At 44.0% G+C, this 60,948-nt stretch overlaps 4 protein-coding genes across 8 annotated transcripts; 2 read left to right on the top strand and 2 right to left on the bottom strand.

The window, feature by feature from the left end:
- Positions 1-9,116: 9,116 nt before the first annotated feature.
- On the bottom strand, positions 9,117-10,861 carry LOC136528888 (uncharacterized). Its single transcript, XM_066521883.1, has 3 exons — positions 10,736-10,861; positions 9,615-9,713; positions 9,117-9,520 (listed from the first exon to the last, which is right to left on the bottom strand). The coding sequence occupies exons 2-3, from the start codon at positions 9,706-9,708 to the stop codon at positions 9,378-9,380; spliced, it is 237 nt and encodes a 78-aa protein (XP_066377980.1). The 5' UTR covers positions 9,709-9,713; positions 10,736-10,861; the 3' UTR covers positions 9,117-9,377.
- A 3,267-nt stretch (positions 10,862-14,128) lies between these two features.
- Positions 14,129-34,962, top strand: LOC136525208 (DNA-directed RNA polymerase III subunit 2-like). 3 transcript variants are annotated; one of them, XM_066518198.1, is made up of 37 exons: positions 14,132-14,344; positions 14,712-14,833; positions 14,920-15,012; positions 17,755-17,821; positions 17,904-17,994; positions 18,098-18,150; positions 18,319-18,383; positions 18,487-18,592; positions 19,657-19,767; positions 19,946-20,005; positions 20,124-20,153; positions 20,361-20,411; positions 20,493-20,591; positions 22,381-22,440; positions 22,509-22,598; positions 23,542-23,643; positions 23,727-23,837; positions 23,961-24,077; positions 24,800-24,916; positions 24,998-25,078; positions 27,236-27,340; positions 27,418-27,498; positions 27,572-27,718; positions 27,794-27,838; positions 28,107-28,184; positions 28,260-28,399; positions 28,571-28,670; positions 28,786-28,904; positions 29,029-29,164; positions 29,243-29,373; positions 30,450-30,575; positions 30,657-30,712; positions 31,082-31,152; positions 32,034-32,118; positions 32,210-32,313; positions 33,715-33,843; positions 34,587-34,962. In XM_066518198.1, exons 1-37 carry the CDS (start codon positions 14,261-14,263, stop codon positions 34,635-34,637), a joined length of 3,414 nt encoding a protein of 1,137 aa, XP_066374295.1. In that variant the 5' UTR covers positions 14,132-14,260; the 3' UTR covers positions 34,638-34,962. The 3 variants fall into 3 exon arrangements, with proteins under 3 accessions (XP_066374297.1, XP_066374295.1, XP_066374296.1); XM_066518199.1 differs by lacking the exons at positions 14,132-14,344; positions 14,712-14,833; positions 17,755-17,821 and having other exon boundaries at positions 14,956-15,012; positions 34,587-34,960; XM_066518200.1 differs by lacking the exons at positions 30,657-30,712; positions 31,082-31,152; positions 32,034-32,118; ... (1 more) ...; positions 33,715-33,843; positions 34,587-34,962 and having other exon boundaries at positions 14,129-14,344; positions 30,464-30,575.
- A 208-nt stretch (positions 34,963-35,170) lies between these two features.
- Positions 35,171-38,763, top strand: LOC136529143 (uncharacterized). 3 transcript variants are annotated; one of them, XR_010777213.1, is made up of 6 exons: positions 35,178-35,496; positions 35,596-35,735; positions 35,816-35,882; positions 36,819-36,927; positions 37,018-37,188; positions 38,461-38,763. XR_010777213.1 is itself a non-coding variant. In XM_066522209.1 (6 exons), the coding sequence occupies exons 2-5, from the start codon at positions 35,729-35,731 to the stop codon at positions 37,141-37,143; spliced, it is 300 nt and encodes a 99-aa protein (XP_066378306.1). In that variant the 5' UTR covers positions 35,191-35,496; positions 35,596-35,728; the 3' UTR covers positions 37,144-37,188; positions 38,461-38,763. The 3 variants fall into 3 exon arrangements, 2 of the variants coding, with proteins under 2 accessions (XP_066378305.1, XP_066378306.1); XM_066522209.1 differs by having other exon boundaries at positions 35,191-35,496; positions 35,825-35,882; XM_066522208.1 differs by lacking the exons at positions 35,596-35,735; positions 37,018-37,188 and having other exon boundaries at positions 35,171-35,496; positions 35,825-35,882.
- A 6,159-nt stretch (positions 38,764-44,922) lies between these two features.
- LOC136527776 (UDP-glycosyltransferase CGT-like) lies at positions 44,923-47,103 on the bottom strand. The gene has a single exon (XM_066520616.1). It carries the CDS (start codon positions 46,702-46,704, stop codon positions 45,205-45,207), a length of 1,500 nt encoding a protein of 499 aa, XP_066376713.1. The 5' UTR covers positions 46,705-47,103; the 3' UTR covers positions 44,923-45,204.
- Positions 47,104-60,948: the final 13,845 nt, after the last annotated feature.

Genomic DNA, 60,948 nt, shown 5'->3' with positions numbered 1-60,948 from the left:
CCGCGCCATTCGCTGCGCCACGCTCCCGACCGCGTCAGGCGACGCCCGCCGCATGGCCGCCTTGTGCTGGCAACTCACGCCGCACGGTAGCCACGGCCTGAACCCGCTCCCACGCGCCTGCCTACATCTGCTGCCCTCGCTGCGCACCTCCTTTCGCACTCCCGCTCCCTCAAGCGCAGCAACAGCAGCAGCGCGCGCCCGTGCTGCCGAGCTCGCCGACGCGCTCCGCCGGCGTCGAGCTCCCGCACCACCGCGCCATTCCCCGATTCCTCGCGCCCGCAACTCCACCTCGCTTTCCTTCAAGTCGCACTTGAGCTTGCGCCGCCTTCCAAGCACAGGTCGAGCCTCCCCGCGTCTCGCCACCGACGGCCATGGCGCCGCCGTGCTCGGCCGCCATGGAAGCCGTCTTCCTTCTCCTCTCCAGCCTCGCCTAGCTACCCTACCGCACTCGCCTTCTCCTCGCACATCCCATGCGCTCACCAGCTCGCCCTGCCGTGGCCGAAGATGGCCGCCGGCCGCTGGCCGAGCCGTGCCGCCGCGCCAGCGCGCACACCGGTGAGCACTCTGCCTCAGCCAGCCAGGCCGAAAGCGGCCGTGGGCCGAGGCCCTGCCAGGCCGTCATGCTCCCTTTTCGCTCGGACCGCGCGGGCCAGATGTGGCCATGGGCCAGCTGTTTCCCGCGGGCCGGCCCAGCATTGTTTAAACGATTTGTTTTCATTTATTCTTTATTATTTGAAATCTGAAATGGTTTGAAAAATGTTTGGGTGCTCAAATTTGATCCAAATTTGTTGAAACAAATTTTGCTAGGTTCCTTAGCATCAGATCTACTTGGGAAAATTATTGCATGTCATTTTTGGGATACTTTTCTGTAGGATTTTATTTAATCATGTATATTGCTGACAACTTGAAAAATGTGTAGAAAAATCTATAGGCTTCAGAAAAATATGAATTCAAGTTTGATAATCTTCTTATGTCATGTACTTCCTAGGAAAAATATGTTTCATGCATGTGCTGTGGGAAAAGTTTTAGGTGTAGTTCAAGTACCTTTAATGGTTGATTTTTGTTATTTTTGCTAGAGAACAAATTTTGTATAAAACATGCATGTGATAATTTTTGTGCAGTTATTGTATGCTATGAAGAACCTAGGAAAAATATTAATTTTGTTGTTTGACACTTTTCACAGTTCAAAGTATTTTTATGTACAAAATCATGCCATAGTTTGTGATTTTTGTGTAGACTAATTCACTCATTCAAACACCATGAAAATCTGATGGTAGGCTAATTAGAGTAGTACCATGCTACTGTAATTTTCTCAGATTTTTATAAGCACCAGAAATATAGATTTCTGTTGTAGCCCTAATTAAAAAGGAAATAAAATAATCCTCTTTAATACAAGGTTAGTTAATAATAATAGCTTTGGTGTATCTTTGAGGCATTTCATAAGATATGTTGGCTTAACATATTAGTAGTAGAAGAGAATGCAGTAGATAACATGTGCTTGTAGTATAGTTTCTTGGATGATGTTGACTACCTTGCATTTAAACATATCCATTGCATTCATCTCATTCGATGCACCGTTTGCATAATCACTTACGCGCATTGCATCATACAGGATCACAAACCGAGAACCCAGTCGTCATACCCGAGGAGCCCGAGGAGCAGTTCGAGGTGCAGCCGCAGGAAGTGCCAGAAGCCGACGAGGAGGACGTTGAGGAACTTCTGGAGTGCCCCGATCACAGTCCGAGCTCCTTCGAGAGAGGCAAGCCCCAGAGCATTTTCTCCCAGTTTGCAATTATTTAATTAAATGCTTTACTTAATTGATGTATTACGTTCAGGAGTTGTTTGCAACCGTTGCTGTATTATACCTTGTTTACCTTTGTTATACTATATCCTTGTTACCCTGGTATCCGTAGTCGAGTCATTGCTTAGCTGGCTTAGACTGGTAGAAGTCGGGTGATTTCCTGTCACCTGTGAGCTATAGGTGGTTACCTGGATCTGCTTGGATGACTATGAAGTCATGGTATAACTAAGTGTTAAATGAAATTGAGACCGGACGGAGACTTGCAGAGTTTCAGACTATAGTGTTTTCTATCTGTGTCGATTAAGGACCGACCGTTGTTGGGCCTCGAGTCATGTTGAACGCATGCCTTACATTTAGCTGGCCGGATAAAGTACCTTCCGACCACGAAGCTGGGAGATTTTTTGGGCCGAGTAGATTGCCCGCAACGCACTGTGCCGGAGCAGGTGTGGTAGGACACGGGGGCGGGATGATAAGACCAAAGTGCAGTCGGTCAGCCCCCGGGTACATATGGTTCCTGGCAAACTCGAGATTCCTGGAAAGTTGACTTGGTGATCAATATCTCACTTTAGCGGGTGAGTGAGGTTTGTGTAAGGAATAAATCACCAGCTGGTTAGGAATCGATTCGAATCGCCATCGCTCCTAGATAGTGAGCACTTGACTTGAGTTACTTCATCGTAGTAAATGTTATGGAACACTTGGATAGTTATAATGAATATGACAGTATGGAAGTTGTTTAATGATCATTGGTTATCATTATCTGCTTAATCACTTGTTTACTCTAGTATAGGTGCAAATCTAGTCGACAGGTTAATAATAATTAACGTGGCAATAAAGCTTTTTGAGAAGTTCTTGAAATGCTAAAAATGCTTCTTTTTGCAAATGAGTCAGCTACCCTACTATAAAGCCCTTCATAATCCTTGGTGTCGCTTATTTTCGGTTATGTCGGGTAAGTCTAGCTGAGTACCTTCTCGTACTCAGGGTTTTATTCCCACTTATTACAGATGGGCAGATGTATTACGGCTACAATATCAACTGCCTTTATCCTGCGATGGGTGATGCTTAGGACCATGGGCATGGTCATTCCTTACGTCTCGTCTGATGCTTTTGTTGGAGATGATCATTCGCTGGCACTATATTAAAACTCCACGTGAGTGTGTGTGGTTTGAACAAATGACTTCCGCTACTTTTATTCGAACTGGTTTTGTAATAACTATGATGAAACTCTGATGTATCTGAGACTGTGAACTTTTATGTAATATGTGATGGTGACCGCTAAACTTATTACGATCTTGGCTGGAATGGAAGTTAGTCTGAAATCCTTCGCGATTTCACGGACTACCGGGTTATACGGGCTTAAGTTTGCTAAATCGTCTGCCCTGGCGGATGATTTTCTTACTTAATTTCGTATAATTGGTCGGTTCTGTTACAGTCGTCCTAGTAGTCACGGTGGTTGTCGTCCCGACCACCATCATGGCCACCGTTTCTGCCTTGACGGTTGTCTGATGGGTCGTTGTTGCGCGAGCTACGTTGGTTGGGTGGCTGTGAGCGACTTGAGTACTGGCGGCTGTGGCTTGATTCGACTGAGACTGATGGAGCCCGGGCTTGATTTACAATCTCTGCTGTCTGGGCCATAGCAGCCGTTAGGTAAGCTTGTATATCATCATGAACTGCCTGGGTTTCTAGGGTATTGGGTAGTTGTTGCATTGTCGCCATAGCAACAGCTACGTTAACGCTTGGAGTCCTGAACATCTGCTTGTCCCCCACCCTATCAAAGGCATTGTTAAGGTCGCACGGCTGGACCCTTATGCGTCGTGCCTCCTCTTCTGCCTCGGCTTTGATTTGTCGGTGATTAAACTGGTCAATATTGCATGCTTCGCGTGCTAGCCTTTCTTGTTCTGTTTCGCCAACTGCCGGTGGTTCGTCATTACTGACAACATTGATCAAGTCTCCTTGCCTTGGTGGGAAGGATGGGAATCATGGGAACCCTGGGGCGTGGTCTGGGATATCTAGATCGTATTCAATGCCTTCATTGTCATGATGCTGGAGCTCGGTGTGGACGGAGCCATTAGATGCGATGCCGAATGAGGAGCTTGAGCCACCCTCTTGAACTGTGTGGACCGATCCTTCTTGATAATCCTCAATCCGGACCATGTTGACGAAGTTGCGTAGGCCGTAGGGCTAGGCCTGGTAGTTCTCCTTCGAGGCTTCGTACTTGAAGAGCCGGAGACCCGTCGCGAGGGCTGGCTGGCGACGAATAGAGCACCCTTTAGGAGTAGATGAGACCACGAGATCCGTACCGAGTCGTGCAGGACGACTGGCCCGAGCTGGTCGGGTAGATCTATTGTGGGTAGTGGTTACCTGCTCATTAGGTTGACTTTGAATCGAACTTACCATAGCTAGGGTTTCAGCAAGTTTGGTGCTGACCCGATCGATGGAGTCGAGCAGGTCGGTGCTGTCGATCTGCCTCCCTTTGTAGCGAGGAAGCGGACGACGGGTTGTCGACGTGGCTGAAGACGATGCTGGCATGGCCAGAGCCAGATCCATCATGGTAGGAGCCGTAGCCGATGTAGGTGAAGCAGTGGTCGACGCAGATTGAATCCGCGCCTCCTCCGTGGTCATGGCGATGAAGTCGTCGGAGCTAGTGGTCTAGATGATCTGGCCGATGGTGAACGTGAGGCCGTTCGGCATAGCCATGGAACCGGGGATGATGACCATCTTGTTTGCCTGGAGAGCAGTACGCACACCCCCTACCTGACGCGCTACTGTCGACGAAATATGGTCGGCAGTCTACCTAGGGGTATGCCCAAGGTAGTACATTATCGACAGACAGATGCGCAAGCTACAAACAAGATGGTGACGCAAGACAAAAACGAGGTTTTATCCAGGTTCAGCCGCCGTGAAGGCGTAACACCTACGTCCTGCGTCTGATTGTATTGTTGTATGTCAATAAGAGATGATTTTTAGAGGGGTCCCCTGCCCGCCTTATATAGTCTGGGTGGCAGGGCTACAGATCTAGAAACTAATCCTAACCGGTTACAATTGCCATAGGTGGCCGGATAAAGATTCCTATTCTAACCGACCAGGATCTTGCTTGATCTCCAAATCTGCCTTGATTCCTTGCGCGGGACTCTGAACAGATTGGTCGAACCGCACGTCATCTTCTAGCGGGCCAGACCCCCTAGTCCGGGCCGGCCCAAGCCTAGCCGTAAGGGTATAGGGATTAATACCCCCACAACCGGACTCTAACAGCTCGGCGTCAGGTCGATTCGAGGGACGCGTCCGGTCATCCTTTGACTGTAGTGTTGACCATTATGTGACCGTTGGGATCGAATGTACTAGATTCAAAGGAGGACACAGGACGACATTGGTTGACCGGACTTGGGCGACCGAACGCTGGGGCAGCGTCTGGTCACGCCTGTGCAGAGCCAACGGCTCTTTGGTCTTTGGGGGCTCTATAAATAGAGCATGGTCGGCTTGTGGCTCACTCTCTTGGCACTTTGACATTATTAGCATCTTTGTGAGTCTAAGCAAACACCTCCCACTCATCTCCATCATTGATTCATCATTACAGTGAGATTGAGAGTGATTTCTAGTGTATTTGCTTAAGTAATTGCATCTAGTGGCACCTGGGGATCATTGTGGCAGCGGAGTTCTTTGTAACTCTTGATAGTTGCCGCAACCTAGATGGCTTGAAGCGGCGGTAGAGCATCGACACGAGTTGGTGATTGTTCGTGACCGTCTCCCGGTGATTGTGAGGGGTCTTGTACCTTTCCCGGAGGAGCGCCGAAAAGTAACTCTAATGAATTGTTCGTGTCATTAAGTTACCTTACTTGTGGTTAGATTTTTGTGTTGTCTAATTGTATGGATGAGGTTCGTGCAACACCTCTTAGCCGCCAAACCACCAAGTGTTGGTCGACACAACGTTGACTAGTGTGCCGGCAAATACGTGAACCTCGGAAGAAAAATCTTGGTGTCCATCTTGTGTTTGGATTTCTCCAAGTGATTGGTTGTCATCATATTGTGATTGGTTCATTCCTCGACACGGCGGTATAAATCACCCTACTCACTCTTTACATTCTTGCAAACTAGTTGTCAAGCTCTTTAGCGTAGCTAGTCTTTGAGAGTTTGTTAGTTTGGTTAGTGTGACTCTTTAGTTAGTCTTTGAGAGCACACTAGCTTAGTGAGTAGTGACATAGCTTGTTGTGTGCTTAGTGATCATATCAACTAGAATTGTTGGGTAGGTGGCTTGCAATTCTTATAGAGCTAGAATAAAATTACATTACGCCATTTAGTATACTATTCTCTTTGTACTAGTATGTTTGTAGAAATTTTTATAGGCTATTCACCACCTCTAACCATTTAGGACCTCTCAGCGTCGTCGAGATCTCATCATCTTCCCCAACACCACGGTCGTCAGGGTGTTCGTCTACTAGAGTTGATTGTGACCTGGAACACTAAGGTGCACGCAGGCCTAGCACTAGACGACGTCGTCTCTCACAATGGAAGGTTGTGGTGGATAGACAATTCCCAGGACCTCGTCTACTGTAACCATTTCAGCGAGGAACAGGAGACATCCCACATCCGCCTCTTGGATCCTGAGGCCATCGGCGACGAACATGCTGCTGGCGACGACCACGACGACACTTACGTATGTACACCACTACGTGCGGCTCAGTCAGGGGTCGCTCCGCTACATCAACATCCGCCAGCCCAACCAGCTCAAACGAATCGCACACGCCGGCCACTGCGCCCGCAGCATTGGTGGTCGTCACCGAGATCTGGGCCACGAACAGCTACTATACGAGGAGGAATTACTACCGAAGAAGAACCCTGCCTTCGCGCTTATCAATCCCGAGAACCCCGACGTCCTGTACTTTTTCATCTCGACAACTGTATCTTCGGCGTCGACGGGCACGCCAAGACGATGGAGAGGTGCGAGCGCCACAGACTCGGCAGCAACCCCTCTTCTGCCTCCGTCTGTGCGTGGATGGTGCCGCCCAAAATCAGTATAAATTTACTCGGCTTCTCCGATCACGATCATCAGATTCAAATCCCCTATGCATTGCTACCTCTGTGGATTCGCAGCTTTCTCTTGCGTGATTTGGACATGACGGGTTTAGTTAAAAGGCATATGAATCCTAGATGCAGTGTGTTTCAGCTTTAGTTTCAAGCAGTGCATACGGTTCATCACTAGTCGCAAGTAGATCATCATTCATAGATGTTCAAGTTATAGAGCCTGCGATGCTACCTGGATGATCTAACAGTTGCCTATGCATAAGTTGCAACTGATTTTTTTTGTTTAGTTCTGGTGTTAAGAATTTCTTTAATTGTGATGTTTACCACTTATAGCCTAGGAAATAAATCTGGAACTGCTCATGAGCTCTTATATACTAAAACTATTACTCCATGGTTAGTTGGCTGTGTGATATCCACAATCCTGTAGTATTGGCATCATGGAAAGGGTTTTGTCAAGAGTTGTCAAACTACGGCATTTAACATATAGTGCATCATCATTCCTTTCTGTCCTTGTAGATTTGTGGAAGGGGTACTAAAAATGGAAATCACAAGCTTATAATAAACCAACAAGATAGTAAACTTCGCTACATGGATATCTTTCTGCATGGATTGATAGAAAGCATAATGCTCAGATACACGTACAATATTGCTAGTGGTCAAGGTATACACTTCTAGGATATATGCCCAATTTACTTTTCCAACATTGTGTTGACTGTTACAATAATTTCACTTTGTGGTCCTCATAATTCGGTAATATATACCATTTACGTGTAGTGTAGTGACCCCTCCACATCCCAACTGAGGTATTCAGTGCGAGAGATTATTGTTTGATCTTCATCGTAACAGTTTGCTGCAGACCAACAAGTTTGTGCATCGCATGCATGTTGATAGCTTCTTCCTATTCTCTTAACTTATTTTTTATTTTGTGTTTGAAGGTTTCAATGACGAGGAGTCTGATTCTGAAGATGATGGTGGTACATGATGTTTGACTCTGTAGATGAAGCTAGTAGCAGCTAGGAGCCTAAGAATGGGAAGGTCTAGCATGGAGTTTTTGTCAGGAGCATTATTCACGCATGAATTGAAATCTATAATTTGATGATGGAGTATTACCTATCGCATCTAAGGATGAATAAGTAGATAAATGGACATGTTCTCCTAAGATCTGCTTTCTGGTTTTGTGTCCCGGCTGTTTGTGTTATGAAAACTGCAATGAAGAAACGATTTCGTGCTCAGTTTTTGCATGGGTAGGATTGTTGTGTAACTTTCAATCGGATTCGTGGAGTTTATTATACGTACTTGTGTTTTGTTTTGGCGCCGTTCTATGTATCCAGTCCAGTGCACTGGCGCCGTCGCTGCTCCTGGACCTGGTGTTGGTGGTGAGTCCGTCACCATGGACCTTTATTCACCACGCACGCTGCACGCACCATGGAACGGAATCCCATGCCATGCCGGTGTCAAAACTCCAAAGCCAGCTAGGCTCCTTTTTCCATTTCAATGCTTGGGCTCCTCTGCCTGCCAAGCTGCAGCTCCCTCCTAGCAGGCTGTTTGCTTGCTCGTATACGATCATAGATTATAAGCTGGAATAGTATTTTTTTCTTTCACACCAAACCAGCCAGCAGTAAATAATCTACGATCGTTTAGGGTCCTGGGCTCCTGGCTCGTGCTGCTGTCACATGAGACGAGAGGTCTTCGACTCCACGGCTCCACCTCGCGAGTCATGACAACAAAGACAAAGGAAATGCAAATATCTCTCGTCTCTGCTTGCTTTCCTGCGCGTCTCCGCGCCTTGCCCACCTCACGGTCTCCATGCGCGTCTCCCCCGCCGACCCGGACCCGCACATGAGGATCCTGTTACCAGCCCAGAACCGGTGGATGATGCAGGTGCGCGGGATAGTTGATAGTGAGACCGATATTCTTCTACAGGCAGGTCCACATTTTGATGCAAGGCAGGACTCAATTATGCTTGAAAATTCCAACATGGATTCATCACACATGAGGCGCATTCCACAATTCCCCCCAATCTGAACCTCAAGAAAGTAACCATCATCGAATTCCGCTCTGCAAAGAGCTTGATTGAGCTAACATATCATCAAATCCTCAAGAGTTCCTCGTCCCTGTAACGCCTTGTGCTGGACACTAAAACTGGCTATGATAATACATGAAACGGAGATTGATTGGCATAGCAGTCTACAGGAAACCACAAGCAGATACGGAACATCAACAGACTAGTTAAACAGCACCATACACTTATATAACAATGGAATTCCTTGCTGCGTGCTGGATAATTTCATCAGCATAATTCATACAAAAGCAGAGGCTGCATAGCAAAAGCATATATATTATAGAAAACAGTGCAATTCTTTACTGCCTGGTGGGAAATTTCACCAAGGAACAGAATCCATTGAATGACAAGTAAACTGAAAGCCCCAGTGTTTGCTCACAGATGAAGTGAAAATCACCAAAACCCTGACTGTAGTTCGTTTTATTACAATTGATTAAGACCTAGAAAAGGAACTTTGGCTTCATGGTGGCAACAAGTCGCTGAACCAGCTTCTCCAGCCTACTCAGTGGACTTGACGATGAAGTTCTGGCGGCTGATGGGGTTCATGACAACCGGTGGCCCAGCAGTGCGAGGCCAGGCCTGGAACTTGGTGTCTGTGGCCTGCCACCACTCCTTCTCAGAAACAGTCTTGGGGGTGGAACCTGTGTGCCCACAAAGATTGAAGCAGATTAAATCCAAAATCTACAAGGATTTGGCACAGATCTCCAACATAAATCTAGTAAGGATGACACTAACCTCCAAATGCCTTCTTGTCAGAAACAAATGTGTCACACAGGTATGCAATGGCAAAGGATCCGACCAGTGAGCCAACAATGTAGCCAGCTGTCATTTTTGCTGCAAAAGGATGGATTGAGGTACAAACTATTAGGTCTGGTAAACCATGAATCATGAATAAATGAGTCACATGTGTAGATGCATTGTAGAGAAGACAAGCCTAAAGATTGTTCCTCACAAATAACTCAAATAAACAGAACATACAGTCCAGCAAACACATACTGGTCGACCAATAGCCAACACAAAAGCCAAGGGAAGGCGTAACTTTTCCTTGATAACAGAAAGGTTTGCAGTTTTTCCAGCAACAAACAAGTGAATCCCGATCCTTGACAAGTTTAACTTATCATTGTATCCAACATCTATTTTCATTATGAAACAAGTGTTACTAATAATTTTCCAGGGCTTATAGTGACAGTGTCACATACAGGGAACAATTCAAACCATGATGAACATAAAAACTTCAATGAAACAAGTGTTAATAAGAATCTCAGCAGACATAAAGTGACAGCGTTAATATGAATCTCACCATACTTCCATCTACTTATCAGGCCAAATTAACATTACACCAGCATTTTTTTGTTCACAAAACATGCGTCAATATGAATCTCACCAGATTTACAGTAACAGTGTCATGTGTAATGTGCACGGTACGATTCAAATCACGACAACATCATATACCTAGCTAAGATCAAAGAGCGAAAATTTCTCTCCGCCCGAATTTTCGTCCCTTTCCCACTCTGCCACCAGCACATGCAGCGCATCCAAATCGACGAACAACAAAAGGAAACAAAAATAAATCCACTCAAGTTGGGTGGACGGATCTCCAGCCCAGTGGACGACGACGACGCCTCCGCAGAAGCACGCGAGGTGAAGTTCTGGAACCCCACGCCTAGCCCCAATCGATCGGATTCGCACAGATCTAGCCGCCCGATTCCCACGGACCCATGACGCCAATACCCGACCTAGGAATCGTCCGCAGCTACCGGAGACTAAATCAGATCACAAGATCGGAGACCCCAGATGCCTGGGAAGGGGACGAACCAGCGGAAACCAACGGGAGCAGGGTCCGGAGCAGTCGTTACCTGCAGGGGGCGGCGGCGCGGCGCGGCGGGGGTGGGGACGAGGGGCTCCGGCGAGCGGCGGCGCGGGGAGGAGAGGCGCGGAAGGAATGGGGGTGGAGACGAGGGGATGCGGCGGCGTCAAATGGGCTTTTGTGGCGATGACCCGGTGGGGCACCGGTCTTTGGGGGCGTCACACTGACACGTGGGTCGCCTTGAGCCGTGGCTTCCGGGCGGGCCATGTGGGCCCTTGCTAAGGGATTGCTTCTAGCCCTTGAGGCCCAAAAGGCCTAAAATGATCGGTTGTTTTAGGCCCAAATGAATAGGTTGTTTATTATTGAAAAAAGGTCCATCTAACCTCACTCAGCTATCTTGAAAACCCATCAACTATTTTGAAAATCCATTTTGCCTGTCGCAATTGGAAAACTAATTTTCTATATACTTCTTCAACTTTTGAAACTGTCACATTTACCTCCCCGAGCAAATCACGTAGCACCACGTCAGTCCGCAAAAAAAAGATATGATTTTTCTAAGATATATTAATCATATGAAATCATATTTTTTTGCGGAATTAAATTAAAATAATTTTTATATGAAAATTATAGATCTCGACGAGATCTACAACTTTCTAGTTTTTAGTTTTTTCATTTGAAGTCGTTAAGATGCTCAAAAAAAAATTAATGACATATTTAGACTCAAGGGTATTTTCGACTTTTCACACCTGCAGTTTGACGGCGTTAGAGCCCAGACTGACAGCAATGGCATGGAGGGCATAAAAAAGTTGGAGCAGTGGCGCTGAAGACCGCTGAACTTTTCCAGATGCACACAGAGCATCGCGATCTTTTTTAATGGCACACAAGGAATTCCCCCTTGATTGATTGGTGGCGCAGGTGGTTTCCCCTATTCCCCATCCCTCTCTCAATTTGGTATACATTAGACACTAGATGCAAATCTCGTGAGATTCGTAATGCTTTGCCTTCGGTGTGTGCTCAATGTAGTCTCTGAAAAAAAAAGTTCTTATTGTATTCATGCTTTTACAAACAGATTCGCTATTCCAAGCATCAGAGATGTGTATTACCTAAAACAATTGCAATCGAAATGTAAACACAGGCAATCTGAAGCATTGCTAAGAAGATAAATAGAGATGATAACTATCTTTACCATCTTTCTCTGTAACCTCTGGAATTAACTCGCCACACATTTATACATACAAAAATTAATGATGCAATGGCAACGCGCGTGCTATGCAATCATAAAGTACTAAAAAAAACATATGAGAACAATATCAAACAACTTGCATCGAGATTTCCAAACTGCTTATATATGTGTGCTTATATAATAGTATGTCATTGTTTGTACAGCAATCTGTGATCCCCTTGCATATAGAGTTCTACCGTGTTATAGGCTTAAAGTTCAGTTGCTAACTATTGAAGCTTACCTTTTCTTGTAGGAGCAATAGAAAAGAAATAGAAAATTCATCTGCATACATCTGATAATCCATAACTTATGGTGCAAAACACATTGCCTGGAGCGTTGACTGAATTTATTGCTGTTCACACAAGAATATGTATCGCTTGATATCTTAGCGTTACCGTATCGAATTATAAAGTCATGTTTGTTGAGCATAAACATAGCTTGTGTTCTTCAAACCATTGTGTGGGTGCCCCCGAAGGGCGCCTGATATCGAATTATAAAGTCATGTTTGTTGAGCATAGACATAGCTTGTGTTCTTCAAACCATTGTAGGGTGCCCGAAGGACGCATGATGTTCTAGTATTAGTAAAAAAAAAAAAAGATTGGCAACTCTATTGATGGCTCTCTTTATTTGCTATGCTCCGAACGTATCCTGGCCTATCTCTGAATTCCTAAAGTTGTACCGGGAAAGAGGAAATGGGAATCGGGTCGTACCGCAACTGCAACCCCACCTAAAACGATCAAGCGAACGGGTCCCCTCGGTGTCCAAGGGCTCGTTTAGTTTGCAAAATTTTTAGCGAAATGGTACTGTAGCACTTTCGTGGTTATTTAGCAATTAGTGTCCAATCATAGTCTAATTAGGCTTAAAAGATTCGTCTCGTGAATTTCGTCTAAACTGTATAATTAGTTTTATTTTTTTATTTATATTTAATGCTTCGTGCATGCGTCCAAATATTCGATGTGATGGAAAATCTTGAAAAATTTTGCAAAAAGAAGTGAAACTAAATGGTACCCAAGTTTGCCTACAACCACCTCTCCTATCTGCACCTCCTCACTCCCCACTCCCCAGGGTCCGGTGGTGATCACGATCGCCACAACACAGCCACCATGCCACCGCACGGATCTCGTCGCCGCGCCTGCAGCAGCAGCCACGGCGCCGCCGTCGCGGTCCCTGGCGGCGGCGCGCCCGTTCCTGCGCGGGGAGGAGGCTGAGGTGGACCCGGCGCTGCCGGGCCTCGCCGCCGTGCTGCGCGCCGCAGGCGCCGGCGAGTGCTGGTGCTGGCACAAGCACGGCACGTTCCTGGCGCACCTGCTGGACGTGCACCGGATCCTCCACCTGTGTGGCGCGCCTGACGCCGTGGCGCGCTGCGGCCTCTACCACTCCGCCTACTCCAACTCCTACGTCAACCTCGCCATCTTCCAGCCCGACACCGGGCGTCGTTCCCAGGCAGCAGCTCGTCCACGACGACCTGCTTTTCCACTACTCCGACCAGAACCTCGTCGACAACCTCGCCAGCTCTGAGGCGTCGCTCCGGGACGCCCGACGCGGCGTGTTCGACGACGCCCAGCCGTGGCGGCGCAAGATCCAGCGTCTCCTCCTGCCCGACGGGATCACGGTCAAGCACGGCCCAACCCAGTGGCGAGCGGACCTGGGCTGGCACGGCCCGGAGAAGCAGGCCGTGCCTGGGCCATACCCAGACAGGTGGCCAGCCGGCCCCCGGCCGTTAGTACCGGCCTGCTCCCGTAGCCGGCCCGCCCCCACCCCCTGAACCCTAACACCCTTCCCATCCCCCCGCGCACCCCCCTCCCGCCCTCCCCACGCCGCAGTGCTCGCTCCTCCTCTCACCTCTGCGCACAGCCGCACTCACGAATTGCGATTCGCGACGCGCCCAGCTCCCCTCCCTCCCCGCTCCCCACTCACAGCATCGCTCTTCTCCCTTGCTCCCTCTCTTCGTTCGCCGACCAGGTGTGGGCGCGTGGCAGCCGGCACCGCGTGCTCCCTTCTCTTCCCTCCCCGCGCCGCACGAGAGCCACGAGCCCTTGGTGCTCTCGCTCGTCTCGCTCCTCCCCCGTCTCGCACCTCCTCCGTGCTCTCGCCGGCGACCACCACCTCCGCGTCTCCCGCATCACCCGCCTCCTTCACGCCCCCAGCACCGGCCTCGAGCGCGCCGGCGGCCGCCCTCCTCCTCGACGCCCCCCGCGCGGCCGGCCTCGAGCGCGCCGGCGGCCAGCGACACGCCCCATCGTACGGCCGCACCCCACGCAGCCGGATTCGAGCGCGCCGGCGGCTGCCTCGAGCGTCTGCTTCCCCTCTGTTGGGCGTTGGCATTCTGTGGGCCGCGGTGTTGCTGATACAATGCCATTACCGACCTACCATTCGGTGGCAGCGCCGGTCAGGAAGCCTGTCGACAAGTTTGCTCTCCTCCCGGCCTTCCTCAAGGTCAGCATGACGTTCTCATTCAACAGTGCTGCCTGTTGATTTATTGTCCAGCAATTTTGTCACACTCAGTTTTTAATGCTCCCTGCATTCACGGGGCGATCAAGCAGTAGGCGTGTGTTAACCCGATTATTGTTACCATGCATGTTTGTTACAGTCATATGCACATCTCAGCTCCTCGCTCTGTTTGCCGCAGATTAAATTAGCTCCTTGCTCTGTTCCATACTTGGGTTATCTTGTATCTATGTCTAATTCATGACTCAAATATCAACTCATGCACATGTTTTTTTTTTATGTGCCAACGACTATTCAGTTTGAAGCTCGTGTTGCTTTGATTTATTTTTTTCTCTCTCTCTGATGGAAACACCAGGTTAGAGGGCTTGTGAAGGAGCACATTGACTCATTTAACTACTTTGTCGACAAAGGAATCAAGAAGATCGTTGAGGCAAACAATCGAATTGAAGCACGCAATGATCCATCCATTTACCTTAGGTATGCTCTTCAATTTGTGTAATATGTATTCTAACTATATTTTTAACTATTGTTATTAAGTATGTATTTTGTTGGTCACATTGCAGGTATCTTGATGTGCGTGTTGGCATGCCCTCGATATATGAAAATTGTAACGTTGAATCTATCACACCACATCTTTGTCGCCTTACTGACCGCACGTAAGCCTTTCATTTCCTCATATTTTGAACGTAAATTCATTTCCTCATTTGCATCGGTTTGTAGTTTGTACTTGCAAAACTAAGAAAAAAATAAAAGAGAAATTATGTTACACATCATTTGAGCTAGATGGAATAAGCAAAAGATTTATGTGGGACTGTTATGGCTCTGGTATTGTTTTCTTGCCTAACATAATTCGGGCTGTCCACATCAAATTTCCTATTGTAGATGTTAATGATGTTAGATGTAAATATATACTTGTTTACATTTCCTTCGATGTATATATGTTTCTTTGTATTTGTGTATGCATACACCTCTTGTAGTTGTATATTATCCTTAAAGGCATGTTGAACAGAGATGAGTTGTTCTTGTAGTTATATATTAGCCTTAAGGGCATGTTGAACAGAGATGTGCTATTGTTAACATGGTACCAGAGCTTCATGGTTGTCCTAGATTCTTCTCCTCTTGCTTGTTGCCTCTAGTGAGCCGCCTGTTGCCCTGACTAGCTCTTTCCTTTCCTTCTCTCCTTTCCCGCCGACGTGGTGACGTTCTTTGGCCCTGTTTTGTGTATCTTACCTTTTTTTTCTCAAACATGCAAGAGAATTGTGCGCCATTTCACTAAGAGAGAAAAGAGGAACAGTACAAAGGAGGGAGAAAAAACCACCACCCATGACTCCACATGGAAAAGACCAGAGCAACTAGCCTTCCACAGCTAACATGATCTGTGGATGTGAGACACAAGGCCAAAGAAACTAGTCCAGTATAGGATAGGCGACAAAGAGCACCCAACAGAAACTTAGGGAAAATTAACCCACAACAAGCGACACAGCCAGCAGCTCCTGGAGTCCTTTTGCCCCAGCAGAGCACCATAGTATGCATTTATTTGTGATTGTCTGCAGTAGAATTGTGACGCTCGGACTTGCACTCCCAGGCCACCAGGGTAATGAGTGAACTAAGCTCTTTTTTCATCTCCTTAGGCACATCCTTGATTGCCCAGTACCACCAACTTGAAAATTTGCTAGTAGAAACCGGACTGATGGAGCTCAACACCAATCTCTGAAGAATAATATACCAGACCTTAGCGAAGACGCAAGAGATCAACACATGCTGGATGGACTCTCCGGACAGGCTGCTGGATGAGGGAGTCCTCTCTTTGCTAGATGATCACCAGTCCAGCATCTATTGTTGATTGCAAGCCAAATGAAGAACTTGCAGTGTTGAGGAGCCCAGCTCTTCCAAATTCTTTTCCATGGAGCAAAAACGAACAGAGCCAATAAACTAAGCATTATAGGCTGATTTGCTAGAATAAATACCAGACCTGGTGAGCTTTCATCGGTGCTGATCTTCAACCCCCTCTTGCAGCAACATGTTATCAACCAAATTCCATAGCAGGAGGTACTCAGGACCGGGACAGAAGAGTGTACCTTCATATCTGAGACCCAATGGCAGTTCTCCAAAGCCCGCGCCACTGCGCTGTTTTATGGCTCTTAGGAATTGTTTCGAAAAGATTAGGTGCCAGCTCAGCAACTGTTCCTCGCAGCCACCTACCAGACCAGAACAGGATGCTTTCCCCATTACCAACTATGGATTCCACCGCAACCTTGTAAAGACCCTGCGCTGTGCTTAGTGCGGCAGCTCCTCCTGCCGATGCCCAGCTCGCTGCTCGCGCAGGCTCGCTTCAGGCTTCACCAATCCCGCATCCAACCTCGCCCCTATTCCCGGTCGCCATCGCCATGCGCGCGGCGCGCCACGAAGAGGACATGCGCCTGCTGTTCAGCGTGACCGCTACTGCTGGCGCTGCACTTGAATACTCGATCTCCGTCTAGGAAAACTGCATAGTCTTTCTCTGCTCTCTCTCTCTCACTCTCTGCTCAGTCCGGAGACCCAAATTCTCTCTTTGCTCCGGTCTGCACTCTACAGGAAGGCAACGTCAAGGACTCAAGGTGCTGAACAATCTCACTTGTGATTCGTGGGATCTGCATTAGATTTTGGCCACCTAGGGAGTGAGTTGGATTGTTGGAATCCGTAAATCCGATTTGTGATCTGTAAACTGCAATCTTGTTTGATGTTGTTGCAAGATGAGTTTTTTTCAGTATTTTGTACACTTTTGGTTTGTCGATTTGAGCAGTTCTTTTATCCTATAGCGGGGATGGGGATCCTCGTCGGGTACGTAATCCCCGCGGGGAACGGGGATGAGGAGAAAATGTCCCCCGTGAGTCTTAGCGGGGATGGGGAAATTTTCACCCCGTGGGGACGGGGATGGGGAGGTTGAACCCGACGGGGAATTCCCCATTGCCATCTTTAAGTGGTCGCTTCTACACCCAAGTTCCAGGATGGTACAATCACTAGTACTTGGCTGCCACAAACCTTTAGTCATGGCAGGACGGCATGTGGAATGCTAGGATGGTTGTTGAAGATAGAGTGATGTGGGAAACTCAGTCAATCTGACTTGATGGAATTTTTGAATGGGTAGAGAGGTAGGCAGTTAATTTTTCATTATGCATGATAGCGCATAGTGGTGGAGATGTTTCATGAAGCACCAAGGGAGGATTGCTCTTGGTTTGCAACGTGAAAGCTTGACATGCTGATCAATGGTGGCATTTGTAGATCTGTTGAACACCAATAGCTTGACTATCTTGGTGGTACAGTGGTGGTTTATGTTTCTAGCGCATGCTTCTGCATGTTCAAATTCTATATGACCTATCGAGTTGTCGTGCTTGCTCAAATTTCCTTTATTGTTTCAGTTATTCTGCTCCTATAGAAGTTGATATCCAATACACTGTTGGAAAGCAGCATATAGTGAAAAGAAGGGTACCTATCCATCTGACTCAAAACCCTTTTGTTTGTTTGATTTGGTAACTAAGTTGGCCTTCTATTTTCCTTTTTTCTTCAGGATAAGTTTATCATTGGCTACATGCCTATTATGCTAAGAAGTTGTGCCTGTATTCTGAATGAAATGGATGAAGCTGAACTAGCAAAATATGGTATATTAAATTCTTGTCCCTAAAAAAATATTTTCATTACTAAAACTTTGTAACCTTTTGTCTTACTTGCTGTTTTAATGGTCTCATCAATATGTTATGCCAGGTGAGTGCCCTCTTGATCCTGGTGGCTACTTTGTTGTCAAAGGAACGGAGAAGGTAACAGAAAACAGTGCTGTAATTTTCTTCTTTTCTTGCTGGTTTGATGTGGTCCGTGTTCCGTGTGCTACGATTGATTGCAAACCATAGTTATGGCCATTAACTGCTCAATGCTCTTGTAGTTGCTTCTTGTGTGTATTAATGATCTTGTGACATATTAATTTTCAGGTCATTCTAATTCAAGAACAGCTATCAAAGAATCGTATTATTGTTGACACTGATAGCAAAGGAAGGTTTGATTAAGTTATTTGATTACTTCAGAATATACTATTTTTGTTTGGCAACTGTAACATTAGACATTTATTGTTTTCCTTACTGTCACGCACATCAAATTAGGGTGATCGCATCTGTTACCAGTAGCACACATGCAATAAAAAGCAAGACGGTGATTCTTATGGATAAGGGGAAGATTTATCTACAGCTGAATCAGTTCACCAAGCCAGTATGGTTTATGTACTCCATTGTCCTGTTAATGAGTTTTTCCACTTTATGTATCAATTCATTTTGGAATACTTCATTGTGTTAATTCATTTTGAAATACTGGGTTGATTGGTGACATTCTTCATTCGAAGCTTTGGATATTTTTTCCATTTTTCTCAAACATGCAGTATATTAGGAACCGAAGATCAAATGGGAACACCACAAAGTTAACAAAGGCCATACTAACATGCTCCTACATGCACAAGCTCACTCAACCCTAAAACAAATGCGTGCAGAGCTGAACTTAAATCTCATTTCTCAAATACACAAAGCATCAGTTTGTGCAGGCCTTTTGGTTCCATTATTTTGTAACAATCGGGGGTTCGTTTGATTCTTTCGAAATGGTAGAAATAGCTATGGGATGGCTGTTTGAATGGAGAACCCGTTCACCTATGAGCAATGGAATTTCTTTTGTTTTCTTAATTGCTTTGCATTGGCAGAATAGGACTTAAACAGTCCTCCATGATTAAGTTATAAATCCTATCTTAGCAACTAGCTGAGTGCCTCCATGATTAAGCTATAAACCCTATCTTAGCAACTAGCTGATTGCCTTACTTAAATTTCTAAAAGTTCGCTCTCCTAATGTAATCAGGATGTCATGCTTCAACGGTTCAACCTATTCCATTCCTACATTAAATCTGGTTACTATATATATTTGACCCTCCTAAATCTGAGAGAAATTTAAGGGGTCATAGATCTTAATGATATTACATGCACTGCCTGAGTTGGACAATGGCATCAGTGTGTCACTGTTCAATGGCCACAAGCCCACTTGTTAGTCATGAGTTTCGGTTTATTTTTACATTTTATAAATGCTTGTAATGTATTGAGCTGACCATCTCAAATTGAAATGATTGGCCATCTCATTTCATATATAGCAAGTTGACCTTAGTTGCCTTATCTATCTTTTGATTAACACTTGATGCCTCTGTAATAAATGTGTGCGAGTTCTTTGGATCCTAATATAATATTGAATGCCTAAGTTGGTGAGCTATCACTCTATTTCTGAGCTTTTGAATTTTGCAGATTCCTATTATAGTGGTGATGAAAGCGATGGGAATGGAAAGTGATCAGGAGACTGTACAAATGGTTGGCAGGGACCCAAGATACGGAGATCTCCTATTTCCATCTATTCAGGTAACTATTTTTTAAATAGCCATGATAAAATGGGTATTACCTCAATAATTGTGAATTTGATTTTAAACCTGTGCTAAGTGTTTAATATTTTTTCGTCATCCATTTTTGTTTTCATTTTTCTCAATAGTTTATTTATATCTTATGTCTCTGGCTAATTAAATGTTTCATTATTGCTTAGGAATGTGCTTCAGAGAGAATATATACACGTCAGCAAGCCCTGCAGTACATGGACGAGAAGGTGAAACACCAAAATAAAAATCATTAACTTAATATCATGGATCGGTTATGCTGTTTAGCCATTCGTCTCGTTTTGAATTATGCTAAACAGACTGGTTTACTGTATACATTTTGTGCAGGTGATGTATCCTGGTGCCACAAATAAGAAGGTAATTGTTGACCACACCTCTCTTCTTGGCTCTTCCATTCTGAAATTGATTGCTAAGGATGAGGGGCTGATGCTGAGAGCTCAGCTTCTTATTAATCAATAAAGTTACTGTTGCTTGTTCCTGTCTAAAAGTATGCATCCAAAATGCACATCATTTTTTTTGTAGTGAAGCCATCTATATTTGTTGTTCTTGATTTCTCACTTTCAGGAAGGTCGGTCAAACTCAATCCTCCATGATGTGTTTATTGCCCATGTGCCGGTGAGATGAATGTTTTTACTTATTGCAAGCCAAAATTGAAATTAATGTCATAGCTCATACACTTGCAAATCTCTATTTTAGGTTAAAGATGGGAACCTACGACCAAAGTGTATATACACTGCTGTAATGTTAAGGCGCATGATGGACGCAATCTTAAATTCTGACACCTTTGATGATAAGGCAAGTTCAATGATGACCCATATATCACTTCAGTGAAGGACTCAAAATATTTTTCTGTCAGCTAAAGCTATTTTTACCAACTCTTACTGAAAAAAAATCATGCAGAATCTTGTGTGTCCATATGGTAGAATTAGGTTAGTTCTTTTTTTATAGGGAATTAGGTTAGTTCTGATGCAAGTGGTATGCGATGGGTGGTTCTGGGTCACTGACTAGTTTGTTTATGTGTTTTGGGTTGACCTAGTGACCCAAAGAAAAGGAAAATTACATTCGTAACAACCATTGACTTAATACGGAGTTCTAAATTTGTCTTGTACTCCGACGCCGAGTGCTTAGTGGCGTGAGAGAAAGTGTGTACTCTGAAGGAAGATGGCGGGCTTGGCATCAGATGCTCTTAGACACACAAAACACATGTCTACTGATGAAACTGCTGCACCGGCTGCACCACCCTGGAGAATCATCGTGGGTGGCATGGACAAAAGAGCAAGTTGTCATTGCTGACCTGCATGGAGTGCTCACTGGAAACCATTGGGATGCCCTTCGGGGCCTCCTCCCGGCCTACTGTCAGATCTCACATGTTCAGGTGGGCAATGGGCAAGACACCTCATTCTGGAAAGATCAGTGGATTGGCGACCAGCCGCTGTCCTCGCAACTGCCAGCTCTACACAGCCACCTCCTGAGAGAAGGAGCTTCAGTTGAGGAAGTTGTCCTCCAGACTTGCAACACAATTCCAACCACGCTTGAGCCGGCAGGCGGCAATCGAGCTGCGCCAACTGGAGTCCATGCTGTTAGGTGTGAACCTGAGTGACAACCTGGACATGCGCTCATGCTTCTTTGAAGATGAAGACCATCGACTCCACCAACCTCATCTAAGATGAAGACCATTGACTCCACCAATCTCATCTACAAGGCCTCTGTCCAGATTGAAACTATATGCACCTGTCGTATACCTTCGTCTGGCGCAACTATGCCCCACCGAAGGTCAAATTCTTTCCTTGGCTTCTGATTCAGAATTGCATCCAGTGCAAGATCAACCTGAGAAAGAAGGATGTCCTTGACATAGACACCTGTGACATTTGCGGGCTCACTGGTAAGGACGCAGACCCCATTATCTCTCAGTGTCCGTTCACTCGAGCCTTCTGGATGAGAATCGGATGGAACCCGGACATGATCGCCGCGTGTGCAAGAACTGTGGACCTCCACAGCCCCGCCAGGAGTACCCAAGGACCCAAGGAAGCCCTTCTGCTCTGCTGCTGGGAACTGTGGAAACACAGTGACGTGGTGTTCAGGTCCCAAGCACCAAATGTTGAGCACTTGCAGCCTGCAGAGAGACAGCAGAGAGACAGCAAAGCTATGGCTGTGCCGCCTACCCATACAAAAAGCCTGTTAAGTTTCATATTGGAGGCTCATGTTTCAGATGTAATCTTACTCCCCCTCTTTGCTGAGATCTGTATGATTCAAGGCTACAATGCCTAACCTTTTACCACCAGAAACACACTGGAATCTTTGGAAATATATCAGGTAGGGACTCTTCGTCCCTCCCGTTGGCTTTAAAAAAAATTGTCTTGTACTTTCTTTATGGTCTACTCTTTCTTGCAAAGAAACAAAATGTGCCTTATGTTTATTGACTTAATGAAATAAAATATACCTTGAATGTTAGTGATGGACACATGGAGTGATGGATGGTGATTTACTACAACATTTGTCCTTGAATATTACTTAGAAAAGAAGGGTGAAGGTTTTTTTACCACATGCTTATCATCTAGTTGACATATTTTCTTACATTTTCCAGGATTATGTTGGAAATAAGAGATTTGAGCTATCTGGCCAACTAATATCTCTTCTTTTCGAGGTGCATATTTTTCTCATAGTTTTTATTAGATGTTACATTTTTTGTTTCTTATGGTGTTTCTTTTGAAGGATTTATTCAAAACAATGAATTCCCAAGCTGTGGAGCGCATGAATAAAAATAGTGACAAGACTCGCTCTAGTCCTTTGGATTTTAGCCAGGTAATAGTATGCAAGTGCACATTTATGGATATTCATTTGTTCCCATTTTGCCTCCTGTTACTCTTGCAATGTTGTAATCACCAAGAAGGTTCACCTGAGTTCTGAATACCTAATATTGCTGTAATAACCCAATGTGACAGGTTACATTTCTAGCTGTAATATCTTCAGTTTTATCATTTTAATGGCATAACCTTGTTATCTTTGGTTGGCAATTTGTGTGGAAGATCTAAGGACCTTGCTGGGGCTTTAATATTTTTCTATTATTATATGCTTGATTGGGTAACATATACTTCTTGGAAGATCTATTTGTTGACTTCAAAACCAGAGCTTAATCTGTTTTATTACTGGTTACTCTTTTCCAAACCGACACCATGTTTGACAAGAAGATATCAGAGCTTTTAAAACTATTTCTTGATTATTTAAAGTTAAAAAAAGCTGACTGTTGATCGCAGTGTGCACGGTAGGTCGGTAGCACGCGTGGACAGTAGCAACTAACAATGACCCACTCTTGTAAAGTGTGGTTACCTACACATTAATTTTGGTAGAGTTATTTTAGATACTAGGGGTTGCCAAATCATGGGATCCTCTCTAAAATTATGCAGGATCGTCTATAAATATACGGGGAGCCATACCTTTTTTGGATAGAGTAAGAATTAAACCAACCCATGCCCTGGCTTTCATGTTACTGCCCTTCACCACCACTACGCTGGTAGCGTCCTTGCTGCGTGTGCCATCCCCTCCTTTTCATAGTTAGAGATGGCTAGCCTAGGTGCAGCCACTCCTTTTTCTTCTCTTCTTTCTTCAAATCCCTCTCAAATTTATCATCAAATTACCCCCCTTCCGAAATATATCTGAGGGTGTTGTCTCATTAACCATATTTGTTAACCACTTAGGATGCTCAGACATGGTGTCTTGTTTATGTAAATGTGTTCCCTTTTTGCAGTTGATAATGCAAGATACTATTACCTTTGGTTTGGAGAGGGCTATTTCCACAGGAAATTGGGATATTAAACGTTTTAGGATGCATAGGAAAGGTGTATCTCAGGTACCAAGTTCTCCATACCTTTGATTTTTATTTATCCCCCCAGTTATTTTTTTAAATGTAACCTCTTTTTCTTCTGATTAAAGGTTCTTTCAAGGCTATCCTACATGGCAACTTTAGGCTACATGACGCGGATAACACCCCAATTTGAGAAGACTCGTAAAACAAGTGGTCCACGTGCTTTGCAGCCTAGTCAGGTGAAGAGAAATCTTACAATGTTGCTACATCATAGAGACAAAAATTTCGTGGAAACCAAGAATGTTAAAACCCATCTGTTCTTCCTATACTGTGTAATAATGTAATAGTTTTATTTGTAACAGTGGGGTATGCTTTGCCCATGTGATACTCCTGAAGGAGAAGCTTGTGGATTGACAAAAAATTTAGCTTTGCTTTCTCATATCACAACAGACCAAGAGGAGGGCCCACTGATAGATCTGGTTTGTTATATTTTGGTTCATTTAATTGTACTTTTTGGTGTTGATGTTTTGTGCCTATAATAGTGCATTAATGATCCGATAGGCCCTTAAGACCATGATTAGATAGCTAACTTTCTATAGCAGTTTCATACTCTGTAACAACTCTAGCATCAAAATCTTTAATACCCAAATTGCTATCAAGCGCGCTTTGTTGTTTACCATCTCGAACCTGTTGCATACAACAGTAGATCCTGCAATACCTTGATTGCAGAAGTATATCAACTAATATTTTCATCTTCAGGCTCTTCTAGGAGTTGCATTAGATTTTAAACTGCATTGTACTTTTCTAAATGTTTTCAGCTACAAGCTTTCTGAATCTTTTTGGGTGTGGCCTTGAATTTCTTTTGTAAGTGCTTAAAATGCATTCAAGTACAATCGGTATTGAATATAGTAATAACTACACAAAAGCAACCTTTTGGACACCACAACAGCAAAACTGTACTTGAATACAAAGTTCCTGTAACTAGCCGGACCTTACAGAGCAGCAAAGCAACCACAAACTGATCCTTAGTTACATAAGATACTTGTCTGTTTGCTTTAGTACCTATAACTTGGTACGCTGATTCAAAATTTTCTTACTCTCTTTTCACTTGGTTTCTCTACTTCTATTATAATCAAGTGCATCAGTTTATCTATAATATTATATATCTATTATTCTTATTTGTGTTCATTCTTTACTGTAGTGTTATAGTCTAGGCGTGGAGGATTTATTGTTTCTATCGTCTGAAGAAATTCATGCGCCGGGTTCATTTTTGGTCATGCTCAATGGATTAATACTGGGGAAACACAAAGATCCTCAGGTCTTATTCATTACAGATCGTACATACGTCTTTATTTATTTGACTTTTCTTCCATTATAAAGTTGTGTCTCATGCTTTCAGAGGCTTGTTATTGATTTGAGGAATTTACGTCGATCTAACGTAATTGGCGAGTTTGTAAGCATTTTTATTAATGAGAAACAGGTATGTCCTTTCTCTTTGTAACTATTAGGTTATAACGAATCTGATCATCACGCAAAAGAAGCTGTGTACCTATTAGCTGATATTATCCTAAAAAAACTTGGAAATTAATTTTCAGTTGTTCCTTCGTCCCCAAAACACAACTCTGAATACAAACTTTTTAAAATATAGCAAAAATACACTAATATGAAATTACTTTTTCAAGATTTTCAAGACAAACTCATCATTTCATGTTCAATTATCCAAACGGAAAATCAATACATGAAAAGTAACTTGTAACTGAACTTTGGATCTGTTGACTCCTGAAACTCTTGTTGGATACCATTTGGTCATGAGTTCATGAGTGAATGGGATTGTGATATAGTCATATAGAGGAGCTAGAAACATTTGAACTTCTTAGGGAGGTAAGTATAGCATAGATCTGGAAACTGATTTCCTTGTTTTTCTGAATTGCATTTTGTATGACATCTTGCTAAGCCTTTAATACTTTCAGATAAGAAGACCTATGATATCATATTTTTCAACAAAAGTGAACAAAAATGGTTGCATCAGCATTTCTACTGGTTTAATATTTTTAAGTTATGCCTTAATCTTGTATATTGCAAATTTGTTGTCCCGTGATTTATGTTTCTCATAAGGGGGACACTTTTTTTTTCCGAAGCATGGGCTGAACTGCATCTCATTGCATTAAGAAGGAGAAAATATTTACATTACAAGACAAAATTCACACCACACCTTACTTGTTCAAAGAATACACACGCCTGAAACTCATAAAACACTCAAACAGAACAACTAAAAATGACCTTTATTAGGCAGCAGCCCAAAGCTGCGCCAAACCTTTTGCACCAGCCTTACACCAGAGGTTCCCTTCAAAAATTCTTCTAAGAACGACCTGGACATTTGGTACATCACCATTAAAACACAATCGTTTCTGTGTCTCCCAATCGTCCATGCTCCTAAGGTGATCATTGAGTTTACTCCGCTATTCCAATGTCCTGGAATTAAAGTATCAATTCAAAGCCACCAAACACAGAATACCTCATCCTCAACTCGTGGAGGGAGGTCTGGTAAACCAGAATACCTCATCCTCAACTCGTGGAGGGAGGTCTGGTAAACCAGAACGTCATAAGAGTAAATACCGTCTAGAGAAGACAATTTGTCAAAATATGTTGAATTGTCTCCTGCTCTTGGTCTCATAATGGCCACTGATTTGGATGAGGCAGCCCTCTGCGAGCAAGTGTATCAGCAGTCCAACACCTATCATGTGGTGCTAGCCATAGGAAAAATTGATACTTCTTAGGTACCCAAGATTTCCAAATAAACTCCCATGGCTCAAAATTAACAGCCCCATTGAAGAAGGCCACATAAGCCGATTTTGCTGAATACTGATTGGATTCTGTGAATCTCTAACGATGGTCATCCTCTGCATTTGGACGCAGCTGCACGATTGTGTCCAAGTCCCAGACATCAAGAAAATCATAGAGGGCAATACCACTACCACCACTTATATCCTGGACCCATCAATGATCCATTAGGGGCTCTCTCACAGTAAGCTGGTTCTCTCTTCACTTTAGGATTAAAGCAAGAAGATTAGGGGCCAAACCAGCAATTGATATTCCTTGTGTTTCCATTACCCACATTAGTAACCATGTCAATTGGGAAAAGGCCCTGACTGAGGCATGAACTTGGATAGGAAAAGCAGCCCACTGTTTGTTAGGTTGCGTGTTGGCAAGCCAAAGTCATTACATCCGCAATGCCTATCCAAAGGATTTAAGATCATGAAATACCAAGTCCTCCAAGCTCTTTGAGGCGACAAACTTTAGTCTAAGCAATCAAACAATGTCCAACCTTTGTCTCTTTTCTTCCCCTCCAAAGAAAACTTCGGCAGATTTTATCTATAGCCTTGACCTTGATGGCCCATGGAGGGAGGTCTAGTGCGAATTGGCGATAGCTAGATAGATCACTGCTGAGGTCATAACAACTTAACCTGAACCAATATCTGTCCCAAGGAAGGAGGTCTAGGGGGACATTTCTTGAATGTGTTTTTTTCCATGTCAAACATGTAATCTTTTTTTACTTGTTATCTGTAATTTAATGCTTTGTATGTTTTTTTATCAACGAATAAGTTGCAAGATACTAACCTTGGACCTGCTTTTATAGCGTTGCGTTCACATTGCCTCTGATGGTGGCCGTGTTTGTCGCCCACTTATAATTGCTGATATGGGGATATCAAGAATCGATGAGACTCACATGGCAAAACTGAGGGTCGGCATTTTGAGTTCCATAATTTCTTGACTTGTTATCCTTTATTTTCTCTTTCTCATAAGTTGGTTTTCCCTCAGGATGGAATTTATGATTTTGATGATTTTCTGAGTGGTGGGCTGATTGAATATCTTGACGTCAATGAAGAGAACAATGCACTGGTACATCATGATTCTTTTGCCTTTTTTATGGTTATCCAAATTGTGGTGGTGTGTACTAATATGATTCAAACAGATTGCGTTGTATGAGCACATGGATCAAGATGATGTTGAAAGAAGCAGCATCACACACATTGAAATAGAGCCATTGAGTATCTTAGGGGTTGTATCTGGACTTATTCCATATCCACACCACAACCAATCTCCACGTAATACTTATCAGGCAAGGATGTAGATTATCATTATATATCTCATTGTTTCTTGGTTTATTTTTCTATTGACATTTCACTTATTTCAGTGTGCAATGGGTAAGCAAGCGATGGGAAATATTGCATATAATCAGGCAAGGAACCTCATATTTTTTGTACCAGTTCATTGTTGCATTTTTTTTTGTTGAAAAATCTCTCGATTTAAATGCTACATTGGTTGGTTTGGTTGTAACTATTGCATGTATTCAGAATATTCAGAAACTTAAAGTTAATTTTTATATTGTATTTAATGACTTGTTTGATCTTCTGATGCTGTGATATCTCTGGTTCTATCTTCTTTCTCAGGTTCTTTACCCTTTATGGCAAAAGTAATGTTTTATTTTCTTTTGTAATGCACTGCAGTTGTTCAGAGCAGATTCACTACTGTACTTACTAGTGTATGCACAACGTCCACTTCTAACGACGAAAACTATTGAGTTGGTTTGTGTCTAAAATCTCACCCACACTCGTTCTTTGAATCAGTATGGTGGATATTTTACTGCAATTTGTTTTCAGGTGGGGTATGATAAACTTGGTGCTGGGCAGAACGCCACTGTTGCTGTCATGGGATATAGTGGTTATGATATTGAAGATGCAATTGTGATGAACAAGTCATCCCTTGATCGAGGGTTTGGCCGTTGCATAGCATTGAAAAAGTAATATTGTACTTCCAATCAGTGGCATGTAGTTTGTTTTGATTGTTTGATTGAAGTGCTTTGCTTTCATGTCTCTAGTTCTGTTGGTCTCCTATATTATTGGTTTTTTGTTTTTTTTGAATGAAAATTATATTATTAGTTTTTTTTACATATGTTATTTTCCACTTACAGGTACACAGTTTTAAAGGACAACTATGTAGATGGTGTATCGGATAGGATTGTTAAACCCCAAAGAGATAAAGATGGTGTTTTGATGAAGCAGAATATGAGAGTAAGGATATGGAGTTATCACTGCCCATATTCTGCCACTATTTTTTAGAACTGTTTCATTTTTCTCACCTAAGCATGTTCTAGTTAACACTAACAATATGATTACTTATTGAAAGGCATTGGATGATGATGGAATTGTCGCACCTGGTCAAATTATTCGCAATCATGATATCTATGTGAACAAGCAAACTCCCATGAACACTTCAAAAGGTATAGGTAGGCCACTGACAGACAGGTAAGGATTCTTTCCCCTTGTACTTTTCCTTGTTTATGTGTCCACTCTTCAATTTTAGGGTTATTAAGTTTTGGTCTTGATGAATGCTATATATGTTTCCCTTTCCTGTAATTTTACCATCTAGGTGCTACAAGGACTCCCCTGCCATTTACAAAGGTGTTGATGGTGAGACTACTGTCGTAGATCGTGTAATGCTGTGCTCAGATACAAATGATAAGTTGTCCATTAAGTGTATTATTCGTCACACTAGAAGGCCAGAGGTATGGTTTGTATGCTCCATGCACCTTTTTTTTTTGCACGGATGGATATAAAATTTTTCTTTCATGTTTGTATTTCAGGTTGGTGACAAATTCAGTAGCAGACATGGGCAGAAAGGTGTTTGTGGTACTATTATTCAGCAAGAAGACTTCCCCTTCTCTGAGAGAGGAATCTGTCCTGATTTAATCATGAATCCACATGGTTTCCCAAGGTTTTATTTTGCTTGTTATTTGTTTTATTTTTGTTATTTTCCTCACCTATCTCGTTTTATCTGAGGAAGTTTCTTCTCTCATGATCATTAATATGAATATTGTAATTGTAGTTTTATTTTGTAACTGTATACCATCTGAGGTATTTAGCTTAGCTCCGAATTAATATAGAATTTGGGTTCTTTAGTTCATTCTTTGCTGTCACTAACTATGGGGGTCTTAGAAGTTGATGTTTCCAGTAGTGGAGATGACATTATATAGAGAACCTCATGAGCCATATGGGCCTATAGTATATGGACCTTGATAGACTTAACACTCCCTTCAAACTCAAGGTGGAAGTGGAGCATCTGAAGCACTGAGTTTGAGCAAGTGAAGCCAATGTTGCTCTCAAGTTTGTGCTTATAATTGAATAAGATTGCCACTTGCAATTTTGAAGGCACATACTGGAGAGATTGCTTTCTGATGAAAATGAGACTGGGTGAAAGTGGCATGCACTAATGTGTTTTGTAAGTTCATGCTTCATGGGATCATTAGCAATCTGTATGGTTCTAGAATTATCACATTAAGAGGTAGGAAATGCCAAAATCAGTTAACAACTAATGAAGCAATACAATCAATGAAGTGGTAGTGCTTGAAGTTCATGCTTGTTGGACTTCCATACAAGAGGTCAAGAGCCCAGAAAAAATGCAATAATTTGTAACAAATGATGACCTGTTGAGTAAGCATGAGGGTGAAGCAGACTGACATGGGCATAGAACAAGCACTGATATGATCGTAGCACATGAAGCAATGCCCAAAATGGACTTAAGTAGGAGCACTGACAAATGGACTCAACATGTGGACTGCAAAAACAATACCACGACCGGTAACAGTATGATAAACAAGGCTGCCCACAGTATGCCACTATAGAGAGGGATCCTCAAGGAGTATATTTGTCCTATAGGATCCATTGATCATGGGCATGCAAAATAATCAATGCTACAAGGCTTTATATAACTAAATTGGTTTTGCTGGTATTATTATATTTTCTGTGTTTATGCTTATTTCAAGGCTGCCTTACTCTTATTTTGCTCGCTAGTCGTATGACAATAGGTAAAATGATCGAACTTCTTGGTGGAAAGGCTGGTGTTTCTTGTGGTCGATTTCACTATGGCAGTGCATTTGGTGAGCCAAGTGGTAATGCTGACAATGTTGCAGACATAAGGTATACTTTGGCGTTTGGTCATCTTGGGACTGTAGGTGTGTTTATTACTACGAGTTTTAACACCCATTTCTTGCATACCAGCTCTTCTCTAATTAAGCACGGCTTCAGCTATGGTGGAAAAGATTTCTTGTACTCAGGTATACTTGATATCAAATTACTTTATACTTGAGCTTTAGTTATCATGTTAAATCTATTGATTAGATTCGACAAAATTAGAAAGCACTTAACTCAATAGTCCTGTAGCGGACTTGTGGATTGAATGAGTCATTGGTGCACCAATTTGCAATAAGCTAATGTAAAAATATTACCATTAAATTTGGTGTTTATAGAAATACATAATATACAAAAGCTACATTGGGAAAAGGGGACAATCTTCATAATATACAAAAGCTAATGGCTTCAAGTGTACTACACTATTCTAGTCATGTAAATATCTTGTTTCTTGACATGTGTTCTCGACTCATGTTCCTGCCATAATTTTCCAGTCTTAATATTTCTCCTCTCAGGAATTCTTGGTCAGCCACTTGAGGCATACATCTTCATGGGGCCAATCTACTATCAGAAACTGAAGCACATGGTAATGATGGTTCCATTCTTTTGTTCCTTTTAACTTGGTTAGGCTTTGTTTTCTATTGCTTCTGTGTCCTTATTTTTATGCTGGGCTCTCTCTATAACATTACTGCACAAGGTTTCTAAATGCATTCATTACATATAAATTGGTGTCAGTTGTGTATCATGAACAAGCTTTTCTCTACCAACAATTGGTACAAGGCCAATGGAAGAATAGTGTTTTCACTTGAATTGACTATATTCATCGATGCAGCAAAAGTTTACCAGTCAAACCTCCAAAGTGTTTTTTTTAACATGCTGAGCACGTTTTTCATTAAGAAGAAATAGTGTTGAATGAGTATAAAGTGTTTAATGAGCAACTTCAGTGTGATAGGAGATGACATGTTAAGTAATCTGAATCCACATATAGCAAGATCTCAGTCCAAAACTCTAGGAAAAGATCTAATCAACGATCTGGAAAACATTGTGATCAAGGACAGATTCGACAACGCCTCACATTAATGGTCTGGTCCACCAACTAATTTGCTAAAATTAGGAGGCTACATAATGGATAGTGTTAATAAAATTACACAGCTTACCAAAAAAATTGAACGAGAGGCAAGCAGGTAAAAGAAAGGATAAGGTGAGGGGTAGATCAAATTCATTAACATGTGGGGCCACTGTTCTTACCTAAATCCTTCTATCATCCAAGCACTCCCTAATGAAGTGGTAGCGCACATTGATGTGTTTGCTACGCTCATGGAACACTAATCCGCCCGACAGCGCCCAGCCAAGCAGCACAGCAATCTTTGCTACACCAGTGTCAGACTTTGGCAAGATTTGGGTGTCTAAAAGTGGATTATTTCTTTTTGGTACCATTCTAATTTTCTTAAAACATGGATTCTCTAGGTTCTTGATAAGATGCATGCTCGAGCTAGTGGACCACGGGTGTTACTGACCAGGCAACCAACTGAGGGGCGAAGCCGTGATGGAGGTTGGCAATATCTTCTTGTGCTGTAGTCATACGGCTATATTTACTAGTACCTGTTGATTATCTTATTCTCATTCTATAATATTGTTTACAGGCTTGCGTCTTGGTGAAATGGAACGTGATTGTTTGATTGCATATGGTGCTAGCATGCTAATATTTGAACGGCTAATGTTGTCAAGTGATCCTTATCAAGTCCAGGTGATATCAGAAGTAGTTTGTGACTTATATTTTTTAGACGTTGGAATGATGCAGGGTGGCCTAAATGCTAATAGTATTATGGAGTGAAATGTACTGGATCTTTGAGCATTTCCTAGACTGTCACTTTGTGCATAAACTCGAAAAGCAAGGATCTAAGTCCTTCAACCTTTGAAGTGGTTCACTCTAAGAGAAATATCACCTCTTGTTAACCCACTTAAAAAGTATGATGAATCGATCATCACTTTGAGGTGACTAGTGCATGTTACTCTATCATATATATTTTGCCAAAGAATAAATTTGCCTCTTGACCATTGGGCCTCTTGTCTTGAAAGTGGAACTTTTTCAGGACACATAATGTTGTTTGATCCCTACTCCCTAGGACATACCACTAGTTGATTTTGTTTTGAGGCACATTGTGGTTTTGTAATTTGTCCCTAGGACTATCATATAATACAGTTGAGTTATAAAAAGAACATTTTGACCTTCTCCTTTTGGCCCACCTGTCATTTTTTTAGAACCCAGGATCTTCCCCATTTCCATTACTAGAACGGAAATACAAGCAGTTAAGAGTTTTTAAGAAAGTAGAAAGAAAAAGACCAGACAGCTAACAGGAGTGCGCTTAACCACCAGCGCAAGAGAGGATTCGAACTTAACTGACATAACTACTAGCGACAAAACCACCTTGACAGTCTATCCTGATTACATCACCTCTCAACACAGACCAGATAAAGAGCATTACATCTCTGCATACAGCGTCTTGGTCTTCTTGGACGCCAGCAGCGTCATACTCCTTTCCATTTACACTAGAACAAAAATCTCGTCTACTTGGGCTTGTTTCTGAATTCTTGTTGTATTTTAGGATAAAGTGACAATAAAAATGGTAACCAAATAAAGTGAACACAGAAATTAAAAAAACTAGAGACAGATTTTTGTTTTTGTTTACATTCCATAATACTGTTTCTGTATTTGTTTCTGTCAATATCATATTTGATTTTGTTTTTGAGAAAAAAATGTGGAACTAGAAATAGTTTAGGCTTTGAGAGACAAACCTGAGTCTGCTGGTAGGTTTTGAGATGATAAGTGCCGGTTTGGGGAGAAAAAGGAAAGAAAAATGAGAAAGGCATAATGGTCTTTTTAACCGATCTCCAAAATGTTTGTTTTCTTCAGCACCTAGCAAAATCTACGGGTGGGTGTTAGAGACAAACTGTTGTATCAGGTGTTATCTAATTCATATTAGAGTACTGTAATAATGGAGCTAACTTAGCCCAATGGCCAGGCCAGTTGACAATTTCTGTTATTTATGTCATTACTTATTTCAACCAGTATCATGAAGCACTCTTTTTTTTCCCCAATGGGTATTGCTGTGGCCTCACCTCGTGTATGAATGTGAACATTTTTCAGGTTTGCAGAAAATGTGGCTTGTTAGGCTACTACAATCATAAACTGAAGACATCATACTGTTCAATGTGCAAAAATGGGGAAAATATGGCCAAGATGAGGCTGCCATATGCTTGCAAGCTTTTGTTCCAGGTACTGCATAAGAGCGTAATGTATTGCTTTAATCATAGAACCTGATTTATTTTGGCCCTGCAATGTAATTGTTTTTCTGAGACTTCTTAACTGCCACAAAAATTTAGGAACAGTTTTTTTTTCAGGTATAGTACCCATCTGGTATATGTGCTAACAGATCATTTGTGTTTGAATTTTTGTTAAGATTAGTATCTCTTATGTGGACTACTCTGTTTAGTTCCCAAAATGAATGTAGGTTGTTTTAGCCTTCTCTCTAAATGAAACCATCCTAGAACTTTTTTTTTTTACTCTTTACTCCGTTGCCACCTTGATATTATGCTACTACTCACAAATGAAGTGCAGTGATGTTTTAAGCCTTATTCACAAGTCTAAAGTGATACGTTTGGAATTGGACTGATCGCATGCATAAGTTTTTTTTTTTGCAGTTTTTTTAGACAAATACATGTTAGAGCTATTTGCATTTTCGTTAATGGAGATGCTGGAGCTCTTTATCACCCCCGCCTATTTCTCTTTATAAATCTGCCTGCAGAAAATTCCACAATCCACTTAACCCAAATGAACTATCCTGGTATCGGTCCCATTCCCAAAATGATAAATCTCATTTCTTGGTAGGGGAAAGTAAGCCATACTATGAGGAATTTTGTCAGCATTACCTTAACTAATTCTGCTAGTACATGTAGGGTATAGCTATGCCATGCTGCATTTGATTTCATTATGTTCACTTGTTTGATTTTCTATTTCAGGAATTGCATGCAATGAATGTTGTTCCACGCTTGAAGTTAACTGAAGTATAATACACGATAGATGCTGGAACTGGACCAGAACATTGCTATCCAAGACAAAATACCGGGCAAGTGGCTGAAGTTAACTGAAGTCCTCTTTGATAGGGCTTCTTTGCAACTAGTCAAGAAGCCAGAGAAACCACGTAGGTTCCGGGCTTCTCCTGCGAAGGTGTAGCAGATTTATTTCGGCCGCCGTGCAATTGTTGTATATGTAAGCATGCTATGCCTGAATGATATGTGTAACTTTTCCCGATGACTCTATATTATCATATATGAACCAATCTGGGTTTTTTTGTGACGAAAGAACCTAAAACCCATGTAGATAACATGTCCTAAAGTTTTTGCAACCTAATAAAAAATTTATTGTTTAGATGATAGATGAGCACAATAATATTACACTCGGTTTGAGCCAAAGCCATTGGAAAAATAATTATCTCGTGCCTGCGACGACCGAGCGAATTATGGCATGCTTGGTTTCTTATCAGCCTTGCCAAGCTAGGCTAGCCATTTTGGCTCTCCCATGAGCCCAGATTCATAGAGCCAAATGCAGCGCAAATGGATCTTCTTGGAAGCCTGAGAGGAGCCACTTTTAAGTCAGCCGGCCGTTTGTTATTCCCACCGCACGCACACGGCCTATACACGCACGCGACTTCCCGTATCCTTTCAGCGTTGTCTTCCACCTCTCTCTCTCTCCGGCGACTGGCGAGCTCCTCCCCGGTGACCTCCTCACGGCCGCGCCCCACCGTCTCCCTGTGTACGCGCCGAGCTCTTCCTCGCCCCCACGCGCGTCGGCCATGGCGGATCTGCCGGAGACTGGGGGCCGCTGCCCCAACCGTACGCCAGGTGTTCGCCGGCGATGAGCACCCACCAGGTTCGTCCGCCCCTGCCTTTCATTCCCCTTCCTGCTTTCTGTAGTAGCCATGAAGTCCCATATTTCTTATTTTGGGTTTCAAGCAAAACTCTTTTGAAGATAAAAGCAAGGATATCATAGAAATGGAAACAAAGGAAGCCTATGGAATGATACTGAATGTTGTGCTGAAATGGGTTGGGAACAAGTATTTTTTGTCTCTATGTCACCCAGTCATACAGGGTAGACCAGCCAGATGAAACGTGAGAACCTCTTTTTATAATTCTAATTTCAGATGACCTGCACATATATGGTACTGCTTATAGTTTTTCTCAAACTGAAGTTTGTGCAGGTTACTTCAACAATACCTTTGAGTTCAGCATGCATCTGCCTGCTGCCTCGGCAACCAGGTGAGGTTCTATTTGAGATAATTGTTTATTCAATTCTATCTCACATTGATGAGGATTCCTGCACATGATCACAAAGCTTTAGAAAATTGGTGGTTTTCCTATAGGGAAAACGATCATACATGCTTCTACCAGTTGATCATTCTATTGATGATCTTTGTGAATAGCTTTCTAGAAATAATTTCCTGCTAAATTGATTGCCTGTGGAGTAATTTCCACTTATGTTTTTGTGGCCTCTCTTTCGATCTTAAGGCTCCAGATTAGTTCGTACCCCTTGTGATATGGGCCCCTTGCTTGCCTGATTTTTCTGTGTTTGGGGATATTTCTTGAAAGATTTTAAGCTCACGCCTGTTGTTCCTTATTTTAATTTTAGATGTACTGTTTTTGTCATGGCTGTTTGGACTCGGTTCTTTCTTTTGATCACCTTTTTTGCTGCGCTCATACATTTACCTAACATTTATCTTTCATATGCTCTTTTCAGTCTATACATCTCAAAACACATTTGAGAGTGCTTCAAAATTGGGCAATTCTTTTATGCTGTAGTATTATTGACGTAATTTGAGATATGATCAGCTACTCATACAGTAGGATAAAAAGAAGGCTTCAAAAATTCAGCAGCGATTTGTATGTCATTGAGGTCGACTTGCTTTTATTCTGAAAATAGGAATCATGCATACATCTGCAAATAAACCTGTTTGCAAGTGGTGCCACATGTAGTGTATACCTATGTACCCTCCTCGGGTTGTTCCAAACTTCATCAAATGTAATATACACATTCCCAGCATATATCTAGATACTTTGTATTGACCACGCTTTCATCGCGTGCGTTTTGTACTAGTGTTACTACAAAGAGTTGTGCAGCCCTCCAGATTATAAAAATCTAGCTGCTGCTTGGACTGCAACTGAAATTCTAATCCTAATACATTTGAGTTTCTCCAGGTATGTGAATGATGGAAGGCCCTTTTGGCAATACATAGCGAGTTCATCTACTGGCTGCTCAGATCTACAGTACTTTGGGGTACTGTATCAGCACTATACAACTGAAAAGGTGAGATACAGTGTGCAATCGAAATGGGGTTTGACCTTCTTTTGGTATAGATATATTTGTTAAGCTTATAAAATGTGATATGTTTGCTAGGCTTGGCATCTCTGTGATCCAGATAATGGACGTGTTTCTGAGGCATTGAGAAGGGTTGGTGTCAAAACAGCTATTGTGTCCAACTTTCACACTCATCTTCGGCCACTTTTACAAGCACTAAAATAGTGAAATGTGACCACGCTGTTTGATGCAGTTGCTGTATCTGCTGAGGTTAATGTGCCTTGGCTTTCCTATTTACTAAGTTCAAAGTTCAGCCCATTGCATGATTTTTTTTATAAAAAAAATTATAAAATTTTGATTCATCCTTTTGTTCTGTAGTTTCTTTCGTGCCTACTCTTCTTTTGTGTAGTACGTCGATTCATCCTTTTACCTAGAGTTCAACATAGATAACGATGTTGCCTATGCGCAATGGCCTTGCCTTTCATGAATCTCGTGTCACCTATTTCCTAGCAGCCCCATGTGAGCATCTTTGCATTTTCTTAGGCAAATTAAGTGTCATTGGCATCCATAAAGGGCGTACCCAGTGCAGAGAGCTCCCGCTCTGTGCAGGGTCTGGGAAGGGTGTTAGTGGCAAGCCTTACCCTCGCCTGTGCAATGCGAGGAGACCACGACTCGAACCCGGGACCTTCCGGTCACAGGCGGTAAGACTCTACCGCTTGCGCCAGGCCATGTGCTCCTAAATATGCAATTTTGCCTTGTTGTTACTAGTAAAAAAAGGGCCATTCCTTTTGTTCATTGTTTAACTCTACTTGTTTTTTTTCCAAAATCCGTTGGCTTGCACAAGCTTGTACGAATCTTGTGGAGGCCTGTTCCACTTGTTCGTTTCACTCCTTTTTGGGTTGTCAAAATTTTGGGTGCGTGCGCGTGTGTGTGTGTGTGTGTGGGGGGGGGGGGGGGGGGGGGGCGGGGTTCATCCCATTGCTTACACTTGTTTTTTCCTCTTCCTTTGTCCTTTGCAGAAAAAGTATTCAACAATGCTGTTAGCTCCTTAAAAAAGCACTGCTGTTAGCCAGTTTTGCTCTGGTTAGGCACATTTTTGGTGGACACACATAATTGCTACTAGATTACTAATAACTTGCTTAAACTAATGATATTAAATTGCTTAACTAAATTTTGCATGCACTTTTTTGGGTGGTTCTCTACTGCTCGTCTACACTTAGAACATGCACTAATGCATGTTTAGGATTCATCTAGCCTGCTGCACACTCCACCTTTGCTGCAGCAGAAAGTTGGCCATAGATCAACCTTGTAGTCATCTCTATCATGACATGTAGGCAACTTAGTCAAACCCATTAGGCAATAATACTGTAATGAATTAGGCAAAAAAAAAAAAACTACAAGGTTATGCAATTTTTGTTCAATACATGCTATGTTGTGCCTCATGTTTCAATGCATTTAATACACCAACTTTCAATGCTTATATATATGCTATATGACATCTGATTGCTGCAACACTCTAAATCTTTTAACATTTAATTGCAGGTGTCATGGTCTCAAGCATTAACATGGGATCAAATGAACAAAGAGAACCATGTGCAGCAGCAAGTGGGATGTATGGTGCATCAAAATGTGTATATGTTATGTTACTAATGCATCAAGATGTATTTCTATCGGAGTAGTACATACAACATATATGCATGTTAACTAGTAAGAATAACATATAGTTGTAATAACAACAGATCTACAGTAAGAGCATTAGTCATTAACATGTCTGATCATTGTGTGTAATTTTTGGTAAAATGAAATTCTGTGTAACTATGTGTTTCTGCTTGTCACTTTGTGTGTAATGATGTATATTTTTCTACCTGTCATTGTGTTCTAAAATGCTTCACAATATCTATCTTTTTGTCTATGTGTTCTAAGATGCCATCTCAGGATGCTCAGAATGATATGTGATGAACATTTTATATTTAATTTCGGCTTGCTTGGATGAATCTATCAAATTTGTAATATTTAGGATGTGGGCTAAATAATTCTCGCAAATCTAGAAGCAGCGAGCCAGTTGGGGGAAGTGGAAAGCGATTTGGGGAGAAAAAAATAAATGCAAAAGCAAATTTACCAAAATAGGAATGGTTACTAACTGTTTTAAAATTCCTACCGGAAATGGAGTGTGCGTACGAGAAGCCTAGCCGTGCATTAGCCGCTTCGATATCGTACACATGGCGAAGAATAGTCAGTGGAATCCGGGCCTGTTCGCTTGAACTTATCGGTCGGCTTATCAGCTAGAATCTATAGTATTTTTCTCTCACAACAAAACAACGTCAGCCGACTTTAATACCAGCCGAACATGCTCTTGAATATGGGAAGACCTGCGGCCTATTACACCACGAGGATAAGGTTGTGCTAACTCCGTAACTCGGGTTGAGGAGTGTATGGACCCTGATACAGGCTTATGGGACGAACAACTGGTTCGTGATGTGTTTTGGGAGGACGTGATACATATCTTGGCTACAACAACAAATCCTGGCCATGAGGGGGGGAAATGAGGATAGACTGGCTTGGCATCTTGATCGAAGAGGTGTGTTCTCGGTGAAGTCGTGGTACCATGTCCTGGATGATGAGAAAGAACGGACGCAGGTTCGGCAAGAGGGACAGTGCAGCTCGGGCATCTCCTCCGTCGATCAAGCAGGCTCTGTCTAGCGTAAACTCTGGAGATTATCATGCCCTTCCAAGGTGAAACGATTTATGTGGCGACTGGCTCGAAATAGCTTAGCCCTGAAGCTGAGTATTCAGAGAAGAGGGATGGAACTGGATACTCGATGTCCGGTCTGCAACCGATTAGACGAGGATGGTGGACATTGCTTTCTAAAATATAAATTTGTGAAGCACGATTGGATCGACCTTCACCTAGAACATGTTCGGCGGAAACTGCTGGCCAAGAAGTCTGAATGGGAAGTCGTACGGGAGGTGCTGGATCTGAAGGAGGAGGACCGTTTGAAAGCTGTGGTGCTGTTATGGAGGTGGTGGAATGCACGAAACAAAGTGAACAACAGAGAGAGGGGGTTATCAAGGGAGGTGTTCGCATGAGAAGTCCTCAATTTCAACTTTAGACATCAAGTGAGAGGAGAAGGAGATGTCAGAACAGAAGACGAAAGAAAGTACACAAATGGCGTGCTCCACCGCCGGGCCAACTGAAAATCAACAGCGACGACGCTTTCATCCAAGAGACCTTGACAGGTGGTTGGGGTTTCATAAAAAAAAACTTTGCATATTTGGAACTCCAATCATCACGCTTGGACGCAGTGCCGGATGTGATTACTGCCGAAACAGCGGCTTGCGTGAAGGCGTTGCAATCAGCGACTGATTATGAAATATCTCGGATACAGCTCGAAGTGGACTCATCAGTACTAAAGGAGGCGCTCCAATCGTCAACTATGGACCTCGCTGCTACCGGGATGTTGCTGAGGGATATAGTTGTCCATGCAGCCCGAGGTACGACGGCACGGCACGAAGCCCGCTTTTTTAGCCCGACACGAGCACGGCACGGCCCGGTGACATGCAGGCCCGGGCTGGCCCGGCCCGAGGCAGCAGGCCATGCCTAGGCCGCTGCTCAGGCCCGTGGGCTGGCACGGCACGGCCCGACCTGAGTCAGCCGGCCCGGCAGCGGCCCGGCCACCCCCCTCCCCCTCCTCACTCCTCCTCCCCTCCCCGCAGCCCAGCTGGCCGGCCCACCGTCCCCGCGGCACAGTTGGCCTCCCCCCTCCTCATATATAAGCCGCACCCGCACGCCGGCCGCGGCAGCTCTCCCCCGCGCAGCGCCGCAGCGCAGCCCATCCCACCCTCGAACCCTAACTCCCTCCACGCGGGCTACTCCGGTGACCCTACTGCGCCGTTCGTGGCCCAGCTGCTCGCGCTTCCTCCCCTTCCCCCTCTCTCTGGCTGCTCGCGCCACAGTAGCCGCGCAACCTCGTGTTCGCGCGTCGCCGCCGACGCCTCGAGCTCCTGCTTCCCCGCGGCTCGCTGAATCCCCTCCATCCCCTTCTCTTCTTGTGGGATCCAACGTCGAGCGCCGCCATTGCCTCCCACAGTCCCGCCTCGGCCGCCGCGGGAACGAGCGCGCTGGCCCCAAGCTTCGCCCCGATGCCAGATCCGGCCACGAGCTCCGCCCCGACGCCACGATCTCCGGCTGCTCGCTCACGCTTCCTCCCCTTCCCCCTCTCTCTGGCTGCTCGCAATTCGTCGTGGGCCCCGGGCTGGCCCGACACGCTGAATGGGCTGTGCTTCTCGGGCCGGCCCGACACGAAAAACAGCCCACAGGCCCGTGCTTGGGCTGATGGCAAGGCACGAGGCCCGCAGCGGCACGGCACGGGAGGCACGGCGTGCCGTGCCGGCCCGACATCCTCCGGGCCGTGCCTGGCCCGTGCCCAGGCCATGCCGAGCCGGGCCGGCCCGATGGCCAAGTATACTCAGGGACACTCGCGATCTCCTACAAGAGCTCTTGCACTTCGTGTGTGGTAATGTTCTTTAATTCCTCGAGTGAGTTGGGATCCGGGTGAGTCTTATGTTTGGACGAGCCTCCTCGTAAAAATTCTGGTGACTCGTGATTGTGTCGGTGCCTATAGTTCCAATAACAAGGCCCTAGAGCCAACACTTCTGTCAAAAAAATGGCTCTCCTTTGCTAGCAAGAAAAATCTTGCATGCACAAGCCCCGGGGCACTTTGACTAAACACCCAAACAAATGGCACCTATTCACATCCTTGCTAGGCAAGGCCTTTGGCAAAAATAGGATAAAGTTGAGCCAAAACGTCGCGATTCAAGATAAATTCACGAGGAAGTGGTATCTCTTTAGGATCAACCTTAGCGTCGAGAGATTGGTTAATTGGTAAAGATACAGAGATTTGGTGCCCGCCCAAGAAAGAGACCTAGGTCCTAATAACCCCACTAAGGCCTTGTTTGGACTCGATCCACATGTGTTGAAGTGGATTGGGTGAAATTTAGTTTAAGTTTCACTCCAATCCACCCCAACCCATGTAGATTGATGTCAATCCGACTACGTCCAAATAAAGCCTAAGTAGTGATTCAACATGAATTCTACGTCTTGGAACCAGACCAATTCGGGAGCGGCTTTGTGATAATGGAACCAACCAGCAAAAAAAAAAAAAAAAAAAGCCCTAAGGACAGCAGGACTTCTGTGACTAATCAAAGTAAAGAGTACATAGCCCGAAAAAACACCTCATCCATTGGTCTACGTCGCGAATATCTGTTTTTTCAGTAATAATAAATCCCACATGAACACCCTGCAGGCTAGATTACGATCTTTGACTGCTGAATCTATCATGACCCAAGTCAAAATCCTATCCAGGAACGAAGAAACAAAGGCATCATGAAAATCACCCTTGAATAAATCCCACATGAACACCCTGCAGGGCTAGATTACGATCATTTACTGCTGAATCATGACCCAAGTCAAAATCCTATCCAGGAACGAAGAAACAAGGGCATCATGAAAATCACCCTTCAAAAAGGGAAAAAAAGGTCATTGGCATTTGACTCATTATTCAAGAATCACTTGACGACCCACCCTCCATCCAGGTACAAGTATCCATCTTCCGCATACACGTAAAAACTTATAATTCCCCAGTAATACTGAAATCCAGAAATAACTCCATTTCATGCCATTTTTTTATTAAAAAAATGAAAGGGTGCTTGAGAGCCTGAGGATATCACATACCATCTTCCGCATACACGTAAAGACTTCTAATTCCCCAGTACTACTGAAATCCAGAAATAACTCCATTTCATGCCATTTTTTATTAAAAACAATGAAAGGCTGCTTGAGAGCTTGAGGATATCACATAGAATGGTCGTACCTTCAACAAATGCACTGTAAGTGAACAGCTGTTATAAAACTGTTGACACCGTAATTTTGCAAGTTAGTCTATTTGGTCAGCCAAATTGCTTTAACTAATAGTACTCATGTTAATCAGTAGAAACGCACGCTACTTAAGAATTTTGATAGGCTGATGAGTGGCGCAGGATGCAGCAATATCAATGGTGGAGATCGTCAGGCGGCTAGATTATTTTTGCCAAGCCAAACGTGCATGCATGTTTGTGTGAGGTTTTGCATCTTGAAGAGCCAGATCAGATAGGTGTTCTATGCATGTTTGGAGGAGCGGAACTCATCATGAGGATTTGTAGGATACGTGATTGGTGAATGGAAACTCAGCTGCTAATTATGGAGGAAAGAGTTCCTACAGGTCAAGGGTATATGCAGCATGGAGGTCGGATACTACTTTCATGCATGCTGGAGTGTACGAGTGAAGGAAAAGAAAGCAAAGAAGGAACTCAGAAGGAGGAGAGATCACGGAATGAGATGTTACGTAGATGAATTCTTTGGTTGGAGAATAAGTTCTATTTGGATTACCTGATACCTGGTATGCCTCGCGTGCAGGGCCAAGCAAGGATTATAGGCTTACTCTATATTCGGCTTATTTGGCTTCTTTTTTTAGCCGAAACAGTATTTTTCTCTCACAACAGTTCAGCCGGAACAGTGTTTTTCAGCGAGTTTCAGCCAAGTTTCAGACCAGCGAACGGGGCCTAGGAGGGATATTTTTATTCTTAGTATTTGTATGTGATTAGGACTCCGACTCCTGTAACCCTGCCCAAGACCAGGCAAACCCATATATATTATGGGGTGCGGCCGATTGTTTTTTCCTCTCTGGCCAATCGACATTATCAATCTATTATTTTTCCAGCATTATGTTTTGTTCTACCTTAGGACAGGAGTACACGCCGAGCCCTAATCTCCATTAGGGATTGGTAATCTTTGCTGTTTTGTGTTGAAAAATGGTCGGCTCTCCTCCACGAAAGCGAGGAACCCTTTGCTAGTTTGTCCTGGAAACTAGTCGCTCGTCATCGTGAAAGTACGATAAGTCTTGTGATCAAATTTTCGCGGCAACGAAAACATGATTTTGTCGAACATCAGATGTATGAGATAAACAACAAAAGGGGCATTACTACTGTCATGGCTTCCGAACAGGCCACGTGGGCCCTCGGTCAGGGATTGCTTCTAGCCCTTGAGGCCCAAAATGGTCGGTTGCTGTAGGCCCAAATGAATAAGTTGTTTATTATTATTGAAAAAAGTCCATCTAACCTCACTCAACTATTTTGAGAACCCATCAACTTTTTTTGTAAACCTTGTCACAAAAAAAAACTATTTTGAAAACCCAATTTGCTTGTCGCAATGGGGAAACTAATTTTTTATACTTCTTCAACTTTTGATACTGTCACATTTACTTCCCGGAGCGAATCACGTAGCACCACATGTTAGCCACGAGGGACATAGATTAAACTTTCACCATAGCTCAATTTGAGGGCCTCCCTACTTAAATGGCATGAATACGAATCCTTATGGAACAAGGATTTTTAGTTAGACCAATAAAATTTAGTTTAGGGGCTTGTTTAGAGGTCTTATTACTTGAGTTGCTCTTAATTAAGAAGTTGGTACCATAGTGGCGGTTGAAATTATGCCACCGAGGAGTATGCGTGATTATTGAAAAAGGAAGAGGCATGGTAAGGGCATCTCCAAGAGTTTTCAAACCCCACTCCCAATCTAGATTTCTTTGGCAAGATTGAAAGAAATCGCTCTCCAATAACTCCTATCTAAGCTCCCAATCTTTCCGCACTTGGGATAATCGACCAATCACACGGAAATACACCCTTATATCGATCAGCCAATCTCGAGATGGAAGGGCGTGGGAAAGAATATGAAAGTAAGGCAGAGTTCCGAATACAAATGTGCAAGAAACAGAGAAAGTATAAAAGTGGTTGGGTGATATGAAAATAGCCCGGAATTCCCGATGTAAAATGTCTTTTATATTTTAGGAATGAGATTTTGAAAATGGTTGGAGGAATCCGACAAATATGCTCCCAATTTTTTTAAGCCACTTGAAAAATTCATTGATTTATCAATTATTTTTTAGAACTATTGGAGATGCTCGAAGGCAGAGTATAAATGGTTGGTAAAAATAGAACGGTACAATATTACTACATCACACACTTCTGAAAACATACAACATCACGCACTTATATTCTTGATGCTAAGTGTGCGATTGCACAGGCTACTTAACGCACGACACACGGGTAAGCACCAAACTGTTTTGGTTGCCGCCCAACCCGGCACTGGACAACGACATCACAACTTCACAAGAGCCCCGTGAGCGGTAGGACGCACAAAGGAAATAAACGGACATCACACACGAGCCCCACCAAGGACAGACAGAAGAATCAATGCAAGGGCTGGATCGGATCGGAGTGTCCGGTTGCTTTGAGGCTGGAAATAAACTGCTGCATGCTCCGGTAGCTGGTGCCACCCTCTGCGACGGCCTTGGCCGCTTCCTCGCCGGTCCTCGTCGCCCTTGCCCTGACCGCCGCGTCGGACATGACCTCCTTTACTTTCTTCCCGATCTCCTCCGCGGTCACCAGCCAGTCCTCCCCGTCCCAGCTCCAGTGCTCCATCCACACCCCGACCCCGCCGCTCACCGCTACCATGGCGTTCACGCGGTGGTCGCCGCCGCGGGGCCACGCCAGCAGCGGCACGCCGGCGGCAGCCGCCTCCGTCACCGAGTTCCACCCGCTGTGGCTTAGGTACAGCCCCACGGACGGGTGCTTCAGCAGGGCCTCCTGGTCCACCCACGCCTTGGTCACGAGGCCGTGCTGCCCCTGCTGCAGTCGCTCCAGGAACCCCTCGCCGAGCACGTCCGTCAGCTCGGCGCTGTCGTCCCTGTCCACCTTTGTGGTCTTGAGCACCCAAAGGAACCGGCAGCCGCTCGCCTCCAGCCCGGCGGCGATCTCCCTGATCTGTGCATGGCTCACGGCGCTGCGGTTGCCGAACGCGACGTACACCACCGACCGTGCTGGCTGCTCGTCGAGCCATGCGACGGGGGAGGAGTCTTCCTTCTCGACCTCAGCAGCAGCTGAGTTGCTGTGCTGCTGCGACCTGAGCGGGCCGATGGCATACACCGGTGGGAACCCGGGGACGACCTTGCCGTCTCTCAGGGCGGCGAGCGCCGCCGGCTCCAAGGCGTCGAACGTGTTGACCAGAAAGCCGTCGGCATTGATGTTCTCGCGGCCGTTGTCGATGAACTGCTTGGTGAAGAGTTTGTTGAGGTCGAGCAGCGGCTGCGGGAGACAAGACTGCAGGATGCGATGCACGCCGGGGATGTCGACGTCGCCCACGCGGCCGCCAGGCCCCTGCTCGGCCTTCTTCTGCTTGTCGAGGTGTAGAGGGAAGTAGGCATTGAGCGAGAGCATGGTGGCGCAGGAGATGAAGAGGACGTGGCACGGGACACCGAGCTCCTTGGCCATAGGGATGACGTGGGAGGTCAGGGTCACGTCTGTAACGACGGCCGAGACGCGCGGGGCGGCGCCGGCAATGAGCGGGCCGAGGAGGTGCGCTGAGCGGCGCAGGGCCTCCCATCGGACAGTGAACGGGTCCCGGTCGTGGCTTGGGAACTCGGAAGCGTCCAGCGGCAGGAGGTGGAGGTCGACGCGACGGACGCGGGGGAGGGCAGCGAACAGTCTGCTGAAGTGGTCGGCCTCGGCCGCAGAGACGGTGGGAAGAACGGTCACCACGGAGATGTCGACGTCGTCGTCGTGCCCCGCGAGAGACGCGATGAAGCGGAAGAACGGGAGTAGGTGGCCCATGCCGGCGCTCGGGATGAACATGACATGCGGGCGGGCGCCGCCGTCGAGCTCTCCCAGGCTCTTCGTTGCCGGTGTGGCCATGGCCGTCCGAACGCTTGGTTGATGTGCGGTGGTGAACTACGGTGGAGCGAATTGAACTATGGAGAGTGGTGAAGTACTGAAGTGGCGATGGAGAGTTGGTAGTCCGTCCCTTCTTTTTAGTCTGGACTTCACACGTGACTTAACAAATGATGTCGCTGTGAGTACCCTACATTATTGTTCGGTAAATCGTGTGGTTGGCAATGGAGAAGAAGAGCTCGTACATCGTTAAACCCGATGTGATTCGCTTCTTTTTTTTTATCCATAACAGTGTTCTTTTTTATCCAGAACAGTGTTTTCTTTTTTTTTTATCTAGAACCGTGTTTTTCTCTAACAAATTTCTCCAGATTCATCCAGATTCCTTCGAGCGAACGGGCCAGTGCGGCGTTGATGAGCCGGAGCATTTAGCCATGTACGTCTTGCCGGCCTTCACCATCAGCTTGAACGTACGTATCTGCTGTACGTATATATGCACAGTGTCTCCGGGCATATTGGCTACCGACAGCAATTGTCGTTTAGTTGCAGCGTCATCCACGCCTCCTGCCCTGCCCGTCGGGTGGCGCCGCACCGCCTGCCAGTCGACCATGCTGCCCCTGTTCGGCTGTTCCTATGCGGTGCATGTAGCTGTGCAGTGTGTGTGCAGCCAGCATGTGAGCAATCGGAGTTGGGGGTAGGCAGCAAGAATTGGGGATAGTTCAGATGAATGATTAGAATTAGGAAATTAGGGTTCATACAAATTGTTCATGCCCTCTTCTCACTACTCTTTCCTCTCATACAGTCTATCACCTACTTGCTCCAGGATGGGCCGGCATAGCGGACATTGGGCTTCTTGACTCTGCTGGGCCGGGCTCCTGACGGAACGGCAGTGGAGGCCGGGGTCGAAGCGGAGGCAGGATGGACCTGGCTGCTGACATCCCCCTCCTCTTGAGAACCGGGTGTCCCCAAGCCGGTGCGCGCGGAAACTGTTGCTGTAGTGGAAGTAGAGGTTCCCAGGTCACAAGCTTCGGCGGCGACTGCGACCATTGTATCAGGCCTTGCTCCACCGGGCGATCACCCGCAGTCCACCGACGCTGCAGCACGCGAAGCGGCACCTGCAACAGCTGCAACTCATTAGGAAGAGAAGGTGAAACCTGTTGAGTTCTCGGAGACAGCTTCAGCCGTGACACATGAAAGACATCATGAACTGCTGCGGATGCCAGCAGCTCCAGCTTATATGCCACTGCGCCAATACGCTTCAAGACCTTGAATGGGCCAAAGAATTTGAATGATAACTTGTTGCTGGAGCGGCGTGCAACTGACGTCTGCACATAAGGTTGCAACTTGAGAAATACCCAGTCTCCCACTGCAAATGTACGTTCAGTGCGCCCTTTATCAGCCTGCCGTTTCATCCGTGCCTGTGCCCTGAGAAGGTGTTGTTTAACTAGAGCTTGCATCAACTCACGATCCCGCATCCAGGACTGCAGATCAGGAACATCTTCCAGGGAATCAACATCCAGACCAAAGTGGCGTGGTGGATACCCGTACAGAACTTCAAATGGTGATCGGCCTCGAGCAGAGTGAGTAGAAGAATTGTACCAAAACTCTGCCAACGACAGCCAGCGGCTCCAGTGAGACGGACAGGCATGCACAAAACATCGAAGGTAAGTTTCGAGGCACTGATTAACCCTTTTTGTCTGCCCGTCGGTCTGGGGGTGGTAAGAAGAGCTGAGATGAAGGTCTGAGCCAGCTGAGCGGAAGAGGAGCTGCCAAAACTTACTTGTAAATATCCTATCGCGGTCCGAAATGATGGACTTAGGCATACCATCAGCCTGTTCGCTTGTTGGTTTCAGCCAGCCCAAACCAGCCAGCCAAGAGTATTTTCCTCTCACAACAAACCAGCACCAGCCAGCCCAAACCAGCCCAGAAATCAACCAGCGAACAGGCCGATGTAAACGGAACACGGTATCCAGGAACACCCACTAGTAGAGAACAGACCTTTAATCCTCGGCTAAAATGGACTCTAGTCCCGGAATTTTTTGCCCCCAGGACTAGAAATACCTTTAGTCCCGGTTGGAGGCTACAACCGGTCCCTACCCAACGGCTACTGCGCCAGACAGAGGTGGCAGGGACCTTTAGTCCCGGTTGGAGCCACCAACCGGGACTAAAGGTATACTTTTACTCCCGGTTGGTGGCTCCAACCGGGAGTAAAGGTCTACTCCCGGGCCGTGGCTGCGCCCGGGGTTGGAAAGTTACCTTTAGTCCCGGTTGGATCCACCAACCGGGACTAAATGTTCTCCCTTTATAAATCGGCCGTCTCCTCCTTCCTCCCCGAGCCCGAGCTCAGCACATTTTGAAGCTCACTGCAGTAGTGTTCTTGCTTCCTCCCTCCCTCCATTGTTCCTCCATCCATTCTTCGATTCCTCCGTCGATTTCTTCGATTCCTCCGTCGATTCTTCAGTTGTAAAGGTTACCAATCCCATACTCTCATTTTTCACCATTTTCTTATGCCATTTTGTTCACTATATATATTTATGGTTCTTTATTGTGGTTTTTTTTCATTTGTAAGCAATTTGAGCTCAAAATCACTTCAAGCTTGCATATTTACATGAAAGAAGGTTAAAGTATATATAAATATAAACTTAGAAAATAGTTAGAAAATTATAGCAAATTCGTACTAGTTGAACTTGCGGACCGTGTTCAGCTCGGCGAGCATGTTCTCTGCCGAGCGGTAACGGACGTCAAGTAGGAGCTTTGATTCTACGAGGGAGAGCGACAACGGTCGTGGAAGACCGTGTTCCCTTCCTCGTAGAATCGGAGCTCTTCCTTGACCAAGTACGGTGCCGTCCGGTGGAGAAATGCTCGCCGAGATGATCACGTAAGCAAGGTCAACTAGTACGGATGGTTATTTATTCACATGTCCCGATATCGTCGCAGTAGTCTGTCAATCACCGTACCTAAACGTAGTATATATAAATAAAAACATAGAAAATAGTTAGAAAATTATAGAAAATCCGTACTAGTTGAACTTGCGGACCGTGTTCAGCTCGGCAAGCATGTTCTCTGTCGAGCGGTAACGGACATCAAGGAGGAGCTTTGATTCTACGAGGGAGAGCGACAACGGTCGTGGGAGACCGTGTTCCCTTCCTCGTAGAATCAGAGCTCTTTCTTGACCAAGTACGGTGCCGTCCGGTGGAGAAATGCTCGCCGAGATGATCACGTAAGCAAGTTCAACTAGTACGGATGGTTATTTATTCACATGTCCCGATATCATCGCAGTAGTCTGTCAATCATCGTACTTTTTATTTTAACTTTTTATGAAATGAAAAATTTTAAAAATAGTTAGAAAATTATAGAAAATCCGTACTAGTTGAACTAGCGGACCGTGTTCATGTCGGCGAGCATGTTCTCTGCCGAACGATAACGAACGTCAAGGAGGAGCTTTGATTCTACGAGGGAGAGCGACAACGGTCGTGGAAGACCGTGTTCCCTTCCTCGTAGAATCGGAGCTCTTCCTTGACCAAGTACGGTGCCGTCCGGTGGAGAAATGCTCACCGAGATAATCACGTAAGCAAGTTCAACTAGTACGAATGGTTATTTATTCACACGTCCCGATATCGTCGCAGTAGTCTGTTATGTGTGTACACTCCCATTCTTCTGTTAATTTGCGGAAATATCATGTGAATTACTTACCTGCCGCAGTAAAAGACGAGAACACAATGACCATTAAAAATATCATTGTTTAGAGATCTAGATAATTTTATAGTTTCTTAATTTTATTTGTTTATAAAAGGAGAAATTTATAGTGTATTAAAAATGAGTATAGAGAGTAGATGGCAACTGCTTCCGGGTCCTCGGCCTCTCATGGGTTTCCAAAGCGACTTAGGCCAGGCCTTCCTCTCATTCCATGCGGCAAGTGTCGTGATGAGACGAAGATTGTGATGGAGTACCGAGTGAAGAAGGAGGGTCCCAACAAGGATCGTATCTTCTACAAGTGTCCAGATCGCAATGTGAGTTATTTTATCGTATTTAATGATTATGGTTAGTTTATACCTATTTTCATGATGGTTGTGATTAAAGTTCTAATTTTTTGTTTTAATTTTAGTGGGATGGCAGTGGACGATGTTCAGGCTTCTACTGGGAGGAAGAGTATGTTGAACTCGTGCAAAAATATCTTGCACAACAGGCAGATACGGCGGCTAATGAGGCAGTGATCCAGCCGAAGAAGTCCAAAGATGTTGCACAATCGGGGGATCTGTCTGTTTTAGTTGAGATTGGTCACGAAATCCTTGTGCTCCTGAAATATATTTTAGCTTTAGTTCTTTTAGTGGTAGTTGGGATTGTCTACATTGTAGCGATGCTTTCATAAATTTGTATCTTTTGTGGTGGCACGCATGTTGTATAAATAATTAATTATGATCTAGGTTTTAATATGATATTTATGTCATGTAATGCAGATAAGCCGTCATTGGATGTATAATGCTGATCGCCGCTCCCAAGAGTTCATTGACGGCGTGCATTCTTTGTTACGTGCGGCCGAGGCAAACAAACGCGACGGTTTCATGTGCTGTCCATGTGCCATATGTAAGAATATGATGGAATATCCTTGCTCAAGGACTCTTCATTCACACTTGTTTAAGTCGGGTTTCATGCCAAACTATACTTGTTGGACAAAGCACGGAGAAACCGGTGTTGTAATGGAAGAAGGTGAAGAAGAACAATGGGACGACAATGATATTATTCCTGATGGTGCGTGCTTCAATGATACTGCAATGGGAGAAGCTGAAGAAGAGGTAGCCGCAGAAGATGAGCCGGCTGATGATCTTTGTCAGGTCATTCATGACGCACAAAGAGAATGTGAAAGTGAAAAGGAGAAGATCAAGTTCGAGCGGATGCTAGAAGATCACAAGAAATTGTTGTACCCAACTTGTGATGCAGGGCAGAAAAAGTTGGGAACCACACTAGAATTGCTGCAATGGAAGGCAAAGAATGGTGTGTCTGACAAGGGATTTGGAGAGTTACTAAAAATCCAAAAGAAGATGCTTCCGAAGTACAATGAATTGCCCGCCACTACCTACAAAGCAAAACAAGTTGTCTGTCCTATGGGGCTAGAAATAGAGAAGATACATGCATGTCCTAATGACTGCATCCTGTATCATGGCAAAGAGTACGAGAAATTGGATGCATGCCCGGTATGCCATGCGTCGCGGTATAAGATCAGGCGAGATGACCCTAGTGATGTTGAGGGCGAACGTCCGCGTAAGAAAATCCCTACCAAGGTTATGTGGTATGCTCCTATAATACCAGGCTTGAAACGTCTGTTCAGAAACAAAGAATGTTACGATGGCACAAAGAAGACCGTAAGGTAGACAATATGTTGAGACACCCTGCTGATGGATCCTAGTGGAGAGCAATCGACAGAGAATTCCCGAAGTTTGCAAATAACGCAAGAAACTTAAGGTTTGCTTTAAGTACAGATGGTATCAATCCTTTTGGAGAGCAGAACAGTAGTCATAGCACTTGGCCTGTTACTCTAAGTATCTACAACATTCATCCTTGGTTATGCATGAAGCGGAAGTTCATTATGATGCCTGTGCTCATCCAAGGCCCGAAGCAACCTGGCAATGACATCGATGTGTACCTGAGACCACTTATTGACGAACTTCTCATTTTGTGGAATAAAGAAGGTGTACGTGTGTGGGATGAGTACAAACAGGAACACTTTGATCTGTGAGCATTGTTGTTCGTAACAATCAATGATTGGCCTGCTCTAAGTAATCTTTTAGGATAGTCAAACAAGGGATATAATGCATGCACACACTGCTTCGGTGATATTAGAGGTGTATTTTTGAAAAAATGTCGAAAGGTCGTGTACCTTAGCCATCGTCGATTTCTTCCTGCAAATCACCCCATAAGAAAGAAAGGCAAGCATTTTAAAGGGAAGGCAGACCACCTAATCAAGCCTCGCAACCGAACCGGTGAGGATGTACTCAATATGGTCAATGATGTGAAAGTCGTCTTTGGAAAAGGACATGGAAGCCAACCTATTCCGAAAGACGCTAACGGTCACGCACCCATGTGGAAGAAGAAGTCCATATTTTGGGACCTACCCTATTGGCAAGTCCTGGAGGTCCGTAGCTCGATCGACGTGATGCACCTGACGAAGAATCTTTGTGTGAACCTGCTAGGCTTTATGGGTGTGTATGGAAAGCCTAAGGACACATTTGAAGCACGATAGGACCTGCGTTGTTTGAGAGAAAGAGACAACCTGCATCCAGAGAAGACAGATGATGGACGCCATTACTTACGTCCTGCTAGCTACACTCTAAGCAAAGAGGAGAAGGAAATCATGTTTGAATGCTTAAACAACATCAAGGTACCATCTGGATTCTCCTCGAATATAAAGGGTATTATAAATGTGCCAGAGAAGAAATTCTATAACTTAAAGTCCCATGACTGTCACGTTCTCATGACGCAATTACTTCCAGTTGCATTAAGAGGAATTCTACCTCCAAATGTACGTCTAGCCACCGTGAAGCTATGTGCATTCCTTAATGTAATTTCTCAGAAGGCAATTGATCCAACTGATCTAGCTAAACTACAGAATGATGTGGTTCAATATCTCGTCAGCTTTGAGTTGGTGTTCCATCCTTCCTTCTTTGATATTATGACACACCTCCTAGTTCACCTAGTCAAGGAGATTTTCACTCTCGGTCCTGTGTTCCTACATAACGTGTTCCCCTTAGAGAGATTCATGGGAGTCCTGAAGAAATATATTCACAACCGTGCTCGCCCAGAAGGAAGCATCGCCAAGGGCTATAGAACAGAAGAGGTCATTGAGTTCTATGTTGACTTTATTCCCGACCTTGACTCGATTGGTGTTCCTGAATCGAGACATGAGGGGAGACTAAGCGGAAAGGGGACACTAGGGAGGAAAACATATATTGGTACGGATGATGATTATTTCAATAAAGCGCACTACACAGTTCTACAGAACTCCTCTTTGGTAGATCCGTATATTGAGACACACAAGGATCTCTTACGATCCGAGTTTCCAGGGAAGACTAAAGCTTGGATTACGCATAAGCACATGGAAACTTTCGGCGGTTGGTTGCGAAAAAATGTCAAGGTGATGAGAGCATCCATGAGCAACTGTATTTATTGGCTATGCAACCATCATGGCATATCATCACATACAAAGGGTACAAGATAAATGGGAACATATTCTACACAGTCGCCCAAGATAAAAGAAGTACCAACCAAAACAGTGGTGTCCGCATAGATGCCACAGACCCGAATGGGAATAAGCAGACATATTATGGACGCATAGATAAAATATGGGAACTAGAATATGCACCTACTTTGAAGATCCCATTGTTCAAGTGCCAATGGGTCAAGGTGATCGGAGGCGGGGTAACAGTAGACAAGGAGTATGGAATGACAATAGTAGACCTTAGTAATATTGGGTACAAAGACGAACCATTCGTCCTTGCCAAGGATGTGAATCAGGTGTTCTATGTCAATAATATGTCTACCAAACCAAAAAGAGGGAAAAACAATAATGACTCAACCAAAGAGTCAAAGCGCCACATAGTTCTTTCAGGGAAAAGAGTCATCGTGGGAATTGAGGATAAGTCGGACATGTCAGAAGAATATGAAAAGGATGACCGAATTCCGCCCTTCAAAGTGAACAAAGACCTTAGCATCTTGGTAAATGATGAGGACACTCCATGGTTACGAAGCGATCATAACCAAGGGACATACGTAAAGAAGAAGTTCACTGATGTGCCCACTTGATGATATAGTGATTTAATATAGTGTGTGTTTGAGATATTATGTAATAATTGTGAATTCAGATGTTTATTATGTCATGTTTCAAATTAAATCAATGTTTGATTTGGTGGGATTTTTCTCTCAAAAAGGTAAATTAGGATACTGAGTGATCAAAAATTAAAATATTAACGTTAAAATGATGTGAAAACAAATTTCCTGTCCAAAACCAATAGTTTTAATAATTTTAATTAAACACTACATTTTTGCATTAACGAAATAATAAATATTAGTTACATTATGTTTTATAATTCTAACAAAAAATAAAAAAGTTAGGTTATAGATTTTGCCTATGTGCAATAAACAAAAAGAAAATTCATATTTTTAACAAAATAATTTTATGCCTTTTATTTAATTTACTATGTATTTAACAAAAATTATTGCATTTCTATTGTATTTAACAAGACTATTGCTTAAAACAGGCGGGAAACGAAACTGAGGCCACCTTTACTCCCGGGTGGGAAGCCCACCCGGGAGTAAAGGTGGGCTGTAGTTTCGTGGCCCGCCAAAAAAAATCCTTTACTCCCAGTGCGTACTCCCGGTTGGTAACACGCACCGGGAGTAAAGGGTTTTTACTCTCGGTTGGTGGCTGGCACCGGGAGTAATTCTCTCTGATATTTAACCTCCAGTGCCTGGCGCAGATCGATCCGCTCGTCTTCTTCTTCGTCGAACACCGCCGCCCTCTTCTTCCTCGTGCCGCGTCCGTTCGCCTTCCGTGACACCGGCGCCGCCCTCTTCTTCCTCGTGCGGCCTCCACCGCGCGCGCCCGGGCCCCTCCTCCGCGCGCGCCCGTGGCCCTCCACCGCGCCCTCCTCCGTGCCCGAGGCCCTCCACCGCGCCCGTGGCCCCACCGCGCCCGAGGTCCTCCACTGCCGAGCTCGAGGTGATATGTTCGTCGATCTCTTTGTACATTCGCCCGAGCCCTCCACTGCCGAGTTATAGATCACGTCGAAAAATACAACTTTGGTGTAAGCCATGTCAACGCTCGAGGTCAATTGAAAATTCTAAATTTTGAATCACAAAATCTAGGAACTGAAAATGAATATTTGGAACTCTAAATGATTTTAAATAAAAAACCTGATCAGCTATGATTATTGGGCTATGGCTGTAGCTGTTTCCAGTTCTGCCTACAGTAGAGCGAGGCCAAAGAGAGAAAGATGGAGTTGTCAAGCTCACATCTCAAAACCATATCTTAACGCAAGTTTTGAATATTTGGATATTATATGGATAAATTAGCAAGTTTAGAGTATCAAAAACTGTATTTTATGGTACTAAAATATATTTTAAGATCACTGGGACCTAAACTCATGACAAGTTTAATTAAGGACCACCAATGAAATTACTTTAGAAATTAATTAGATCGATGTAAATCCATGGCTTGTATAATAAACACGCTATATATTATTTGGAAACCATTGTCGTTGTCACTAAAGCTGAAAATGATCCAGCCCATCAACCGCCATATATTCATCACTATATGATATGCCATTATTCCAAGATGCAGTTTCAATAGAAGAATTTTTTCTATCTTCATAGATCAATGTTTGTTAATGAAATTTTATCCAAATATATTCATGTAGGGTCTTTTTTTTGAAGGATTTGTTGTAGGATATATAATGGTCAAATAGGAACTCAATTTTGATACCCAGTTTGTAAACTAAGCGTTTTTTAGTTTATAAAAAATATCACATGTGCTGATGTAAGCAGTTTTGGTTGGACTTGCATGCATGGCTACAGACAAATGAAGGAAAACTTCAACGTTTCTTCATTTGTGAACTTTGAATATACAGATATAATATATTAATGTTGCTAAAGTAATATGAGCATTACATATTTTTTCCGGGAAGACTATTTTCAAACTTTATATCATAGCATCAGAGATCGCCTGTAGAAGAAGAAAATAAATTCTTATCATTTCAGAAATAGTAATGGTTATATTAGCAATAAGACACATATACTTACATTTCATAATGACTTATACTTATATTATTAACATAGAATTTTCTCATATGATGAATGACTACATGGTTCACATGGTACATAGGATCACAACATCACGCACTGACACCGCCCCGGCCCGCCTCACGTCGTCGTCGTCGTCAGCACGCCAGCCCACCTCACGTCGTCGTCGTCAGCACACCGGCCACCGCGCCGACACGTATATATATGTCATTTGTATTCATATGCATGTATATATACGTCGCGGAGCACCGCTGCCCTCGTTCGTCCATGCGTTTCTATGTATACGACGGAGTGGAGCACCGCCACTCTTGTCACACCGCCCTTTCTCGTGGCCTAGTTAATCAACATTCGTATTATCGTTATCGTTAATGCTAAACAATCACACCAGGGCGAACCGCGCTGTTGATGTCACCGACGTGGTTCGCCCTAGTCACCGACGCAATTTGCCCTCGGCCGTTTATGTATAGCCCTAATTCGCCCTAGTACCGACGTAGTTCGTCCTAGTGTGGCGAATTGCGTCCGTGACCGAGGGGCAAGATTTAATAATGCATATTGTTCGTAGATTTTACGCATATAAGCAAAGATTTGACGTACTATATATTGGTTTTGTTTTTTGAAGCTAGATGGCCGACCCGAGAAACATGGATGAGGAGGAGTTCATGATGAATTTGATCAACACTGGCACTCAAGTTGCCGGCGATGATGGTGCTAAAAATAACGTGCAAAAGGATGCAGATGACGGGAGTCAGTACTTAGCTCTTGAACAAAATGAGCAACAACATATTGGCCAAGTATATATTTTTTATTATTAGCTATATATATTATCATATGTCTTATGTGTGCTCATGACATTAAAAATAATGTTTATGTTTTGTAGCCCTCTGGATCGACATCAACAACTACAACGAAGAGTAAAAATGTTTGAGGTCCCAAAAAGCCATTGGAGGGCTGCTTCATCATCTCGGAGTTCAATGTGGATACAGGAGAACCGGGGGGGGGGGGCGAATAAAATGAAATTTGTGCACCACTGTGGTTACCTTGTACGGGACCGGCTCCCGATTAGTACCCGTGAATGGAAGAAGAAGACCAATGCTCCTCATATCAGTTTTGTCTCCGATCGTGACAAGGCGTTAATTTGAAATCATGTCTTGGTACATTTCATGCTCCAAACAGATGGTTATGATGATATAATAGATGGTGATGAATTGAAGGAGCGAGTTAGGGATTGGGCAATGAAGAAGATGGCCACCCAGTTTCAGACTTGGAAGAAACACCTATACACGACGTATGTCAAGAAGAACATAGCACCAGATTTTACTGTCCCAGGCCCGATCTCAAAGCAGAGGCCCTATTGGGATGAGTTTGTACAGTACAAGACTTCAGAAGAGGGTGTGAGTCGGGTGATAAAGAACCAACGTAATGCCCAACAGAAGATATACCACCATACCTTGGGATCAGGTGGCTACCCGACTGCCATTAAGAAGTGAAACAAAATGGAAGCAGACCTTTTTGCCAAGGGTATCAGACCAGAATCACTCGAGTGGGGAAAACGTGCAAAGAATTGGTTTTTCGGTCATGGGGGAACACTAGACCAGGAGACAGGGAAGTGCATTTATGGCGCAAGACTGCAAGAAGCAGCAGAAAGATTGTTTTATGCTCAAAGAGCTACTGCTAGTGGTGCGTTCAGGCCCAACAGAGAGAAGGATGAGCTGACATACGCCATCGGGACTATTGAACATGGTGGCCGAACTAGAGGCAAAGGAAGTGTCTCATGGGAGCATGGATTCCCTCAGGACAGACCTTCCTACAGAAGTCGCCAGAGAAAGAAGGAAGAAGAGGCACAGCGGCTCTAGAGGTTGGAGGAAGCGGTGCATGAAGCACAGAAGCAGGAAAAAAACCTTGAAGCGAGAATGCAGGAGGAAATCAGAAGGCAAGTGCAAATAGCAGTGAGTGCAAGCAAGCAGGCATCAGAGCCAGGAATCAACATTAGCCAATCTGTTCAGTTGAAAAGCAGCTGCGCTTCTATGGAGATACCAAATCAAGGGGACACAGGACTGCGCTTCCATGTGGATGACGTCACTGAACCTTATACAATGTGTGAGCTACACATTCCGAAGGAGAATTCCACAATCAAGGTGGCTATCGGTCTTGTTAATCCTATCGACCGAACCAAGACACCAAGGATTCATGGGAATATAATCCAAGAAGGATATGCTACCATCTCGGTAGATAAAGCTGAAAAAGGTTTTAGTGATTTACCTCTTGATATTCCTAGAGGTGATGGCGAGAAGACTCTAGGAGAAGCGGAGAAGACATTCATTCTATGGCGCAAGCGCTATATCATCATTCTAGGGATGTCGGCTCCACCTCCTCCTGAACTACCTCACCATAGGTACGTGCGGATGAAAACACTACATCATTAATTTGTATTGGCTTAAATAATTAACAATCTGCTCATAATAATATGTCATTCCTTTTTTTTGTAGCAGATCCTCTCCCAACCTAAATCCAATTGTTCAATCGCCAGATCATCATAGTGCTCTGTACGATGACATTGTGTTGGAAGACGAGGCTGCATCCACACCATCTCCAAGGAGGTCTCCAACGCCGCAGCCGCCACCTCCAAGGAGGTCTCCAACGCCGCTGCCAACACCTCCAAGGAGGTCTCCAACGCCTCCCCTGCCCCCGCCTACCAAGAAGCCTAGCAAGAGGCCAGCCCCTCAAACAAAGAACCAGTCCCCGCCTGCAAAGAAAGCCATCGTGAAACCAAGGGCTATTCCCAAAATAATATCTAAAGAGAAGGAAGAAGGAACTGATGCATATAAAAAAGACATGTCTAGATTCTATGACAAACTTAAAATGAATCAAGAAGTAAGGAGAAACCCGGAGAAACCGTACTTCTTCGTAGCTCCAGATATTCTAAGAAAAAAGGTAACTTCTTACCAGCAACAACAGCGGGAATCTCGTAAGCCGTCCAAATCAACGTTATCAGACTATGACCGCACTCTCACCAAGTCAATTGAGGCGGCACAGAAAAAGAAGCGGGTAGGGAAAGGAGTTGCCCAACTCAGACAACAAGCGCACCAATCAATCCCTCCACTAGTTGTTGGTAATGAATATGGTTCGAATTTAGGATTAATGCATCAGGCAAACATACCTCTGGATGTCGATTTGGATCACCTTGGTGAATTTCTTGATGAGACTGGTCTCGACCTTTACCAGATGTTTGGTGATGGAAACATTGAGAGTGCAGCGGAGGTTGATATTTGGAAGAAAAAATTTGTACTAGGCCAGAGTCTATATAACCCTCAAGCCTTATCTGATCTGAGGACGCAAATGTACCTGCTAAACAAGTGGTACATGCAGGCGTCTACCAGTGGAGACTTCTGCGTTGGTGTCAAAATTAGAGACGAACATTGGTTCCGTGGCGATGATGTTATGTATGTTGACTTTGCAGAATTTCATCAACTATGCCACCTGACCTCTCTAGACAAAGTTATCATTAGCTGCTATTGCCTGTAAGTAATAATTCTTTCGATCTATTATTAAACTCATCATATGTGTGTATATGCATATAAATTATCCTAACAAGTACTATATATATGCAGATTTACAATGACAGAGTTCAGAAAGGAAGGCTGCAATGAAATTGGTTTTGTTGATCCCCATATAGTATTCAAAGACCCAATTACTCCAAAGACTAATTGGAAGTCTGAGTCAGAGAGTAACCTCATGAACTTCTTAGTGAACCAACGCCACAAGAAGGATATACTCTTTCCCTATAACTTCAAGTGAGTGTTAATCATGTTGATCATATCCTTAATGGCTCATATGTTGATTCTAGTTAATTAATGAGTGTTATGCGTTATATCCTATAAACACATGCAGCAATCACTGGATATTGATGGACATCGATCTGGTAAAAAGTCACTTGATAATCTATGACTCGATGAGAAAACCACAACAAGACTACCAAGATATGATAGATATTATCCAGAGGTAATTTCGGGATCTCTAGCAACTATATATACACACAAACATGATGATTAACTATATCTGATGACGTGGCAAATTTTTTATTGGGCAGTGTTTGGAAAACCTTTATTAAGAAGCAACACATAGAAAAATGCAAAGCGCCACTGAATGTAATCCCTTTGAAAGTAAGTCCTCTGAATCGCATCATCTTTATTAATTAAACATATAGCTTTCACCGGATCACCAGATTTGATGACAAATCTTTTTCTCGTAAAGTGGTGTCTGAGGCAGGAACAGGGGAACAACTACTGTGGTTACTATGTTTGCAAGTTTATCAAGGTGCTCTCCCAAAGAACTCCTACAGAGAGACTCAAAGTACGTTAAAAATACAATATATATTCATTTAATTATTATTATTGATTGTGTTACTATGTCTTTATATATATATATGTACATATATTAATTTATTTTCCTTTAATTCAAACCTGTAGACTCGATGGTTGG

Source organism: Miscanthus floridulus, chromosome 19 (assembly GCF_019320115.1).
Source record: "Miscanthus floridulus cultivar M001 chromosome 19, ASM1932011v1, whole genome shotgun sequence".
Taxonomy (NCBI): domain Eukaryota; kingdom Viridiplantae; phylum Streptophyta; class Magnoliopsida; order Poales; family Poaceae; genus Miscanthus; species Miscanthus floridulus.
Note: the sequence above shows the minus strand (reverse complement) of the source record. Positions and strands in the feature narration are given on the sequence as shown.

What these genes read in the sequence shown, in the direction of transcription:
- LOC136527776 (XM_066520616.1), bottom strand. Translation starts at nt 46,704, where the DNA reads ATGGCCACACCGGCAACGAAGAGCCTGGGAGAGCTCGACGGCGGCGCC.
- LOC136525208 (XM_066518198.1), top strand. Translation starts at nt 14,261, where the DNA reads ATGCCATTACCGACCTACCATTCGGTGGCAGCGCCGGTCAGGAAGCCT. An exon ending in AGCATATAGTGAAAAGAAGG is followed by an intron (nt 17,822 to 17,903) that starts GTACCTATCCAT and finishes TTTTTTCTTCAG; the next exon opens with GATAAGTTTATCATTGGCTA. An exon ending in TTGTCAAAGGAACGGAGAAG is followed by an intron (nt 18,151 to 18,318) that starts GTAACAGAAAAC and finishes ATTAATTTTCAG; the next exon opens with GTCATTCTAATTCAAGAACA.
- LOC136528888 (XM_066521883.1), bottom strand. Translation starts at nt 9,708, where the DNA reads ATGACAGCTGGCTACATTGTTGGCTCACTGGTCGGATCCTTTGCCATT. An exon ending in TGACAAGAAGGCATTTGGAG is followed by an intron (nt 9,521 to 9,614) that starts GTTAGTGTCATC and finishes GTGGGCACACAG; the next exon opens with GTTCCACCCCCAAGACTGTT.
- LOC136529143 (XM_066522208.1), top strand. Translation starts at nt 35,181, where the DNA reads ATGGATCTTCTTGGAAGCCTGAGAGGAGCCACTTTTAAGTCAGCCGGC. An exon ending in CCTGCTGCCTCGGCAACCAG is followed by an intron (nt 35,883 to 36,818) that starts GTGAGGTTCTAT and finishes GAGTTTCTCCAG; the next exon opens with GTATGTGAATGATGGAAGGC. An exon ending in AGCACTATACAACTGAAAAG is followed by an intron (nt 36,928 to 38,460) that starts GTGAGATACAGT and finishes ATTTAATTGCAG; the next exon opens with GTGTCATGGTCTCAAGCATT.